The sequence below is a fragment of the Malus sylvestris genome, chromosome 1 (assembly GCF_916048215.2).
Source record: "Malus sylvestris chromosome 1, drMalSylv7.2, whole genome shotgun sequence".
In the NCBI taxonomy this organism is placed as follows: Eukaryota; Viridiplantae; Streptophyta; class Magnoliopsida; order Rosales; family Rosaceae; genus Malus; species Malus sylvestris.
This window is the reverse complement of record NC_062260.1, coordinates 12,333,119-12,405,207: the sequence shown is the minus strand read 5'-3', so window position 1 is coordinate 12,405,207 and position 72,089 is coordinate 12,333,119. Positions and strand designations below refer to the sequence as shown.

General features: G+C 36.8%; 3 protein-coding genes, 1 long non-coding RNA gene and 1 pseudogene across 5 annotated transcripts; 3 read left to right on the top strand and 2 right to left on the bottom strand.

Annotated features, from left to right (window-relative positions):
- Window positions 1-17,195: 17,195 nt before the first annotated feature.
- On the bottom strand, window positions 17,196-19,888 carry LOC126621704 (transcription factor bHLH18-like). Of its 2 annotated transcripts, none has more exons than XM_050290289.1 (5): window positions 19,784-19,888; window positions 19,202-19,298; window positions 18,419-19,027; window positions 17,763-18,134; window positions 17,196-17,673 (listed from the first exon to the last, which is right to left on the bottom strand). In XM_050290289.1, the coding sequence occupies exons 2-5, from the start codon at window positions 19,238-19,240 to the stop codon at window positions 17,599-17,601; spliced, it is 1,095 nt and encodes a 364-aa protein (XP_050146246.1). In that variant the 5' UTR covers window positions 19,241-19,298; window positions 19,784-19,888; the 3' UTR covers window positions 17,196-17,598. The 2 variants fall into 2 exon arrangements, with proteins under 2 accessions (XP_050146246.1, XP_050146306.1); XM_050290349.1 differs by having other exon boundaries at window positions 19,214-19,298.
- An 8,084-nt stretch (window positions 19,889-27,972) lies between these two features.
- On the top strand, window positions 27,973-28,323 carry LOC126611072 (uncharacterized). Its single transcript, XM_050279286.1, has one exon. It carries the CDS (start codon window positions 27,973-27,975, stop codon window positions 28,321-28,323), a length of 351 nt encoding a protein of 116 aa, XP_050135243.1.
- A 182-nt stretch (window positions 28,324-28,505) lies between these two features.
- LOC126610978 (CBL-interacting serine/threonine-protein kinase 10-like) lies at window positions 28,506-37,027 on the bottom strand. The gene is made up of 4 exons (XM_050279192.1): window positions 36,935-37,027; window positions 31,471-31,653; window positions 28,911-29,012; window positions 28,506-28,823 (listed from the first exon to the last, which is right to left on the bottom strand). The coding sequence occupies exons 1-4, from the start codon at window positions 37,025-37,027 to the stop codon at window positions 28,506-28,508; spliced, it is 696 nt and encodes a 231-aa protein (XP_050135149.1).
- An 11,999-nt stretch (window positions 37,028-49,026) lies between these two features.
- LOC126619260 (uncharacterized) lies at window positions 49,027-49,420 on the top strand (annotated as a pseudogene).
- Window positions 49,421-51,156: 1,736 nt separating this feature from the next.
- On the top strand, window positions 51,157-53,459 carry LOC126619074 (uncharacterized). The gene is made up of 5 exons (XR_007621944.1): window positions 51,157-51,709; window positions 51,809-51,899; window positions 52,143-52,209; window positions 53,020-53,086; window positions 53,380-53,459. It is a non-coding gene; the product is annotated as an uncharacterized LOC126619074 (long non-coding RNA).
- Window positions 53,460-72,089: the final 18,630 nt, after the last annotated feature.

Below are 72,089 nucleotides of genomic sequence, written 5' to 3'. Positions count from 1 at the left end.
ACAGATTACCAATCAATGGGAAGTTTTTAAAGAAATACTATCCGGTCACATGGGAAATGCGGGAATAGAAAACCAATTCATTAAGATTGATAAGCATGTACAAAATGAGTAAGTCGATCGGTTTACATTCAAGTACATTCAAGGTGAAGAGGGTAGAAGAGTGCCGAGTAGAGCCTTCAACTCCAACCACCGCACCTCGCCCATGATAACCTCGGTTTGCCGGTTTCTCTTATCCAACTTCAACCGCTCGACCCGTTTTGTGTTCACCGTATACTCAGTTAGGCAATCTTTTCCGCCCGATTCGAAGTCCTTAGCAAGCTCGGAGGTAATGGCCGACCTACGTTTCGCTAGTTCGGCCATTTGACGGTCGAGCTCGGCCAATGCTTCTCCTTCGAAGTCCTTAGCAAGCTCGGAGGCAATGGCCGACCTACGTTTCGCTAGTTCGGCCATTTAACGATCGAGCTCGGCCAATGCTTCTCCTTTTGCCTTTAAAGCGTTGATTTTCGGACGGAGAGTGTCTTGGACGGCCGTGGCAGCTTGTAGGTCTTGTTCGGCCTTTAGAGCGGTCTGGAAGATACTAAATGTCTCCCGAACCCGCTCCAAGGCAGACGATGCCCGAATGATAGCATCTCCACTCATACGACCGTCAGCTCCGAGGTCGTTCAGACATGCGCCAAGCAAGTCAAGACCGTTGCGCTCGATTACTTGCGACGTCGAAAGCGACAAGACTTCTCGCAACTGAGTTAGAGCAGTGGAATCGGCAGCTTCAGTCACGGCGGCCGAAGGACCAGACCCTGCCGTTGTGCTGGAGAGGAGGGCTTTGAATTCGACCTCCCACGAAGCCTGCACACACAAATCAAGTTAAGCTCAAAAGAAGTCATGAAAAGGATAGCAAGAAGGTTTCATTTTTTAACCTGCCGAGAGGAGACCTTGGCCATGTCTCTAGGGTCGTTGCTCGAACCTAAAGAACTCAATGGCCGAGCCCAGTGTCTTAAATTGCTTCTCAGTTCACGCGGCCGATAGAGGTTATCTACGTTTGATGGCCATTGAGGCGGCCAAGAAATATAGATAACACCCTTCGACGCGTAGAATTTTCGATGAAAATAGTGTATAGGCACCTGACATTTAGTATTTTCCTCGTTTAGAATTCTAAAGCAGAAAAGTTATCAAGGAAAAACGGTAGAAGGTACTTACGAAGGCCGAAGTGGCTTCTTGGGAAGGAATATTGAGGTCCTGGTCCTGAGGATGAACGGGCGTCTCCGCCGTCGCCTCTGGCTCTTCGGCAGGTCGCTTGCCACGGTCGGCCGTGGAAGGGCCGACCAAGACAGCCGCTTCGAGTGCGGGATTGAGGTCTTGGTCCTGCGGAGGAGCAGGCATTTCCGCCGCCGTTGTTGGCTCTCCGACCGGTCGTTTGCCACGATCGGCCGTGGAAGGACCGACTGGAACAGCCACCTTGGACACAGGTAGAGGTCGACGGTGGAGATGAGGGCCACTCGCCAATGGAATTTCATCGCTCCCCTCGCTCTCTTCTAGGACGAAAATCGAAGGTTTTGGATGTACGGGAGAAGTCCCCTCGGTCGCAGGGACTGCCTTTTCTAGGACAGGCGCAGTCTCGACCGAGGGAGCTACAACTGGTGCCTCGACCCCAGAAAAAAGGCCGGGCTCGAACTGTTTCTGCGGGCAGAGTTGGCTGTTTCTTGACCAAGGGTTGGCTGACGGCGGGAGAAGGGGAAACACTGGGAGTCGTCGCCCCCGTGGTTTGATTGGAGATGACGTGGATCTCCCGTGCTCCTTTCTTTACCAGTTTTTTGACCCGCTTGGTAGGCAGCGGAGGTTCGATAGCCGGCTCGGCCTTTTGGCGAGGCCGTTTGTTCAGTACGGCTCGACCAGCAGCCTTGGCCTTCTTAGCAATGACCGATTTTTTCTCGGCCGCAGCCGCAGCGACTACCTCCACCTTCCTCAACGGCCGACTACCTGAGAGAGTAAAAGCAAATTAGCAAGGCAAATCAATATGCGAAGTTGAAAGAAAATGGGAGAAATGAACAGTTACCTTGAGCTTGGGGGGCCGAGATTTTCTTAGGTCGATCACCGAAGCATTTGTTCAACACACCTTCGACCGGAGCACCAAAGAACTCATGGGTATACTCCTCCCACCAATCACCGAAGGTGTCAGTGCAAAGGGTTTCTGGGGTGGCCGGTCGAAGGCGAAAATTTTGGCATTACTCTTGGAACTCCCTCGTGGCGATATTGCATTCCTTCTCCGAGGAACCAGGTTCACGTCCATGGCTTATGACGGTTCGGGAGGAGAGAAGGCGGACCGGGCAGCCTTGGAGGTAGCCGAGTTGTCGAGCAAGGAAGTTAGGATGGTACACTTCCCAACCCGCTCGTTTCCCATCGCAGCCGAAAGGAAGGTCGCGAGTGAGCACGAACGACCCCCAGGACTGACGAAGGTCGGCATCTTCGTCTGCGCCCCACATGGATGTGGGTAGCCTGATGGAGGAAGGATAGTCTCGACGACGACATACCAGGAATTCGTCGATGGAAAGGTCATCAAGGGTGAAAAGGTACTTAAATACCTCTTCGGCTTGGTGAGGGGGTGTCAGTCGGGAGGCCAGCTGAGGTCCGAGCGTTTCCGTTGGCGAGAAATCGACGATGGCCGGCCGAAGGGAGGCGAAGTAAACTTGCAACCAGAGTTGGAAGACCTAGAGGGGACCATTCTGGTGTGGGTCGATCTTGTGAAGGGTCGTTTCGGCCAGGCAGCGGAGGAGATGGGCAAGAATGTTGGAGCTAAGTGACAGGACGTGACAACTAGCCAGAGCCTCAGCTACCGGCATGTTCTCGACCAAGCATTTGTTTGACTTGGTACAACAAATGTACTTGTTGTACCAATAGAAGAGGAAAGCTTCATGTTCCCCTTCTCGCAGGGCCTCTTCTCCTCGGCCGGCGAAATGGAGATAGAAGGTGTTGTAATTGAAGAAGTTCTTGTGGAGTTTCTGAACGTCTTCTTTCGACGGGATTTGACCCTCACGGCTCAACGTCTCAAAAGCCCGTCGATCAAAAAGCGTCTTCAAGTCAAGATTCGACGGGTACCCGGAGAGGGCCGCATCGATGGAGAGTCCAGTTACCGAGGTGCCCAAGATGGCGGTGACATCAAGAATGGTGGGGCCGATGGGACCAAGGGGGAGAACCATGGTGTTGGTGGCCGAACACCAGAAGCACAGGGCGGCTAGGAGAAGCTCCTTGTCGAGAACGACATCCATAGATGAGAGGAGGATGGAGTCGTAGATGCCGAGGGCCTTCCATTGCTCGCCGAAGAGCTTTTCCATTCGAACAACCCAAGCTGCCCAGGTTGTAGTAGTCGAAGGCCAGGAGCCTTGAGGTTTCGCCGCATCCCATCTCGACCATTCAAACCCTTGGAGCAAGGTTGATAGGCAGTGCTCCTGGAGAAGTCCAGTAATGGCTGACGGTACTGCCGCTTTAAAAAGAGGACCCAAGATTTGGTGAGAAGTGCTCATGTCACTTTCAAACCGTATGGTTTTGATGGAGCTTCGATCAAGAATCTTCTGACACTGATCACATTCCCTTGAAAGCTTAGAGATGAAGAAGGCCATTGTAGGAAGGTTAAAAAGTACGGTGGAAAGGTTTTTTTTTCCTCTGAGTTGGGGGATTTGGAGACGAAGACTTGGAAAAAGAACTGCGCTGGAGAACAATGGCAAGAAATTTCAGAGAGATTTTGAAAGCGTAAAGTATGAATGAGGGATTCTCAGTATTTATAGGATTTTGGAAGGAAGGGCAATCGTTCGAATTTCAAAACAAAGGGCAAAATCGACCGAAGGAATCGCTAATCATGATGAACATTTAGGAAATGCAGTTGAGAAGACCGAGGGTCTCAGGTTTTGGGGGCGCACGATTGCGTGTGATGGCGAGATTAATGGTGAAAGACGTTTCGACGTCTGCACGATGACAAGCGGCTCGCGGATTGAGGTAGAGTGGCTAGGTTCAGCCATAAGGTCATGATGGCACGACGGTTCAGGTAACCGCACGCCTTAGACGTCATTATTGGGGTTTGGTCGTGTTAGAAGACGCCACGTGGCGAGTTGGTTAGCAGGATCAAGATCGTGCAATCGTGCTCAATAAATGCACCTTGGAAATAGAACACTAGGGTTCTGAGGATTACATTCGCTTCTTCAAGGCCGAACCTCGACCAACGAATTCAGGCCGAGGACCTCAGAAGCGAGGGGGCAATGTTTGGGCCCAAAATAATAGTTTGGGCCGAGTATAGAATCATTCTCGGCCCGAAAGGCCTTGCGACAAGAATACCATAGATCGTTTAGTACGTGGGCCTCCAAACCTAGGTCGGCTAGGTCATAACGCAAGAAGTCGAGTCCTAATGCAATGAGGAGTCTCGGCAAGACCCGGAAGCGAATTCGGCTCGGTTAAGGACTAGGTTCACAATCCTAGTGAAAGTAGGACTGGTCGAGTTGGTGCTGATCAGGAGAAGAAGACCTAGTCCGAGTAGGTTTTTAACTCGACCTTGGAGGGAGCCGTTGCTATAAATAGAAGAGACTGCGCATCATTCAAGCCCCCTGCAAATCAATACAAAACTGCCCTGCGCAAACTCAACAACTTGAGATTTTTTTCTTTCTTTTTCGCTGACACATCTTCCGTTGGCATCAACAGCACTGTGAAAGCAACTGGTGATATCTTAAGTCGGCATAGATAGCTCTGTCACCATAGAATCAGCCGGTCTCGCAGCATCTTCCGTTGGCATCAACAACACTGCGGCGAGGACGGTTGATTACCTATCCAAGTCTCGGTCGAGAATGATTTCTGAATCCTTATTGGTCGAGGTCATCTCATCAGCCTTTTCGGCAAAGTGAGGTGTTACAGTTATTACATTCGGCACATTGAAAGCCGAATTTGATATTGAACTTCGTAAGAATAGTAACCTTGTCTTCAGGTTCGAGAGCGCAAGAGGCCGAGACGTGTTCCTTTCTCGGCCACAATCGCAAGACGCAGAAGTCAGCCGCGCACCCGACGCAGAAGTCAGCCGCGCACCCAACGCAACATCAACAAAATTTACTCCTCGGCCGAGCTCGGTCGACGAGTTGGCACGCCCCGCATTCACCGAAGGACGTAGTTAGCTTATAGATTACTCGGCCTGAGCGCCACGTAGGCTTGGTAGTTTCTAGGGTCAACAGATACGCATTCTACAAAACTTTTTTCAACGATCAAACCGTCAAACTTATTTGTAAACACTCCGAGATCACATACGTAAAAAATCACAAAAAACAAACATTAAGAGATTAGGTAACATAACAAAAGTTTTCGACGGTTATAAACCAAAAATCACAATTTAACGGTTACTTTAGCTCCGATTTTAATGATTTTTTACAGCTACACTCATTGACCCTATAAGAATGCAATGAATAACTTTGATCTTCAATTTAAAATTTAGACTAGTGGATACCACAAAATCTTATTTTATACTTAATGGAAGTATAACATTAAGTCTTAAGTGTTTATTTAATCTACCGTTTTGACGCGATATAAATTCTACGAAACTTTTTTCAATGATCTAACCGTCAAATTTGTTTGTACATACTCCAAGATCACATACGTAAAAAATCACAAAAAACAAACATTTAGAGATTAGGTAACAAAACAAAAGTTTTCGACGGTTATAAATGAAAAATAAAAATTTAACGGTTATTTTAGCTTCGATTTTGATGATTTTTTACAGCTACACTCCTTGACCCTATAAGAATGCATTGAATGAATTCGATCTTCAATTTAAAATATTTACACTAGTGGATACCACAAAATCTTATTTTATACTTGATGGGGAAGTATAACATTAACTCTAAGTGTTTGTTTAATCTACCATTTTGACTCGATATGCATTCTACGAAACGTTTTTCAACGATCCAACCGTCAAATTTATTTGTACACACTCTGAGATTGCATACGTAAAAAATCGTAAAAAAAAAACATTCAGAGATTGCGTAATGGAACAAAAGTTTTCAACAGTTATAAAAGAAAATTCACAATTTAACGGTTATTTTAGCTCCGATTTTAATGTTTTTTTACAGCTACACTCCTCGACCTTATAAGAATGTAATGAATAAATTTGATCTTCAATTTAAAATATTTACACTACTTAGTTTATACTTAATGGAAGTATAACATTAACTAGAGTGTTTGTCAAATCTACTATTTTAATGCGATATGCATTCTACGAAGCGTTTTTCAACGATCAAACTGTCAAACTTATTTGTACACACTCCAAGATCACATATGTGAAAAATCACAAAAAACAAACATTAAGAGATTAGGTAACATAACAAAAGGTTTCGACGGTTATAAACGAAAAATCACAATTTAACGGTTACTTTAGTTCCGATTTTAATTATTTTTTACAGCTACACTCCTCGACCCTATAAGAATGCAATGAATAAATTTGATCTTCAATTTAAAATTTACACTAGTGGATACCACAAAATCTTATTTTATACTTCATGGAAGTATAACATTAAATCTTAAGTGTTTATTTAATCTACCGTTTTGATGCGATACACATTCTACGAAATTTTTTTCAATGATCTAACCATCAAATTTGTTTGTACATACTCCAAGATCACATACGTAAAAAATCACAAAAAACAAACATTCAGAGATTAGGTAACAAAACAAAAGTTTTCGACGGTTATAAACGAAAAATCAAAATTTAACGATTATTTTAGCTCTGATTTTGATGATTTTTTTACAGCTACACTCCTTGACCCTATAAGAATGCATTGAATGAATTCGATCTTCAATTTAAAATACTTACACTAGTGGATATCACAAAATCTTATTTTATACTTGATGGGAAAGTATAACATTAACTCTAAATGTTTGTTTAATCTACAGTTTTGATGAATATGCATTCTATGAAACTTTTTTCAACGATCCAACCGTCAAACATATTTTTACATACTCCGAGATTGTATACGTAAAAAATTGTAAAAACAAACATGCAGAGATTAAGTAACGAAACAAAAAATTTCGATGGTTATAAACAAAAAATCACAATTTAACTGTTATTTTAGCTCCGATTTTGATGATTTTTTACAGCTACACTCCTCAACCCTATAAGAATGCATTGAACGAATTCGATCTTCAATTTAAAATATTTACACTAGTGGATAATTTTTTATACTTAATGGAAGTATAACATTAACTCTTAAGTATTTGTTAAATCTATCAATTTGATAGGATATGCATTCTAGGAAACTAGTTTCAACGATCCAACCGTCAAATATGTTTGTATATACTCTGAGATAGCATGTGTAAAAAATCGCAAAAAAAAAAAACATTCAGAGATTAGGTAACGGGACCGTGAGTGAAAAAAACAAAAAATTTAAACCTTTTGTTTATTTATTTATAATCAATGTAACATTTTAAAATAATAAAATAGTCAATTTCTGTCGGTTATTACCGCCACCATTAACTTAGAAACCGCAAGAATATGTTAAAAATATTAAAAAAAAAGAATTAAAAAAAACTGAGGGTTATAATAATTTTATGGCGGTTAAATCCGCCAGGAAAAATCCGCCAGTAATTTATGTCGGATATATCCGACAGAAAGTAACTTTAATCCGACAGTAAATAAATTATGTGTCGGATATCTTTTATCCGTCAGAATGACTTATTAACCGGCAGAATCGTCCGACACCTAAAGCTAATATTGTAGTAGTGTGGCACTCCTAACTTTCTATAATTAGAAAGAAAAATACACTTGTGAGAAGTGTAGAATGAATTTTTTGAAGTGCTAATAACAATTCCTTAATTAAATATGTAAGATTAAAATTGATCATACTTCAAATCATTTGGGTGTTTGCCACCTATCCGTGGTGGGTAGGGTGTACCCTGTTAGGGCTAGAGCTACACTCAACCTTTTCATACACTCACTCTATTGGCTTACTTAGTTACAAACCTATATTACTAGGCTCGGTGTTAGATTAAAATTGATTATTAAGGAGATATAAACCAAAAAGGACATTTTAGGAATCAAATAGCAAAGAAAAGGCAATAAATTACATAAAAGATTGATGCTTTGTTCATCAATCTGCTTTATTTATACGACAGTAGCTGTAGTTTTACACTTTATATCAACAGATTTAGGGTGTGATATTCACACACCTCATTTTACTTCTCACACACCCTTCTAATTTTCGACAGTCGGATCGTATGAATTGAAGAAGATCAACGGACATAAATTAACAAGGGTGTGTGAGAAGTAATTTGGGGTGTGTGGATAGCACATCCCTAGATTTAGTGTTAACCTTTCAAGTGTGAAGCCTAAGAAAAGTCGTCGATTCATTATAGACCCCTTTTTTGTATTCCCCTTTGTGTTGGAGGCTTTCAATAATTAGCTTTTTGCAATCTGTAACACACCACCGACTTATAATGTGATTATTTTGGTCAGAAACCCAACAAAGTCCAAAAAGCTTGGTATGAAAAGTTAATTCCAAAAAGCTTGGTATGAAAAGTTAATTACATGTTCGTAGCCTTTATCTAATGAACACGTATTGGCCTTGGCTTTGACCACATTTTACATAATTAACATGAATGCGTAGAAATATAGCAGCCTTGTTACAAGGAAAGGGACACCAGCACTGTTACATTCTTGGTCGGTTTCGGTTGGCTTTGCTTCATCTACCCCATTGAAGGACTCCGGAAGTTTCATTTTCTTGCTATATTTGCTGTTGCTTGTTTGATTAGTAATTAAGGCAATAATATATACTCGGCTTTTCATATCGCTAGTGAGCGAGACTTTAGAACTTTTACTACTTTTCTTCATCAGCTGGATGATGGTGCTGTGTGTGTGTGTGTATATATATGTCAACTAGCTTATCGTACGAAGAGTTTGCGGTAATTAGGGAGATTAGTGGACAGCAAACATGATTTAAATTTTACAAAATTGAGATTGTCGTTCATATAATAACTTTCTATGACATGATCAGTAAGAGTTTAGTAGCAATACTTACCATGAGCAAACGTTTGTAAATTCAGTACTGAATTCATTAAGTTCAACGTCACGAATGCACTTAAATCATAGTACCTATATGAATGCACCTAAATTATAGTATCTAGTCGAATGCGCCTAAATATTTGTACCTTAGGTTCCAAGGTAAAAAAATAGTGATGGCATTACAATATACTATATAAATAGCCCTCTTAATTTTAGAAAATTAACTACTACTTGTAGAATATGAACTAAAATCGAAATTTGAATGAGAATAAAAAAAATATAGAAAACTTCATTTTACTCCTTGGCAAAGATGACTTTATATTAAAATTATGAGTAAGATCAAAATCTAATTTTAGTCCCTTGATACATTAATAACCTCATTTATTAATTATATTTTTATTTTTTAATTATTTCTCTTTTTCTTCCTAATTTTTATGGAAAACTAATGAAAAGGATTTGAAATTTTTGAGTTTTAATGATAAGGACAAAATAAAGAGTAAATTGAATAGTACCATGATTGACTTTTTAGTGTAAAAATATGGTTTTTTGTTAAAGTGAACAGCCATGAGCTTTTCGTTAAAGTTCCCTAATTTTTAATGTATTAATTTTATTTCATTATAATTTTCATTTTCATTTCATTTATCGTAATATATTTTGTTGTAAACATTTAGATAAATTAATTTTTGTTATACAATATATTTCAATGTACTTTGTCTTCTTCATTTATGTATATTAAATTCATTATAATACATTTCGGTGCATACATTTAGGTATACACATTTCGGTACATACATTTCTATACAAACATTTATGTACATTAATTCAATATAATACATTTCGGTACTAACATTTTGGTGCATGCATTTTGGTACACACATTTAGGTATATTAATTTAATATAATACATTTCGATGCATATATTTTGGTACATACATTTTGGTACTAACATTTAAATACATTAGTTCAATATAATACATTTAGGTACATTAATTGAATCTTTCAAGTTTGAAGAATGTTAAATAAAATTAATAAATTAAAAAACTCTTTTTTGGTAAACAAATAAATTAAAATTTGTATATTAATAAATTTAAATATTTAATGGGAGACATTAAATAAAATGCACATTAATTATTTTGAATTAAGGACATATCAAGGGATTATAATCAATATGTAATCTAACATCAGGTTTATTTTAAATTTCAATCTTCTTGAAGGATTAAAGTTAAAAAATCCCATAAAAAAATTATGGCAAAGTATCATATACATTATACATCCTAAAAAATATATAAATAAATGACGTCCTGTGATTGTTAACAAACAAAAAAAGGTCTTCGTTACAAACATTCACAAAAGGGTATAATTGGAATAATAAAGCAGAAACCAACAAAGAAATAAATGACAACCTAATGTGGAATTATGTAGGCTGACGTGGCCCAGGAACTTAATTCAATTGTTAATCTTGCATACGGTATTATTCTAAATTAGATCTTTTTCAAGGATTAATAAATAGTTTTCTTAAAAAAAAAAAAATACCCACATGAAGTGTGGATCATATATGCTCATATATGGAATTTATTAGAACGAAAGCCTGTAACATTATGTTTGGATGAAGAAATCTAAGATTACCAAGGAATTTTAAAATGACCGAAATTGAAATGACAATATTTTATTTTCTAGAAATTGTAAATTTTCTTATTTGGTTAACCTAAAAGAATAATGGAATTGAATACACAATTTGTTATTTTTAAACTATCAATCATAGAAATTGGGAAATGACACCTATTTACATGGGATTTGAACTTGGGAATTTGAGGTCCCAAATTCCAAGTTTTTTTTCCACGTGAAAATTCTAAATTTTTATGTTTATGAATCCAAACAAGGGAATTGGTGCATGTCAATTTATAAATCCTGACTTTTACCAAAATTCCAAGTTTATTTCTCTTATCCAAACATAGTGTAAATTAATATACTAAGGTTCTCATTTTAGACATTAGTACAAGTTGGTGGACTATCAATTTGAATGATACCTTCTAAATATGAAATTTTCATCTGATTATATGACATTTTGGACCAGGTGATATAAGAAACCAGACGAGGAGAGCTTACTTTAATGATTCGATTTGGAACTTGGTCATCGTTACATCTCACAAACATGCATGATTGGTTGAGCAGAAAAATAGTAATTAAGCTATCCAAAAATAAGATAATAGTTTCCCATGTTGTAATCCGATCTCTAATTCATATCTGCGAAGCACTGCGTATCAGATAATTTAGATCAACAAGTCAACAGAAATTGGGTTGCTAATTAATTAGATTAGCATTAGGTGGCTCCCCGGCCCTGAGTGTTAATTATTTTGCTGAACGTTTGAAATAGTAGTATTCACATCTGATCCGTCCCACAAAAAAGTGTCTACCAAGTTAGAATACATGATATTCTAATTAATAAGACAGCGGCGTTATTAATTAATCTAAACAATCAAAATTTATAATATTCCTTTGCATTTTAATAAATCTAAGAGGTTTGAACCTAAAAACAGCAAGAATGTCTTCAGAAGCCTACAAACTGGGCAGATCACATAATCTCTGGTGGGACTAATGTTGTCCCCTACCTAAACAATAATTGATCATGAACCTGAATTTGCTGGTTTTCAAGTTGTCCATTCATCTGGCCACTGCATGTAGTTTTACTCATCACTATAATTAAATTTCTCGCATTCCATTCAACAGAAATACATATACGCCCACAGTTGAGAATTAATCCAGTGGAAGCATACTCATATAAAGCATGGCGAATCCAAGTTGATAGAATAGCTGGATTGCCTTGCCTGTATTTCCTCTTTTCTCTACGTTGTAGTGAAAAAATCGCAGATTTCGTTGAAAAAAATTGAATAGTTTGTTCAACTTCAAAAGCATAATTGTGCTAATTGAATTAAACGTAAAATGGACTACAATGAAATTCGAGCGAGTTCATATTTTGGTCACCACCCCATTTCGTTGACTGTGGTGTCCCACTATTAAATGAAGTTGTCCAAGATGAAAACTAAAAGTACAATCCAGTTTTTTTATTTATTTATTTATTTTTTTTTTTTTGTCTTTAATTTATAATTTTTGGATCTGAAATTCAACTTGTTCCAGTATTGCAATAATTTATTAAAAGTGAGAATGGATTATACATGAAGACATTTATAGTATTGTTAACAAGGCGTTCTTTGTCTACAAAAAACGCATTAAATCACAGTAATAACCCTTCACAAATAATTGAATTTAAAAAAAGAAGTTAACTAAGGATCTGTTTTTTAATAAAAAACTGCACCACTTTAAAGTCTAACAATAAAAAAGTTTTTATTACAAATAAAATATCATGCATATTTTAAAAGCAAGGGCCTCTTCAGACAACAATTTTTAAGAGCAACCAACATATTGCTTTTATAAAAAACGGAGTTGAGCCTTTAATAAATATTTTCAATTCTTGTAATACCATCATTACTTTTTTTTAAATGACATTATTGTTCATTTTACACATATTTTATCCCTTGAAAAACAAAATGTGCCCCACCATCTACCACTACAAACACTAACCTTACACCATCACCGACATTACCACCACTACCTCCACTAAAATCACAATCGTCACTACCACTACCACCATCGTTGTGGCCATTACCACCACCACCACCACCAGTGTAACCACAGCCGCCACCATTGCCACCACTGCCACCATAACCAGAACTACCACCTCCGCCTCTACCACTATTATTACATTTGGACCCCAAACACAACCCTCTACTATTGTCACCACCATCATACTTCCAACATTGTTGCTACTATCAACACCACCGCCCTGGCCATAGGTATTGTCTCCACCATTCCCACTACTATGTCTATTCTTATCATTATAAATAATTATATTATTAATAAAACACAGTTTGTAAACCAAAAACCTATTAAATAATAGTTATAACCCTTCACAAATAATTCAATTTTTTTAGTACATCGATATTTTACACTAAGGGGAGGGGGAGTTCGGCTAAACCCCACCATGAGCAGCCTAATTTGGTATCGAATTCAATTTTAGAAAATAAGCTAATTAAGGTCCCGCTTTTTTTTACAAAAAAAACTGCTTCACTTTAAAGTCAAACAATAAAAAAGTGTTTAGTAAAAATAAAATATCTTGCATATTATAAAAGCAGTAGCCTCCAGACATCAGCTTTTAAAAGCAACATATGGGTTGCTTTTAAAAACTGTTTTTATAAAAAACGGAGTTGAGCCTTTAATAAATATTTTCATTTCTTATAATATTAGTTTTTTTTTAAACGACATTATTTTTCATTTTACACACCCTTTGTCCCTTGAAAAACAAGGTGAGCCCCACCAACTACCACTACAAACACTAACCTTACACCACCACCTCATTACCAACACCATTGTTGCCACCACCACCACCACTATTATAACCACAACTGGCAGCACAACTAGAACTGCCACCACCTCCTCTACCATCACCCCTACCATGATTATTATGTTTGCACCCCAACCACCACACCCCACTATTGTCACCACCATCATACTTCCACCATTGTTGCTACCATCACTACCACTGCCCTTGCCATCGGTGTCGTCGCCACCACTCCCACTACCATGTCCATTCTTGTCATTATAAACAATCATATTATTTTTTATATTAAATTCACCAAATGCCTTTACATTGCTTTTCATATTCACAACGTTTTTAAAAATACATCACACACTCAAATGTTGTATTTTATAGTTGATTATTCTTAAATCATATCATAATCAGTCTTTAAAAAAATACAGCAATCTTAACTAGCCCTAATTGCATTCCCACCCACTTTGGTAGATTTAGATCTATTGGAGTAGACTTATGGCAGTTACTATTCATTCTCCACCTATTGTGAATAGTAACTGACATGACTATTACTATTCACAAAGATTTATTTATTTTTAATGTATAATTCAATTATTTAGTAATTATTTTTTTGAATGAGATTAATTTAGAATATGTGACTTTGATATGCCACATGTCCATTTGCCTAGCCGATGACATTTGCCTAACGTAAAACTCAAAACTTTCGTCTAAGCATCTCTCCATTTGCCTAACGAAAAACTCAAAACTTTCACCCTACCAGTAAATGCGCCTTCCCTACGACTAATGCCATACCAACCGACATAATCGTCATGAATTTGCTTCCACATATTTGCACACCTCTGCATGCTCATTGCCCGTAATTGGACAATGGGTAATGACTTTCCAACGCTCACACAAAAAAACATATTCGGCGGTCGACCATGCGGTTCCGGCTTCGGCTCCACCTTCGATGGAAGATGCCATTTTTGTAAGCACAAACAAAATAGGAATGTAGACAATGAAATAAGAATGTAGAAAATTTGTATAAAATTTGGTGTGGGAAGGGAGAAAAAGATTTAGTATTTATATAAAATCTACAAGTAACTTTTGGAATATTTTTTTAGGAGAAATTAGGTTCACATCCTTCTTTTTGATACTCCATTGATTAAAATCCTATTCATTTTCAATTTTTTATCAAGGTCCTTGGATATTAATAACATCATTAATTATTTGAATAATAAAATATTTTTATTTTTAAATATATTCCTTTAGTGTTAAAAATGTTACAATTAGTATATTTATATTTATGGCTAAATTTTTTTATCATATATTTTTATTTTTAGTTTGTACCTATTTTTAATTTGTACCAATTTTTTTTCATTTTTAATTTGTACCCATATATTAGTTTCTTTTTGTGCCCATATTTTTTAAAGTTTGATTTGTGTTTGTACCCATATGTATATCGTCACGTGACATTGTATATTTAATCAATGATAGAAAAATTACATATGGTATATTTATGTTTTATGCCTAAACTTTGTATCATATATTTATATTTTTAGTTTGTACCCACTTTTAATTTGCAACATTTTTTTTTTAAATATGTAGTATTTTCTTTTTAGTTTTATTTTGTACCCATGTATTAATTTCTTTTAGTGCCTATATTTTTTAAAAATTCATTTGTACTCATAATTTTTTAATCTTTTATCTGTATCCAAATTTATTTATAATGTACTCATTCTTCTTTATTAATGTACCACTTTGTTATATGTGAAATGTACCAATTTTTTTAACACTATGGATACATTCTTTTGCCATTTATTATTTCTCATTTTTACATAGTTTTTATCCATTTATTCAATCAAAATGTTTGAATTTTTTTTATTGTAACCGTTTCTAATAGTATTATAATGAGGGATTTTAAATTTATAGGATTATAAATCTCATAAAATATCAAACAATTAATTTCAAAACTATAAAAATATAAATATTAATTGTAATCTAATGAGGTGTACAAAGTCAAGGGACTTTGATCAAACTTTAAATATCATTAAGGTTTTAGTCAAATAATGTTAAGGATTAGGGACCGCATCCAAAATATCCCATTTTTTAATTTAGTTTTTTCTATTTTTTCTTATATTTTTTGGATTAATAAGTTATTATTACGGAGAGTAGTATAATAGTTAGATTAAATTGAAAATTGGAAATGGACGTCAAAGATTTGGCCACGTGGTTAGTGAGCGTTGAAGTAGTCGTTGGAAGCCCAGCCGACCGTTGTGGCTGGCCCAATCGTCAATTTCTGTAGCGCCACTCTTGTTGGTGGGCACATGTGATGCACGCACCTTGTGCAAAAAAAAAAAAAAAAAAGAAGTGGATACTCTGACGATAGGGTCATGGATTTGGGCTTGGACTCAAAATCGACATACGAAAAACCACATTTTTACACTAAAAAGTCAATCCTGGTATTATTCACTTTACTCTTTATTTTGTCCTTATCATTAAAACTCAAAATTTTCAAGCCATTTTCATTAATTTTCCTTTTAAAAAAAAACCCCATCTCCCACTTCAACCCCCCACTCCCACCTCTACTTTCACTCTCAATTTGGTTCCTAAAAAATGTAATATAAATATTTTATAACTAATAAAAGATTTGGCCGTCAAAGATTTGGCCACGTGTTTAGTGAGCGTTGAAGTAGTCGTTGGAAGCCCAGCCGACCGTTGTGGCTGGCCCAATCGTCAATTTCTGTAGCGCCACTCTCGTTGGTGGGCACATGTGATGCACGCACCTTGTGCAAAAAAAAAAAAAAAAAAAGAAGTGGATACTTTGACGATAGGGTCATGGATTTGGGCTTGGACTCAAAATCGACATACGAAAAACCATATTTTTACACTAAAAAGTCAATCCTGGTATTATTCACTTTACTCTTTATTTTGTCCTTATCATTAAAACTCAAAATTTTCAAGCCATTTTCATTAATTTTCCTTTTAAAAAAAAACCCCATCTCCCACTTCAACCCCCCACTCCCTCCTCTACTTTCACTCTCAATTTGGTTCCTAAAAAATGTAATATAAATATTTTATAACTAATAAAAGATTTGGCCGTCAAAGATTTGGCCACATGGTTAGTGAGCGTTGAAGTAGTCGTTGGAAGCCCAGCCGACCGTTGTGGCTGGCCCAATCGTCAATTTCTGTAGCGCCACTCTCGTTGGTGGGCACATGTGATGCACGCACCTTGTGCAAAAAAAAAAAAAAAAAAAAAAGAAGTGGATACTCTAACGATAGGGTCATGGATTTGGGCTTGGACTCAAAATTGACATGGCGCCAACCATGATTGGTGAGCCTTGGCGACCCAAAAATTGGTGGTGTGTTTTAGGTTGGATTTGAGATCTAGCCATGTCAATTTAATGTGGGTGAAAATGCTCTGAGTATGAATAAATATATCAAACAACTAATAAAAACACTAAAAAATAAAAGAAAAAATGATTTTAAAAAAGGGAACTTTAACGAAAAGTATCCGGTACTGTTCACTTTAACGAAAAACCACATTTTTACACTAAAAAGTCAATCCTGGTATTATTCACTTTACTCTTTATTTTGTCCTTATCATTAAAACTCAAAATTTTCAAGCTATTTTCATTAGTTTTCCTTTAAAAAAAAAACCCCATCTCCCACTTCAACCCCCCACTCCCTCCTCTACTTTCACTCTCAATTTGGTTCCTAAAAAATGTAATATAAATATTTTATAACTAATAATAGACAAATTTAATTACATATGTGGGCATGTAACTAGTAATATATGATCAAAGAAAAAAAATTTAAAATAAAAAAGAATCAATTGCCAAGAGGATGGTATACAACAAATAAAATAACTCTAAAAAAAAAAAAAACAACAACAATTAATCAATCATTAGGTAGGAAAGAGATTGCTAAGAAAGTTCACACAAAAGCGCTTCACAACAACAAAAAACTGCAGCTAGGTTTTCATATATAGCACGAGGGTAATCGAACGTGGTTAACGGGTCAACCACGCAAAAATCACAAAGGAAAAACCCTCCTGCAAAATAAAGCCTCGCTCGCACCATGAGTACAATGGCTGGTGTTTCCTCCAAAGGTCTTGAACGCCAGGAAAAAAAAAATGCCTAAGAAACTGTCAGATTTATTCCTATTTATCTCCAACTCTAGGGCACCGAGCGAACGTCAAAACTTCAAATTTCTGGTCACACCAACTTGAGCAAAGCATGTCTTAGGTTTTTTACCAGATCTTTCACTGTCATGCTGAATTGAACATCCATCTGTAATTAAGAAATAGAGAGTCTTATTAGTTAAGGATAAAAAAAATGTCAGGTTTAAGTACTAAATTAACCTAACCAAGTATCGATACCTGAGCAACTACAGTGATATCAAGAGTTGAATTGCCAAAGGGCAAGGCACAGCTGTGAACTATGGTGAGACCAAGCTTTTCTATTTCACTTAGTATGCTTGTCAAACATCCTTTGGTTTTCTCGCAGTGGATTCGTATGAGAACCTCCTTGTCCGAAACTCTTGCTTCAATTTCTGGCAGTGGCTGGTCAGAGCAGCTCTCGGAGTTCTCGTCAGATGAAGATATATCATCATCCGCTGAGTACTGCATCCTCTTCACAAAAACCACTGCTTCCCCAGTTTTCTTGGCTGCTTGTTCCTCCAGCACCTTCGTACGTTCTTGAAGATGTTTCACGTACTTGATTGCATCTCCGAGGACCGAAGCCTTGTCCATCTGTAATTTTGTGAAAAAGGGTAAATTTGAATCTTTAATGGCATTATAACCAAATTAAACTACGGAAGTGTTCTCTTAGCAGACAACACGACTGCCAGATTATCAATCTGGATCATTGATTAGACAAACTCTTCCATAAAATCTAGATCATTAACAGTTTAAAACATGATAGTGAGAAAAAGGCTACATTAGATCATAACTTTACAAACATAACATACTGTCTAACAGTCTAACAGTGAACACATTAGAAGTACCAACAAAAAAGTTAACTGATTAGCTAGTACCTTCTTTAGGCCTGGAAGTAAGGCAGATAGAGCAATGAACCGCTGGCTGAGCTTTTCTCGGCGCTTTCTCTCAGCAAGAACATGATCTTGAGCATGTAAAGGACTTCTAGTCACCGTAGCTGCCCTCTTGATCCCTTGTCCATGTTTGGGTGAACAAGTTTGGGTGTCATAGGAACCTTGGGAAATCAAAGCTGGAAGGTTCAATTTTCCATTGGAATATTCCACCTCATTCTTTGGCTTGATAACTTTGCAATCTAGACCATTGTACTGCTGAGAAGTGGTCGGAGGTGATGAGTCGGAGTTCTCAAACGAAATTAGGTGTGACGAGGAAGAAGAAGAAGCTTTGGCAGCAATTATGTGGTCAGTGGAGCAAGATTTCCAACTAGTGGTGTTCTTAGGCTGTTTTGCTGGCCTTTCCTGACTGCCGGTCTGATGGGGATTTTCAATGAATGCTTTGCTGAAGTTGTGTGTAACAGCTGCGGTTTTCGAGGTGAAATTTGGGTAGGATGAGTAACTCTCAGATGAGAAAGGCGAGAAAATGAGCTCATCAAGTGAGTAGTCCAGAGAGCTCATTGCGTATTGATTGATAAAAGTGGGATCTTCCATTTCCTATAATATAAATCAAAACATTACTAGAGAACCAATAATTTGAACTTGTCAAGATTAATGTTTTACTCTTTTGCATCCATTTTTTTAGAATTCCCATTTTTTTTCTTGAATTCTCTTCATGTTAAGATATAGGAAAGGAGTATATAATAAATTGTAATTAGAAATGAGAATTACAAAATCAGATACCCATTCTGCTGATGAGATCATGTCCATTATGCACCTGGTTTCTTTCCTTGGAGTGGATAGTAATTAGCAGCAGCGTTGGATTCAACTGAACAAATTAGTAAAATCTTAGTTATGTACGAAGGCATGAATAAAACCTGAACAAAGAACAAAGATTTCATGGAAGGCTGATATGTAGACTATAATATGATCATAAATATTATCTTTTCTAGAAACTTGAGAACAAAAACAAGATTGCAGAGAGGTGAAGACCAAGAAGTGGAAAGTGTGGATCAGATTTGTATGTATATGTATTAAATGTCAAAGACTCAAAAGTACTAAACAAAATTTACAGAGGTAACAATACTGACTAAACATTCACATCTCCCAGAGATTAATTGATTGATTAAATTTAAAAGAAACGCAAATCTCAAAAAACCAGCTTGATGGATAGTAATGAACCCTCAAAAACAAGTTCAGAGAACTTAATTAAGAAATCAAAGAAGCCGAGAGGTCGCGTAGCAAACCCCAAGAAAACTCCTTGAAACTTGGAAAAATGGAAATAGGAGCACTGAGAGTCGAAAAACACCTCACCTTACGACCAGTGAAGACTATCCAAGTTCTTGTTTTTCCAGTTCTCCAGGAAGGAAGAGTCTTGCAATTGTAATCTTTTATAGGTATACGAACGCGCTCCACATCGAGACGATGACTAAAAAGCAAGAAAATTAAGAAAATAGAATGTACCGGTCCAATAATATACTGTAATTAAAGTGGCACGTGTGAAAATGTTTCACGCATTCTGATGAGTGAACGCTATTCATTAGGAGGCTTTTTCCTCTTGGGTCAATTTATGACTCTTTTCTTGTTTTGACCTATAAATCCAATTGATTGGGTGACCTGATTTTCGTTGGATCGGACCACAACTACATGTTTTCAATTTCAATTTAAGAAATTTTAAGAGATGAATGTCAATCCAATTTCGAAATTTTTATAACTCACCTTGAATTCAGAATATTCGGAATTAGAGGAATTTCAAAATTATGGGATTGTGATTTTTCTACCCTTCTTGCCATCGAACCTAATTTATCCTCAGATCAGTTGTTCAATCTATGTTTTCTTCTGTTTCCTCCTTCCTGACTTTTATTCACATCCCTCATTCATCATCAATCTATGTTTTCTTCTGTTTCCTCCTTCCTGACTTTACTCCATCCTTCATCAATTTCTCCCATTTTCCGGTTTGCAATCACTATTGACCACATCCTGTTGTGGTTCATCGGGAAGGTGTGTTGTGTTTCGGTGCCCTCACCGGCTCGGGTGTTCGCACCACCTCCTTCCCTCGGTTTGCCATTCGTGGCGGTGTTGCTTGTGGGAATCCCACTGACTTCTTAGTTTTCTTCTTCTTAGTGGCTGCAATTGGAGGGGGACTGGTTGTTGGAAGATGGAGTCTTCTTTCCTATTTTATTTGAGGAGGTGTTAGGTTTGAATCCTGGCGTTCGTCAGGGTAGATGGGTCAAGCTGTTCAAGAGGAGCTGTAGTGGCATTTGTGGTAGAGGGAAGAAGGTTTCTTTTGGTTTGTGTGTGTCCTTGGGCCTAATCACTTGGTTGGAAGGTCCTTTTTGCTTTGTGTACATGTTTTGGGCCTTTGTTGTAATTTGTTTTGTTTTTAATAAAAGTTCTCACCATGTTCTGCCATTGTGTTTTGCCAAAAAACAAAAAAAAAAAAAAAAAAATTATGGGATTGTATGGCTTCATTTGTACCAAGATCAAAAGTATTTCCTGTCCACTTCTACGTAATTGTTGCAATCATATTTAGAATAGGAATGTGATTGTGTAATCATATTTAGAATAGGAATGTGATTGTGTAAATCCTAGTAGATATATGAATATATTTTATATTCCTATTAGGAGTTGATTACCTATTAAGAGCTGTAATCTTAAAGGGTAAGGTTTTTGCCTATCATTCTACTATAAATAAAGGCACAATGGGGTGATAGAAACATACCTAACAATTAAATCACTCTTTCTTCTCCCTCAATACTATCGGCTCCCTCTCTCTCTAATCCCTTAGATTAGTTCAATCAAATAGGCCTACAACACGTTATCAGCACGCTCTTGCCAGAAGCTGAGGAATTGACGGATCGTATAAGAAGGCTATCTTCCACAAAATTCAAAGGCTTTTCTTTGTTTTCTGCCAATCATGTATGCTTAAAAGGAAGATATTTGAAACGTCCACAAAGCATGAAAACATTTCCCATGATGCATGAACCCCTCTATGTTTATATTTTCCTTACAATATATATATATATATATATTGTATATGTTCATATATTTGTCAATATATATATATATATATATATATATATATATATATATATATTTGTTTCATGCATTACGCAATTAAATTGCTATGTGGAATTTGTGAGTCAAAACATATAAATAAATGAGAAGCAATTTAGGGTTTTCAAACCTTAGGGATTTCGAAAAAAAAGGGAAAGAAAATTAGGCATGGTACGGCACCACCGTCTGCAACACCATGCACTATTACTAGCATGAAGCCTAGCTGCATGGACCACCACAGTAGCCTTTGGGCTTACTGCTACTGCACTCGACAACCAGGTTTCGACCTAGGGTCAATTTCGACGAGCATGAAGCCCCGAGCCCACCTGCAGCTTGGCCCAACTTGCCAGCAAGCCTTTGCGCTTCTTGGGCTTTGATCTTACCCTGACCTGCAACTAAACAACCAGCCCAATAGGTTGGGTTTCTTCCCCCGGCCTAAAGACTAGGCTCCAGCTTCGGTTGGGCCTTTCGTGTGCTAACCCACAAGCCAGCTTCAGCTGGGCTTGTCCCTATACACCTCTTTGGCCTAATACCAGCAACCTTGGCTACTGGGCTTACCCAGTTCCCTTGGCTCGTGGCCTACAGCCACCCGTGGGCTGTATTTTGCAGCTACCCCGAGCCCAAATCTTTTGGGGCTATTTTTTTTTACCCAATGCTATTATTTTGGCATTATTTTACTTCCACGATCAAACATGTTTGGTCCTAATTTATTGAATTAATTAAAAGTGACATGCAATCCATTAATCTGGTAATGAATCCAAAATTATTGACCTGAATATCACTTTTGGACATTAACGATTCAATAATTTATTTGTATACTTTGAATCGTTGACATACTTTCGTAGTAACGAAGATCTCACACTTGAGTTCTCGAAGAAACTCAAATCCACTACACTTAAATCAGTATATTGCATTATGTGTTTCTTGCTGGAACATCTCCTTTATGAACTAATTGTTCATAAAACTAAATTGAACCTGTAGTTTCATATTTAGTGCCTTTGAAACCTGAAGTTTCATTCAAAACTTACCACATGAAACCTGTAGTTTTCATGCATAAATTAAACCAATAGATGTCTATAGAACCTGAATGTTCTACGATATATGTCTATGGATCACCATATGCCATATGACTAATCACGTTTTTCCCTCTATTTTAGGGACATGTCGAAATCAAACAAGCTCGATTTCACCGCTCTGTAAGTATATGGAAGAAACTACCTAAAATAGGTTCAAGACGTGAAGCTCTATCTTACTGCAAAGGGTATTAGAGCCATCATCGAGGCACCTACCGATGATAAACCTGTCGAGGAAGCTCAAAAAGCTACTGCAATGATCTTCATTCGAATACACATCCATGATGCTATGCGGACTGAGTACCTCGCTGAAGAGGACCCACGCACCCTCTGGCTTGCTCTGGTCGACCGTTTCGATCACCAGAAAGACATATACTTGCCTCAAGTAAGACACGACTGGCAGTATCTTCACTTCCAAGACTTTTGAGTCCGTGAATGAATACAACTCTGAAGTTTGTAGAATCCGATCACTGCTGAAGTTCTATAAAATGGAACTAACCGAATCAGATCTTCTGGATAAGACCTATTCAACCTTTCATGCCACCAATATTGTCATGTAGCAACAATATAGGGCACAAAAGTTCACCAAATTTTTGGATTTGATCTCTGTTTTACTTATCGCTGAAAAGCAAAACCAACTTTTGATGAAGAATCATCAAGTTAGACCAACAGTCTCGAACGCAGCGCCTGAAGCGCATGTGACCAATTCTAGCAGCCATAAACGACGAAAGAATCATTGTGGTTGTGGAAATGGGCGGCAAGCCCAGCCACGGGCCCAAGGTCAATAGAGTGCCGGCCCTAAGGGTCCAGTAACATCCACTCCTAGCCTCTAAGGCTCCTAACTTCAGGAACAAGGGCAAAGCTCCCGTTCAATTAGCTTCTACTGAAATGGACATGTGTTACCGTTGTGGATCAAAAGATCATTGATCACGCGTATGCCGAGCTAACCGTGAGTGTAAGATCCCACATCGACCAACAGAGAGAGGGTGATGTGCCTTATATGTACATTCTCCCCTCCCTATAGCACGGGGCCTTTTGGGAACTCACTGGCTTCGGATTCCATCGGAACTCCGAAGTTAAGCAAGTTCGGATGAGAGCATTCCTAGGATGGGTAACCCACTGGGAAGTTCTCGTCTGCGTTCCCAAAAACAAAACCATGAGGGCTAGGCCGGGGCCCAAAGCGGACAATATTGTGCTACAGCGGAGTCGAGACTAGAATGTGACACCGAGGCTATTACAAAGTATCATTCCCGTTATGAGTCTAACTTTGCACATATGGAACATCCGGAAAATGCTACTACATCAATAGAGATATCAGATTTTCAGGAGGCGTCAGCTCCTATGGATGAATAAATTAGACATGTTTCTAGGGTGTTTGCCCCTAGTGGCCGAACCCACTAGGAATGGCCGGCCCCTCTCCCCTATTTTTCTAGGTTTATGGTTTAATTTTGAACAAATTTTCTAAGTATTTCGAATAATTTGTTTGATTTTGATTTGTTTTGAATTATGGATTGTTATTTGATGGATATTATTACTCGAATTGCTTAATTGAATGAATGGGCTTATATTTATGCATGTGACCAATTCAATCAATTTATTTCTAGGTATGTCTAGTGGGAAAGTTAGTTGTCTGTCTAATAATGCTACCATGCACACCATATTGAGTGAGAGACACTATTTTACGAACTTAATACCCAAGAAAGCACATCTGACAACTCTTTCAAGCCCATCCAACCTGATTGAAGGATATGGAAAGGCACGTATCATGTTGTCAAATGGTACAATCTTAACCATTAAAGAGGCACTCTATTCTCCACGTTCCAGAAAAACGTTGCTGAGTTTTAGAGATATTCGACATAATCAATATCATATTGAAGCCACTAAAGATAATGGTTCTGAATTTCTTTGTATCACTTCTTACGAATATGACCATAAGCGTATTCACAAGAAGTTGGAACGTCTCCTGAGTAGGTTGTACCTTACAACCATTCGCGGCATAGAAGCCCATCATGTGGCCAGCCCTCTGCCTGAGTTCCAGAACACTTTGCTGCTTTGGCATGACCACTTGGGACATCCTGGACGTGACATGATGCGACGTATCCTCAAATCATCTCGTGGGCATCGGTTACCTCCCTATGTTGGATTCCTGCCATGCAAAGCTTGTTCTTTAGGGAAGTTGAATACTTAACCCTCAATTACAAAGATCATTCATGTCCCTCCCCCCCTCCAAGTTTCTTCAGAGGATTCAAGGGGATATTTGTAGACCTATCCAACCAACCTGCGAACCATTTAAATATTTTATGGTGTTGGTTGATGCATCGACACGGTGGTCACATGTTTTCCTTTTGTCCACACGTAGCGCTGCGTTTCCTAAACTCCTGGCTCAAATTATTAAGCTAAGGGCTCACCACTTTGATTTTTCGATTAAGTCGATTCAACTGGATAACGTTGGAGAGTTTATGTCACAGACTTTTGACGATTATTGCATGTCAATAGGAATTGAAGTGGAACATCCTGTACCCCATGTTCACACCCAAAATTGCTTAGCAGAAGCTTTCATAAAGCTATCTGATCCAGATATGGGTACAATCAGATTCTATAAGTCTCGGAGTTCCTACAATCTAGGAATCGACGTGCGTCGCAAGTAATCAAAACTCCTAAGATAGTGTAATATCTACTTTTAGATATCCTTTAGGATTCTACCAGCTTAAAAAGAGGATTCTTTCCCAAAAATCTATCTCCCAAATGAAATAAATACATGTATCTAGGGTTCATCTCTGGTAACCCAATCTAAACACTTGAATTCTTTTACATACCCCTTGAGTCTAAATCATTCACTAACTTGCCCAGTAGAGAACCTTTGGCTGACACACCCCTTTCCCCCTCCTTCGGTCTTATGCTTGCTCATGTTGTTTACTGTTTTGCATGTTGCTTGAGTTTGTGCACAACCACCTCTCATGGCAATGTGTGAATTTGGTTTCAACAAGCAAGTCGCGTTCGGGACCTCAAGGAGTCTTCTTCTTCAGCGAGCTTTAATCTTTTGACAAAGATTGATTTCAGACTTCAGTAGGTGAAGATGGAACTATAGCTCCAAAATGAAGAAGGTGAGCGCCTACATGAAGAAGTTGCACGTTTGACACAAGCTGCTGCTCACGACCAAGAATTAATACACTTGTACTTTGCTACTGTAACCTAGTCTTTGTCAGCTTCTGACATCAAGATTTCGAGCCCTCGAGTGAACTTCAGAAGCCATTCCTCCAGGCAACCCAACACCCACCCGAACAGTTTACATTTATTTTGTTTAGTATTTTTAAGTTAGAATGAAATAAATAGTTTATTATAAATATTGTTTTTTAAATTAAAAATGTTAGCCCGAAGGAAGGTTTCGTCAGGTCAAGTTCATTACATAAATAGTTTATTTATTGGTGGACAAGATATCTTTGTCAGGCAAGAGGATTTGTCAGGTCAATTTGGTGAACGCATGTTCATTCGACTAATATATTCGTCGGGGTGTTACTCGACGAAATTGTGTTTTCGTCATTTAAGGTTTCATGCCATGAGTTTTTCCTAACTAATCTTTCCTGTCAAACCTTCATCAACTAAAAGCTGCAGCTACAAAACCAACTTTAAGGCAACGCAACTTTTCTGTCTGTCAAGGGTTTCTGTTGCTATTGTTGTATTGACATGTCCAACCCACAAAAATAAATAAATAAATAAAATACAAATCTTCTACCTCACCCCTCTTATTTTCCATATTCATCAAGAGTAATGTTACAGAGGCTAAATTTGTAGACTATAGGGGTGTATCCAATTAAGATTATGATGAATTTTGAAAGAATTCAGAAATCTAGGTGTTTTCAATTAAGATTGTAAGTAAATTTGTCAAACTCTAATAGTATTCAATCTTGATTTTTTTTTTAAATCTGTCAAAATCTACTGGTATTTAATCTCAAGTTTTTTAAAATATTTCAAAATCTGGTTGTATTCAAAATTCAATGAATCTGTAGGAATTTAGGAGTTGAAGGATTTTGGTGGATTCAAGAGTGGAAAATATAAATACCAAAAGCTCTTACAAATCTTGGCTCAACCCCTAAGATTTCATCATGATTCCTCCCTCTACAAAATATGAGCAGACCTGGATATGAACGAACTCTTCTTTTAAGCAGACATGTAAAGGTAACACGCCAAGAAATCTACAAACTTCTTTTTCGATTTTTTTGTCTTCTCTGTATGACCAAATCATTATCTCGTTTCTCTTTAAGGAAGACAACTTGTCATCCAAAATGTTTTTGTCTTCTCCTCATGGCCAATTTTGTTTATTATTTGTTTTAGAGAACCTTAAAATCTCAATTGAACTCAATCGAATTCTAAGCATCAATTTCCTTGCTTGATCCTTTTTTTGTTCAACTTCCTTGCCTGATCTTGGTATCTCATAATCACCCAATATATGTTGTACTTGCCAACACCACTCCCCTTCATCACCATAGAAATCTTCCTTTCTTTTCTACTTTTCTTTTGGCATCCTTGTTGTGACTTTTGGCATCTTCTATAAATGCTATAAAACCCCCATTAATATCCATTAAACTCCATAACAAAATTCATATGAAATTCCTTTTAAATCCACGTGAAGTCTATGTGAAAATTCATGTGGAGTCTATATGAACCTATTATTAAATTCATAGACTACATGGAAGTCTATTATTCCACTAGAATTCATCAAATTCTCACACTACTACAAAAGGGGACATCACTGGCGCTTTAAAACCGACAAGAAACACTAGTTAATCTCGGATATTTGGCAAAAATCCGACATTAAATCGTGCAATGTTGGATATAGTAACCGACACCAATACTACTGTCACAAAAGGTTAATGACGTCGCTTAGACCCCCTTAATCCGCCACCAAGAAGACAGGTAATATAAAATAAAATAAACATCAACGTCGCTTAAAAGTGACATAGAGTCTTACGTCGCTTTTAAGCAACATTAAAATAGGACATCATGTTGGTTAAAACCGACATTACCTAATAAATAAATAATTAAAAATGACACTTACTATCGGTCCATACCGACATCATGTAAGATAAATAAATAAAATACTCTAGGTACTGTCGTCCATAAAGCGACACCACATATATTAAAAATAATTAAAATTGACGTTCTCCCTCAATTTTCAGTTAATAACAAATACACCAAATTATAGGAAAATAATTTCAACTATATTTCATTTATAAACCAAGGCTACCATTAACAAAAACTCATAACAAATATTTTATATTGCACATAACGTACAAAAACTTATCCGTCATAACAAACATTAAATCCGACATTACAAATTCAACATACAAAAAATAAAAAAGAAATAGACTATAAATGCTAGCACAAGTGTCATACATATCCGACAAGAAAGCGAATCACATAAACTACTCAGCAGAAGCGGAGCCCAGATGTGAGCCAGTTCCTTGCCTGGATCCTTCTTCAGATCCTCCTTGTGATCCAAAAACCCTCCCCATGCCAACATCTAAAGGAGCACCAGCGAGCATTCCAGAAAACCCTCAAATTGGAACATCATCAGAAGAAGGCATCTCAGGTCGATATGCATGCATTTCATATGGCGACTGCTGCATGTATGGCATGGGTGGCTGCTGCATGTATGGCATGGGTGGTTGCTACATGTATGGCATGGGTTGTGTCGGATACATCGGATGTGAAGGGGGTTGCTGATAATACCCTGTATACAGATATACAGGTGCGGTAGGAGGCTGACTTTGGGCTGACTGTTGGGTTCCTTGTGGGCATGGATTTGGAGGAGGCTGACATTGGCGTGACTGCTGGGTTCCCGGGCTATAGGGTGGTGGCGGCTAAATTTTTTGCAAAAACACCGCAAATAACTAATCGTTTACTTGTTATTGGTTGCGTGTTTCTTCAAGCTTAACCTCTAGTTCTACCACCCGTTTAGCATTAACTTCTTCCTTCCTTCTCAATTCATTATTCTCAGTCAACAAAACTGCCACTGAACTCCTGGATGATCTTCTGGAAGAATTAGAACTAGAAGCTGAATAATATGCACACGACACCATATCCGGAGTCACACCATGTCCATACCCTCGTACTCTATTATGACGCTCAGGACCCATAGTCTTTACATAAACCCGGGTCCTAAGGTCATCACTATTCTCTTGCCCAGACTCAATCATAGTTTGAATATACCCCTCCATAGTTGCCTAGCAATAAAAATTTTAAAAATAAAAATTCAACTGCAAATAATAACAATAATATACTACCACAAAAAAAAAAAAAAAAACAATTACCCCAGTAAGCTCAGATGTTTCATCAATCCAAGAGTTATCCTTCCGAGTATGACAGTAATGAAAAAACGAAACAGGATCTGCCTCCTTCCCATGCTTTTTCCTCTATAATTATAAGTCAATAAAAAAAAAACCAATTTTCAGCAACCATCAAACTAAAAATAAATTTCTATCAATTACATACTAAATTTAACATTATCTACAATTCTTCAAAATGTACAACCCTTACAAGTTCTGCATGTATTCTTGCATAAGATTTTGCACCCGTTGTGTGATTCATTGTTTTTAATCGTCGATTATGCTTATTTTTTGAGGCAATCTCTTGAAAAAAAAAAAAAAATTTGTTGATGTACAAAACAGGAGGGGTCTTGGAACAACGTAAATTCGACTGTGAATCTGCAAGAAAGTAAATAACACAAGATGTATCGTGGTTCACCCCAATGTTTGGGCTACGTCCACACTGATATTGTATTTCTCTGTTAGTGAGAGGATTGTGAGGGAGGGAGAGCTTGAGAGCTTTGCCCTGAATATGAGAGGCTTGAGGCCTTGGGGATCTCAGGCCTAAGAATTGGCCTCTCCTCAATGAGGAGAGTAAGGAGTCCCTTTTATAGAATAAGGGCTTCTCACTTATTACATATTTGCCCCTTCCTTTATAACATAATTACATTTGAGTCCCCCGAGTATTTATACGAGGTCTAAATACGGAGGCCCTAAGTATGGTACAAACAGTAGTCCCCCAAGTCCTCAGTCAAGAGAGTCTTTTGGCTGGAGACTTGAAATTCAGTCCATGTGTAAGCCGAAGTAACTAGATGTCGTCTAGAACTGATACTCGATATGAGGCGGTGCCCAATCCGACATGATGCTTAACTAGAAGTAGCACATGTTGCGAGGCTGCTCTGCTTATGGCTTATGTTGCCTTGGTTGGCTCGGCTTGTGGTGTTGAAGGTGAGGGAGTCCTTTTTATAGAAAGGGCTCGCTCCTCAATACATGAATGATGGGCTAAGAGTGATGCTCACGGTGAGGCGGTTGCTCAGCATACGGCGATGCTCTTTAATGATGGTGAAAGAGTCATTTTTATAGAATAAGGGTTCGCTCCTCAATACATAAGTGATGGGCTAAGAGTGATGCTCGTGGCAAGGCGGTTGCCCAGCAGGCGGTGATGCTCTCTAATGATGGTGAGAGGTCCTTTTATAGAATAAGGGCTCGCTTCTCAATACATAAGTGATGGGTGCTCTCTAATGAAAGTGAGGGAGTCCTTTTTATAGAATAAGGGCTCGCTCCTAAATACATAAATAATAGGCTAAGTCCCCCAAGTATTTTTCATGAGGCCCAGTTGAGGCCCAATATATGGTACATAATGTAGTCCCCCAAGTCTTCAGTTAATAGGGTCTGTTGGCTGGAGACTTCAAATTGAATCCATGTATGGGCCGAAGTGGCGGTTGTTCAAAGGTGGTATTTGTATTACCTTCACCGAAGCTTTGTAGGTGAAGCTTTGCAGGTGAAGCTTTGAAGCTAGAGCTCTATAAATGAAGCTTTTGAAGCTAGAGCTCTGTAAATGAAGCTTTTGAAGCGAGATTGACATTAGTGATGCTCATGAATGTTTATGTTGATTGACATGAGTGATGCTCATGGATGTTGACATGAGTAATGCTCATGAATGTTGACATGAGTGATGCTCATGAATGTTGACATGAATGATGGTCATGAATGTTTATGTATGATTGTCATGAGTGATGCTCATGAATGTTTATGTATGAATGACATGAGTGATGCTCATGTATAATTTTGGAGTACTGGACGTATTTTTGATCACCTAGTGGATGATAATAGCGGCAGGCTACCGAATAATTTTGAAGTACTCGGCGTACTTTTGATCACCTGGTTGGTAATAATAGCGGCAGGTTGCCGAATAATTTTGGAGTATTAGGCGTACTTTTGATCACCTGGTTGGTGATAATAGCGGCAGGTTGCTGAATAATTTTGGAGTACTGGGCGTACTTTTAATCACCTGGTTGGTGATAAGAGCGGCAGGCTGCCGAATAATTTTTTGTAGTAATGGACGTAGCCCTCCACATAACATTCCAGCCCATTATTTTGGGCTTGCCCTTTTTTTATTTTTTTATTTTTTTATTACCCTTTGATGGGGTTTATACAGATGTCTGTGAAAGATAAGAAAAATAAATCACATCATTCAAAACTAAATCCGACCCTCTGCTCAATGGGTCACGCCCATAATTCCCTTTTCTGCATGCTATCACCACCGCAATTATGTCTGCTTTTGCTTTCTGCTTTTCTTTTTGCTTTTCTTTCTTGGAGGACCGCTCTTTTTAGGAATAATGATGCTCGGCGTCTTGTCAATCCAACGTCCCAAGGCATTGCTTATAGTGGGATGGCAAACAGCTTGGCATCATTAAATGTCTAAATTCTTTTATCATCGTGGTCGCCGGACCACTTTCCAGTTGTGTGTTTAAAGGAACCTGCTTTACCTTCACTGCTTTTTCTGTCAGATGTCACCAAACCGCTTCGAAATCCAACCCGGAATTTCGTACTCCCGCCTCTAAACCTTCTTATACATGGCGATCAAATTGCTGCCGTCGAACAGTAGGCGCCCGGTGAGTAGGACGAAAAGGATGACGCCGCATGACCATGCATCGGCTTTTGAACCGTCGTAGCCGTGCCAGTAAACCACCTCAGGTATTGTGTACGAGAGGGTCTCATAAGCGGTGTGGAGCAGCCCATTTTTAAGCTGATCGGGTAAGGCGGAGAGTCCGAAATCAGACACTTTCAAGTTGCCGTTCTTGTCGAGCAAAAGGTTCTAGGGCTTCATATCGCGGTGAGCGACGCCATTTTGGTGGCAGGAGTGCAACGCCGAAACGAGCTGCTAGAAGTAGCGGCGAGCAAGGGATCCGGCGATTTACCGTGGCGCAACAGCAACCCAGAAACTGTGAAAAACAATCCAGAAACCTAGAAACTGTGAAGACCAATCCAGAAACTGTGAAAAACAATCCACATAAGTTGGATCCTTAGGAACGCGAACGACGTGAGCGAAGACAAAATTGGCGTGGGCGGAAGCTGGCGAGGCAGAGATGAAGTTGTTGTGAGAGATTTCTGCCACTCTATTTCTGATTCTGAAAGAGTGGAGCTTTAAGACTTAATTGAAGAGTTTGTAGTCTCTGTAAAAAGAGAGAGGTTTCTGATGGTGTCTAGATTTCTGGGAAAACTCTGGGTTGTTAGGTTTTTTTCCAGATTTTGCAGATTCAAGGTGGAGTGTAGTGAGGTCTCACGGTGGTGAGATGAAAAAATGAAAAAGAACCGACATAGCTTTTCGTGTCGATTCTCATAGACGGCGCCAAATGTTGATGCACAAAACCGGAGGGGTCTTGGAACAACGTAAATCCGACCGTGAATCTGCAAGAAAGTAAATAACACAAGATGTATCGTGGTTCACCCCAATGTTTGGGCTACGTCCACATTGATATTGTATTTCTCTGTTTGTGAGAAGATTGTGAGGGAGAGAAAGCTTGAGAGCTTTGCTTGAGAGCTTTGCCCTGAATATGAGAGGCTTGAAGCCTTAGGGATCTCAGGCCTAAGAATTGGCCTCTCCCCCATGAGGAGAGTGAGGAGTCCCTTTTCTAGAATAAGGGCTCCTCATCTATTACATATTTGCCTCTTCATTTATTACATAATTACATTTGAGTCCCCCGAGTATTTATACGAGGTCTAAATACGGAGGCCCTAAGTATGATACAAACAAGCGCAAAATATTACGTGAACACTAAGATGCCTACAATCTTTCAATCCCTATCATGTAGGCATAACTATTAGAATTTTCAATTTCTATCTTTCAACCCTCGAACTCTATCACGATTGCCATCTTTTAATTTTCAACACCTATTATAGCAAAAACAAGTTAAAAGAACAACAAAAAGTTATCAAAATTTTGCTCATCTAATCCATTCTAATAAATAACAACCAAAAGTTATCAAAATGATAACGAAAACAAATTAAAATAACAACAAATTAAAATAACAATTAAAGTGCAAAACAAATTAATTTAACATAATATACTCTTATGTTAGTTTAACATAAATGCTTATAAATATTATTCATTTCCATTTTCTCATAACAATTCAAGTGACAAAATTAATTAATTCGACAAAATATTTATTAATTTAACAAAAATAGTAGAAAATTATCTAAGTACTTAAATTAGAATTTTTAAATAAATAAACTTGTGTATTATACAATTTAAAATTTAAAGAATTTAGTGGTAGAAACCTGAATTATGGAAGAATTCCAACGTCGATCAACTCTTTATGTACTCAACCAGCTCAAATAAATTCCCTACAAAAATAAATTGTAAATAAAAATTAAACATAAAAGGAGAAAATAAAAATATTAGAAGCAAGAAAAACTTACTATTGTGAAGAAGGAACAAATGAAGTTGGAAGAACAAATAAGAAAGGCGCAAGAGAGAGAACACGGGAGGGTTTGTAAATTGGAAAAACGACTAAGTAAAATGCAAGAGAGGAAGAAGAAAACACGGCATGGAGGGGGGGGTTTATAAATACCATCAAGCTGTCGCTTACAATAGACACCAGGTTTCCAAATATTTAAAAAACTAAAATCTATGTCGCTCATAACCGACGCAGACTTTAAAAAATTTAAAAAAATAAGGAAAAGTTTGTGTGGTGTCGAAATAAGGACAATTTTGCGTCGGTTAAAACCGACGTGTCCCTGACAGCCTCCACAGTCGTATCAGCGGCCTCGAAATAAGACAAGTTTGCGTCTGTTCAAACAGACGTTATGCCCTACATTGATACTTTATGTCGCTTAAAAGCGACACCAGTGTTTAAAAATATTAAAATGTATGTTTACGTCGATTTAGAAGCGACACCAGTATTTAAAAAATATTAAAATGTATGTTTACGTCGGTTTTAAAGCGACACCAGTACTTTATGACGCTTATAAGCGACATTAAATCCGACGTCATGTTCAGTTAGTGTCGCAATTGTCTTGTCCGCCACTATATTAGATTAAACCGACACCACCCATTGACACTATAAGATCATTTTGTAGTAGTGTCAATTGAATACATTCCCCTAAATTTACAAACTAAATGATGTGTCACAAATAGGAAATAAGCACGTTTATCAACGTTTAAATAATAATTCACTCATAAACTTCCATGTCATTTAGTTTACAAAATTTAATTTACAAATTTAGTCTCCTTAACATTACTAAAAAATCAAATGCTCATGCTCATGCTCATGCATGCATGTATATGAGCAAAAATGAATTCATGCGATGAGGTAAATTTGGGCCAACTAAGTCGGATATGTGTATAGAAAACGTGGGATCCAAACTAGCTAGATGGCAAAATTATGATCCCACGTTGTAACATGTATCTTAATTAGCGACGTATTATTATATGATTTTTGATAATTAGGCACATGAGAGAATTGGGATATTGCGAAGCCAATAGAGGAATACAAGGTAGGGAGCTTTGAAACAAAATAAATAAATAAATAAATAAATATATATATATATATACACACACACACACAGAGAGCTTAAGGGGAGGGATCCCCATTTTTTGAAAAAAATGGGGATTAGGTGTGGGGCCCACTTCACATCTAATTTCAACGATCCGAACCGTCTATTTTGTTAGTCTCGATTCATAAATCATCCTTGTAAAAATTCAATTTAATCCGAAATCATTTGCCTATTTAATTATCAATATCAAATTTTATATTTTCTTATATAACAAAGTATTCGTTCATTTCCTTGAATCCAATTAGATGTCTTAAACATTTCCAATTTAGCTAATATTTTGCAAGGATGATCTATGAATCGAGACGAGACTAACAAAATAGACGGTTCTGATCGTTGAAATTAGATGTGAAGTGGGCCCCACACCTAATCCCCATTTTTTTCAAAAAATGGGGATCCCTCCCCTTAAGCTCTCTGTATATATATATATATATATATATATATATATATATATATATATAAAGATTTAGGTAATTTTTGTAAGCATTTTGCAGCTTTTTGGCGGCGACAAGGATGGTTCTAGTTCCGCACGAACAGTCATTGTAACTTCCAATTTCTCATAATTATGAGAATTTTGTTTTGGATAATATTATTCATACACTTATTTTTGTCTCTTACATTTTTATTGATTTTTATTAATTTATTGATTTTTTTTTCAATTCATTCGATCTTACAGACGAAAATCAAAGTAAAAATGGGCATTGGGATAACATTGCCCATCTTTATGAGACTGCAACACTCTCTTTTAAATTGAATAATCTACTTATATCTACTGATATTCTTATTCACTTGTAAGATAACGAGTACGATACCAATTGTTGTTTTGCATCTCTTGATATAAATATAGTTTAAGTTAGAAAAAAAATCTGTTCATATTATACCATATGCTTATTTGTTAATTATACTATATTTTAAATATAAACTCGGATCACACTAGAGGAGTGACGGTGTAATCACACCATGCTCATGTAAATTAAGTGACCATTGGACGCATAGCCTAGGAAAAGAAAAGCGTGAGTATAGATATATAAAATGCATGGAACGGTTAGGACTGTGTATAACAAAGACAATATACGAGGATAGTGGGGAAGAAAAACACAATTAGATATAAGAGGATTTAAGATCTATATGAAAGATATTGAATATTCATTATTTCATACTAACCACCAATATTATGTCATTTGAATCTGGCAGTTGTTTGAAGCAACGACTTGTGTACTATTCGTTAATTCATTTCTTAGTACTGGTGGATATGGGCTGTTGGCTGTATTAGCCAGCAACTCAGCCAATGACGACTTGAAGCAAATTATGCATGGACGCACGCTTAAGCCTTAAGCATCATTCAATTGTAAACCCAAGTCATAAACTGCTAAATATTGCATGTAGGCGTGCAAGATTAACCACTTGCATCGTTAAAATAAGAGATTCCAATATTTTCCAATAAGTTGGTGCTCAATCATTTTGCAGTAATTATATCATCCACTTGTAACTTTCCATCTGCGGTGATTTACGGCTCAAAATTAAGTTGATACAAAAATTCGGTTTGAGATTGACTTTTTAGTTGGATTCCTTGTTTAGGGGAGAGACGTTGTTAATTACCTATTTGATTAATTAGGAATTGAATTTACTTCCAATTAAGATTGGAATTCTCATTGTGACCTAAGTTCTATGCACTATAAATAGGACCTTAAGGTTGGTTTATTTTGCGTGGCTTATTTGAGTGCCAAATTTGTGTGAGCCAAGTTGTATGTGACTTAAACAGCAATTTGGGAGAATCTCTTCCGCTTGTTTTGGGTTCTCTTTTTATGGGACCATGAATTTTTAGGGCCGGACTAACCCAAATATAGTTACCTCAGAAGTCCATTCATGAACTCACAAGCTCCTGGCGGAGCTGTATCAGATGGAGTAGCGGTGCCACCATCACTCTACTCCGAGACACTAGGCGGATTCCTAGCGACTCAACTGGATGACCATGCTTGTTCTACAAGACACGCGATCTGATCTGAATATGGATTACACATATTAAAATTTGAAATGACCAAAATATCCCTAACTTCACTTTTTTCAAAACCAGAGAATTTAACGAAATAACTTCAATTAAATCTCCAAAATATTTCAATAATGAAATAAATCATTAAGTTTGGGATAGGATATCACAAATAATCTAAGCGCATCTTCTTCGAGCTAAAAATAATTGAAAACACTAGCTTTCTGAAGAATAATACCCTTCTCAATTCCCATAATCGGATAATACTCCACCATAACCAACATCAAAACGTCATCATATAAGAAACCCTAGAGCTTTTTTTTTTTTTTTTTGATAAGAAGAAACCCTTGAGTTAGCACAAACAAAGATTCCTATTTTGGACACTGAGGATGTAAAATGTAAAACAACATTTTAAATGTGCTTACCAAAATGATTTTGTAACACACGAATTGCATCTTTTTCTCCACCTTTGAAGGGTCAATCAAACCATGCTGCGCAAAGGGGAAAATGATGAAAGGATGCCGTCATGGTGAGCAAAGACATCTGCTTTACCATCCTCTGACTTAACATACATCCACATCTACTCGTACATAATTAACCTATGCTCAGCGACAAATTGACAAAGAAAAATGAAACAAATTCGATGATGTGAGCGTTGGTTAATAAACAAACAAAACCACGATGCTTCTGTAACCTTCACCATCAATTTTTACCAGGATTCATAATAAATAGATCCAGTTGAAAATTTGAATTTCAAAACCACGATGGCAAAAGAAAACAAGAAGCCAAAGTCATCAAACTAGATGTCAAAGTCAGCAACTCAGGCCTTTATCTCCATCCAACAGAAAATTTTCCGGTGATTATTACTCTCTCTGTCCATCTAAAGAAAAACAGGACGAGTTCCTTTTGATTAAGAGAAAGTGATTATTTTGATTCAGAATTAGTTTGGATAGGCCATTTTCATTAGTTTACTAAAAAAATATATGATAATATTTTTTGAAGTGCAAATAGTAGTATGTAAAAGGGGTGTGCTATCCACACACCACACTTTACTTCTCACACACGCCTTAATAATTTATGTCCGTTTATCTTCTTCAATTCATCCGATCCGACGGTTGAAAATTAAAAAGGTGTGTGATAAGTAAAATGGGGTGTGAGCATATCACACCCCTATCTAAAAATGGACCTGGATCCCTTCTGGACCCAAAAAATTTGAGTTTAAGGATCAAATAATCTGGACCGTTGAAATTTGATCAAACGGCTACAAATAGGAGGCCCCTTGAAAGTTATAACAATTGTAATCATTAAATCAAATTTAAACTGCCCGGATTATTTGATCCTTAAGCTTAGATTTTTTTGGTTCGGAGGGGATCCGGTTCCCCTAAAATAATGCCAATAATATGTTTATACTCGTTAATAAGCCCTAGGGTGGATTTGGGTTTTTTGGTTGAAGGTTCCGTTTGAAAAGCCCAAATTGAAAGCGTATGTTTTTTTTTTTTTGAAGTGTAATTGAAAGCGTATGTAGTTACCATTTTGTAATCGTTGATTTATAAATGAGGACTGATGACCACTCGAGTAGTCGTTGCCCAAAAGTGTTATATTTGAATGAATGAGGAAATAGGATCCCATCCGGATCCTATTTGTAGAAATTCAAATAATCAATCAATCGTGTCCGTTCATAGTATATCGTGCGGTTAAAATTTTTTAAAATTTTTTTATTTAAAATTAAATATAAATAGTACCTAACGAAAATTGACTGCACGATGTACGATGAATGTGTGCGATTGATTGATCCTCCAGATCCTAAAATTATGTATGTTCATTGTACATCGTATGATCAGAAATTATTTGAAATACTTTTATTTAAAATTAAATATGAACAATACCTGACGAAAACTGATTGCACGATATATGATGAACGGACGCGATTTGAGAATTCTCGAGATCCGCATTCTATTTGAATGAATTTTCTTTGAATAAAGTTGATGCCAACATTGTGTCAACAAAGGTGACTCCAACGTTGTGTACATATTGCAAATGAGCTTTGATTTTCTTCTCGAAAAACTCATGATGGAGCGTGTTAGAGAATAAGAAAGTAGAAAGTATTAGGAGGGATTAAGATTTCTGCCCTTGTGTATTTATTTTTAATAAAAACAATATACACACTAAGAGGGGCAGGATTAAACTGCTATAGAATTTAACATTCACGAGATTCGAACCTATCATCTGTATTTACAAATTAAGAAGAATACCACTAGACCATAGTACTAAGTAACCTCTTGTATCTTGTTTTTTTATAAATACCAACCTTGCCCCAGTGCGAGCAGAGAAACAGTTCGAAGCTTAAAAAAATTGAGAGCACAAAAAATATTAGGGTACATTATATGTTATTTTCGTATAAATATGGACAATTTAATCCATCATCAAAGTGTTTCTTTACCAGCGGTGGTACTTGTTGCATTTAGTATGTATGAGTTGGCGTGCTGAATCCCTCGTAAATTTCTCCCTTCTTTATGTTTAAATATTTAGCAGGCACATCAACATTTTTCTTTTTATACGGGCACCAAATTATTTATAGGGATATTAAAAACGAAAAAACTACCAATTGAACAGTGTTCTCCTTCAAGAAAATTAGTAAATGAACAATGTCTCATTTCTTTAAACTTTTTTTTTTATCTCATTAATGATTCAACGCCAAAAAAATTTCATGAATCATCAAATTATCATCCAAACTCAAAACCTTGTCATCTTGATTTTCCAAACCTATGCCTCCAAAATGTGTTAGTGTTTCATATTCGAATTAGGGTTTGATTTTATAAATTGTAAATCAATGAGAAATTGACTTAACTAATCAACGAAGAGAGAAGATGGAGTATGTTGCTCCTCTTGAATTTGATTTCTCAGTAAATAGGAATGAGCAAGATGACCATTGCAAACATTGTCCTGCTACGCATGACTCAACTCACTTGCACAACACGTATTCAACTTAAGATACACAACTGGTATATATAACATCTGCCATGCACTAGTTCTAATCTTGGCCATTCATTACAAACAATAACATAAGAACAAATAAAACCATAAATTCAACATTTAAACAAAGTGTAATTTGCACAATGCGTATATCTTTTGTACAATTCTAAGGTTTGAGTGCTAGAAGGTATTCATCTCCCATCTATAGCTCTCAAAATTAATTTATTTTTACTTTTAATCTTGGCATCGTTTACGCATTCAGTTGTACTCTCTATATTGCATAAGTTTCCTCCCCATTGGTTGTAATCATTTTTTAGTCCATATATATTAGTTTCTAATTCTGATATTTTATCACTATTAATAAAATTAATTAGTTTATAAAAGAATGTCTATTAATCAATTTACAAACGGCACCATTTGAAATTTTGCTCCAAGCATTTGAAAATTCAGAACCGGCCCTGCCTTCTTAGTGTGTGAGATTTTGAGAAAATTCTCAAATACTCCGTTTAAAATTGATTTTGCCTATTTAACTCTTCATAATAGTCCTATAGAGATGCATATTGTTCTTGGATGCTCCCTTGTGAAGAGGTGGGAAAATGGATTTTTAATCAGTCACATATATATATATATCCATGTTTGACATAATATTTAACACGAGTTTTGAACCAATAGAGTAGTCCATTTTTAATGGTTGTAATGTAGTCTATAATTTATTTGGCATAATTTTTCAGAAAAATAAAACATTTGAATTAAAAATCCGAAAGCTTTCTATTTATAACATCTTTTCCAAAAACAATCCACTTACTTTCCGATCTTTTCATCTTCATCCTCTCCTACGAACGTTTCTTTTCGTGTTCATCCACTCTTATTTGATTGAAAAGAAATAAGAGAATGAAATATTCTGAAACTTTTGGTCTTCATCCGCTTTTATTTTTATTTTCCCACCTTTTTTCTTTTCATTCTCTTATTGCTTCCTCTTTTTTCCGCACAAAGCTTCGTACCCCCACGGAACTCACCAACATTGCTATGGGGATCATGGTCCTCTCCTGAGCAAAGGGTGAGGATCCTCTTGACCAAGCCTATTGGACCGTTGAAATTTTATCCAACGGCTACAAACAGATGATCTCTCTAAAAGTTATAATAATTGTAACCGTTGGATAAAATTTCAACGGCCCCGATGGGTTTGGTCAGGATGATCCTCACCCTTTGCTCAGGAGAGGATCCTGATTCCTGCTATGGTGCTTTGATTATTCCTTCAATTTTCACACCTGTGTATATTATTTTGTAGCCATGAAAATTATGTAGGATTCTTCTTATACTGTTAATAAAACACCAAACCAGTTTAGACTATAGCTCTTAACTACCAAATTCGGTGAAAGTATAAACCAGAGCAGATCATAGTGCCACGGATCCGCCCCCATATATGTATATGTATATGTATATGTGTGTGTGTGTGTGTGTGTGTGTGTACACACGTTGCATATCGGCAACTGACTTAACCTTGGATTGAATGGGTTCAAAACTAGCGTTAGTGAGGTAGATTAGCTAATTCATGCTAGTAGTACATTGACTACAAGAAATAGTTTAGAGAGTACATTCATTTTGGTATGACATACCTGAAAATTAAGGTATGAGATTACTAATGAGAGTTGTTTATTTCATAATCATTATTTCTTACTTCATTTGTTCTCATACTTTGTTAGTTTGATGACTCAACCACTGTTCTAAAAATCTCCGCCTAGACGCTAGGTGGCTGGTCACCGTCCTGATTAATGCCTAGGTGTTTGAAAATTGAGAAATGGTGCCTAGACTGCCTAGGCACCCCCCTAGGTTGCAACTCACTTAGACAGAAAATAGATAACTTTCATTTTGAATATTTTTTTCAATAAATTGTAAGAGACTTGTTGAATACTTAAATGAACACACATTATAGGCTTGTTCCCCATGTTTTTATTATATTCCAATACTTCATAATATATATGTCATTCTATTTTGTAGTTTATGATGAAATTATATATATTTTAAATATAAATAGACACTTATTTATATGAAATATAATAGATTTACTTAAATTCGCCTAGTCCGCCTAGGACCCCCCTAGCCGCCTAGGCCCCACCTAGCCGTCTAGGCGCTAGGCCCCAACCGGCCGCCTGACTAGCACCTAATGTCTTTTAGAACCTTGGACTCAACAAATCACCACCTTAATTTTTTTTATAAAAGTAATATTATTAATAACTACATTTCGTGTGAGTTACCCTTTACTCTAAAACTCAAACAGAGTAATGTGGCAATGGAGTACTCTTTTACATATTTGAATTTCGACCTTAAATTCAATTTTGTGGTCTTCCTTTGTGAGCTGTAGCTTTTAGTAACAAGCAATTGACTTTATTGGAAGATCATGAAGATCTAGTTTTATTAATTCTAAATGGCTCAATGATTTTGCTTAATTTTCAATCAACATTGTCCATGTAAATGGGGAAAGAAAACGGCAAGATACTCGTATCTGATATGAAATGGCACTAGGTAAAAAAAATAAAAAATCGTGATTCAGTAATCTAAGTACAAAAAAAAAGTTTATTAAGAATTAAAATGAGGCATCGTTCCAGGAAGAAAGGAAATTGGATTTATCCAAAATTGGAAATAACTATATAGTTTATACATTCAAGCGGCCCCATTTGTGCTTTGTATATTTAGAACAACGCTTTTAAAAGTTCAAAACCTGAAAGGCTTCCAGATGCATATTTATTTTATTTATCATTTGACCAATAGGAATCCATGATTGATTAAAAAAGGCGGCAGTAATCACATGGAAAACGTGAATGAGATTAATTAATCATTGTTTAGGTCATTGATTTATATTTAGCAGCTAATAAACTGCAGTTATGTATATTTGTGATGACTCCAAACATTACAATATATTTATTTTAATTATATTTCTTCTTCTTCATTTTTGTTTTACTCGTTTTGTCGTATAGTCAAAGTTGAGCATTTGATGAATCAGTTTGCTTTCATAAGTAACATGTTTCAAAAAATATGCTCTTGTTGGTTGAAATACATAGTTGGATGACAGAATATAAAATTGGGATGCTGTCGAGTGCTTTTGACATTTAAGCAGATTAGCAAATCATGAATCGAGAAAATGGAGAGGGAAAATTATATACAACCTTACATGTCTTTGGCGTCGGATGGAAAACGAATGAAAAAACTAAAGAGGAAACATGTTATTTTCACAACTAATTATTAATATATATTTGTCAAGTTCCTCTCACTAGTAGAAAAAATAGCTTGCGTGAGGAAGAATATTTCGTCGCACAAAATGTACTTGCGCAACAGACAAAATGTTTCGTCGTGCAAAATAGACAAGATAGGAAAAAAAAAATTTGTGCGACGAAAACGTTTATCGCGCAAGAATACTTCGTGCGACGAATATTTGATGTCACCGCGTAAAGTCAACAAGAAAACGCGGGGTAATTTTTTTGGCACGAAAAACTTGCGCCACAATGACACACCCCGACCTAAATCAAGGCGTGCTGGCCATCACGTGATGATGACGTAGCCATGTGCATAGTGCGAAAGTAACTGATATGAAAATGTGGGTAAATAAAAAAAAACCAAACTAACTTACACTAAACTAGTATATAAGTACGAGCGGAAATGTTAGAGTGTAAATACACATAATTAGAGCATAGGTACCAAGGTGCAGTCCAACAGGCTAAATACTAATTATACATGATATAAAAGAAAACCCTACATTGATGGATGTCACAAACTTCTATCTAGAATCTGGAGGGGCGCAAAACAGAAAACATGAGTGTGCAAAAATAAAGCTTTTCAAAACCATTTCTCTTTTCAAAAGTAATAACCTCTCATCGTAAAACCCGTATAGTTTTCCAGAAAATAATAATACATACGTATATAGAAATCACGCTCGAGAGCAATGAAAACCAAAGTGAGTGCCATGTCAAGTATCTCAGTAATAAATATGTAAGTCAGGTGAAATAAAACAATATAAATGATATGTCAGCCGGAGTCACCTAACGTGACATGTACAGCTGAACCTATAGCTTATCAGGTATGCCTGCACACTAGTCGGAACCACTTATTGTGGTCTGTACAACAGGGCTAGGTGCAAATAAGTACGCTCAAGTACTACGATCACGTGAAGGCTGTGCGAATAATCGCGGGTCACCTACTAGTCAGAACCACCTAATGTGGTATGTACAATAGGGCTGTTCACCAAACTTGGATCCAAGGTGAGCGTGTGGTGCGGGAGGTGAACATCACGTGAATGACTGTGCCCTGGCCACGGGCGGGAGCACTAGCACCGGGGTAGATAATGAGCTTTAAGTGCATCTACGTATAACAAAAAACAACGCATCCTGACACACGCCGACCCAGAATGTCCACTAGGACTCTGAATCAAGCTGTGTTGGCTAACACCTGGAAGGTGGCGAAGCCATAAAGTGTGATGATGTGAATAAATATGAATAAATTTAAACCTAAGAGTGCCTAAATACCAGAGTGTGCGGTGAGCGGATCTGGACCCATTTCACACGTGATATAGAGCATAGGTATAGTGCAGTAAAGTGAGACAATGATCATTCCATCAAAAGAAAACATCTGTATCGAAAAGTATCACGAATCCTCATCAATACGGAATTCTGCTGCTAGAACCTGAAGGGGTACAAAAATAGAAAATGTGAGTGAGTGAAACAAAACTTTTCAAACCAATCCAACTACCAAATGCAGTAACCACTCACCGTAATACCTGTATAATTTCCCCGGAAAATAACAAGCGTGACTATAAATCAATACCATAACCAAAATAATAGTCTCACAGTTATACCGTGCCAAACATCTCAATAAGAATAAGTACTCAGGTGAAATAAATCAATATGAAATGGCATATTAGCTGGATCCACCTATAGTGGCCTGTACGGCTGAATTAATAGCTCATCAATATGTTAGCCGGAGTCACCTCATGTGACCTATATGATTTATCTATATCTCATCAATCAAGGCTAGCTCATCACATATCTCGCATATATGCTAGCTTATCACATATCTCGTCATATATGCTAGCTCATCACATATCTCGTCATATATGCTAGCTCATCACATATCTCGTCATATATGCTAGCTCATCACATATCTCGTCATATATGCTAGCTCATCACATATCTTATCATATATGTTAGCTCATCACATATTTCATCATATGTGCTAACTCATAAGTCGGAGTCACCTCTAGTGACATGTATGACTTATCCATAGCTCAATAAGTATACCTGCACATGAGTCGGAACCACCTAAGTGGTCTGTACGACAGGACTGGGTATAAATAAATACGCTCAAGTGCTACGATCACGTGAAGGTTGTGCGAATAATTACGGGTCACCTACAAGTCGGAACCACCTAATATGGTCTGTACAACAGAACTGTGCACCTACCTTGGATCCAAGGTGAGCGTAAGGTGCGGGAGGTGAACATCACGTGAAAGACTGTGCCCTGGCCACGGGCGGGAGCACTAACATCGGGGTACAGGTTTATGAGCTCTCAATATATCTCAACATAACATGTACGATTCATAGGCAACTCGTACAACAGTGTCGGAGTTGCTTAAAACATGCATGTAGTCATGCCATAACTCAATCATTTCAACTAATACCATAAACTCACCTGAACTTACCTGGGTGTCCTACGTTCGCCTTTGCACTTCAAAGCATTTACAATAATTATGTGCAGGTAATATACATATAGATAAACCATGATGCAATCTAATACTCAACCATGTTATAGCATTTTTCCAATATATACATACATATATATATATATATATATATATATATATACATATATATGTATGTTTGTATATATATATGTAAATATACATATATATATATACATACATACATATATATATATACATACATACATACATATATATATATATACATATATATGTTTGTATATATATATGTAAATATACATATATATATATATATATATATAATGTGGTGTAAAATGCACCATTTATAACGCCCTATTACCGAGTTATTTTCTGAAATAATTATCGGGGATAAGTCCAACTAAACACTAGTTTAATTAATTATCATTACTTACGTTTCCTTATTTCAATTTCTTGATTCCTTCCACATTGATTTATGACCAACATCAAATCACTAAAAACATAAGGTTAAATCTCATATTTTCACCAATTTCCTTCACTTTACTCAATTCCCAAACAAGGTCTTTGTTTCAATTATTCTATGGCTGCATCTAACGTCTCGTTAGATTGCCTATGTATCCTAAACAGGGATCAAGCCATTCATAGTTCCCAATATTATTTCAAGGCATTCACAGTAATCATAAGCAATAATCAATTTATAAACATTTAAGGAATTGTCAATCATATATATACATATATATAACACACGATAGAATGGAAAAAACCCACTCACCTAAGATTCGTGCCACGACTCCCTAGCACGCATATTGAGACATTGCGAACCATCATCGCCTATGACCAATTATCAAATCACATCTCAGAGTTCTGACCGATAAATTACATAATTTATATAAAACGCATCCCTACGTAATTTAATTCAGAAGATCTACATCACGGATTTCCAATCCGTTGCTTCCAAAGATTCACATTATACTTCTAGAACAACATCCTAAGGTTTCATTATGATCCAACGGTTGGATCTTCGCCAATTGCCAAAATCAAGTGGCGGTCAACATTTTATTTTATGAACTTACAAATCTAATTTGGGAAGGTCCATACATCGGATTCCTGATCCGTAAGTTTCTATGGTTCTCAAATATTACTTACTATAACGTATTAAAGTTTGGTGACGATTCAACGGTTGGATCGTCGATTCATATAATGACCTATTAACGTAACGTAGAGAATTTAGATTCTAACAAGCAACCTACGTCATACAATTACTAAAACTGAACTCAAACCATCTAATTAGCCTAAGAATAATATCGACGGCCCCCTAGCCACTCACCGCCACACGCGTCGCCTCGGGTGGTGGTCGGCTGCCCCGACTCGCAGGAAAATCCAACTATTTCCAAAAATTACCAAAATTTATAGGAATGAAGATCTCAATGAGTAAAGTAAACTTTATACCTGGAGCCAAATCTAGTATGGCCGGGAAAAGCTCCGATTTTGCTCTAACCTGCCGAAACCCTAGAAAATGGTGTGCTTCAATTCGACCTCCATACTCACTCCAACACCTCGACCATTGCCTGGGCTTTGTTCCTGGGTTCTAGAGGAGTGTTCTAATGGTGGTAATTGAAGGAGATGGTTTCACAATTGATGGATTTTGGGTAAGGTCTCCCATGGCACCCATCACTATTTTTGTACCAAAATACTATCCATTTCTCTCTAATTTTTGGTGCAACAAGAAGAGAAAGGGCCAAGGTGATGATTGGAAGTAGTTTATAGGTCCAATTGGTCGAAAAATTGGATGAGAAACGGCAAAAAGCCGCTGGTTTGAGGATATGGGTTGCATGGGTCAAAGAAGACCCGTTTGGGCTCCCTCATTTTCTTTTTCTCTCATTTCCTCCTGCTCTCCTTCCTATTGGTCAGTCTTCTCCCTTCCTCTCCACTGATTGGGCAGTAGCCCTTCTCCTTCCTCTCCATCTCTTTTGCTGCCATCAGGCAGCCATTCCCCCTTCATCTTCTTTTTTCTATTTTCTTCCACCACCTTTTACATAAATAAAATATAATAATAAGAAATGAATAAGATAATAAATAAAAATCCTTACCAACGTACTCTTGGAATACGGTAAGGTAATAGTTCATACGCGTCATGAACTAACAATCAACGAAAATCAATACCCTCGCCTTTAGGGTATTCTCGTAAATTTCACATTTTAAGATTTATAAAATAATAAAATTTGGGACGGTTTGTCACGCATCCACTATCATCGATATATACTCACCTGAAGCTTACCTGGGTGTCCACATCATCAAGCAACAATATGGCACTTAAAAATGTAAATCCATTTAAAACAAACTTCTGGGAAAACGCAACGCATATATATATATATATATATGTATATATAGAAAACCAAAAGCCCACTCACTGGTATATAGCTGGATCGTAACCCCCGAGTCTCGCCTGGTTGCGCTCGTCTTTCGGAAATGTCTCACCTATATATGAAACCATTATTTTAACGTTAATTTTAAGTACATAACCAAAACCGTATAATAACTTCTCATACGTTGCTCAATTGGGGTGTTTGAATATACGCCTACTCAACACCACGAGCATCCCTATATTTTTAGAATAATATTCCAACGTCCCACGCGCCCTCATGCGCCAGCCAAGGCACGACCATGCGCATGCACATGCCTAGCACACTGACGGAATCTTTAACGCCATTAAGGAATATTTCGTTAAACAGTAGCATATACCATTAACTTTACCTGACGCCGTTAGTATATTTCGTCAAAGTTGACGAAATATTCCCTTTCCTTCTCTGGTGGTTCTCCGGATTCCGGCGCCGATTGTCGTTGCGTCGTTGGAAAGTGGAAAATTTTCAAACTTAAATATCTCACTCAAATCTCAACCAAATTTCACAAACTTTACATGGATTTGAAGCCCTGAACGAGTAGAACATGTTCTTACCACTTTGAATTCTTAAAATCAACGGAAAATAGTCAGACAATCCTTCGATATTCCGGCTAAACCTGTAAACCCACAATCAAACTTATTTTGACGTCCAAACTTAACCAAAATTAGTCTAAAACACTAAAGGAGTTGTATTAATACCTTTCTAAGTCTTAAAAACAAGTAAAACCTCGACGATCACGTTGGGGAAACAGGGTACTCCGCCGGAGCTTCTAAGTTCTCGGGTTCCCATGAACTGCTCTTCGTCCCAAAAGTGTCACTAAACTCGTGGAGTCACAAGGAAGCTGATGGTGACCTCCAATCACTCGATCCGTGGGTGATTGATGATGCTTAAAGGCTAGAGGAATCAGATCGTACGGACGGAAGGAATTTTCGAGAGAGAGAGATAGAACAAGGTTGCACATGTGTTTGTGTGTGTGTGTGGTTTACGGGGTTGGCCACTTAAAACAACCTCAAGCCTTGATTGGGATACCAACCCAAGATCCATGCAATTGGGTCCAATCAAAATAAACCAACCCAATTTCACCTATTCATTCGTAACATTTTCGTTATGAACCCGATTCGGCCCTAAATCACGTCGACACTCTCGTGACATCAAGTATAATTTAATTACGTCAACGGGAAAAATAATTTAAAACCATATATGTACATCCACGTCACCACGACTCGAGGGTATAATCGTCATTTTCACATATTCGAGGATAAAAATATATATATTAATTCGAGACGGGTCGTCACAGACGAAAATGGGACATTTGCGAGACCAAGGGTTCATCGCACAAGTTCCTGTCAGTTTTCAATCAAACCATTCACTACAGGTGAATCAGAAGAATCAATACTGCATTTAATACAGATGTTTGCGCGACAAAGCCTTCGTTGCGCAAAAGCCCTAACCTTCTTATAAATATCCACTATCCTTATTCCTCACAATTCTTTTCTCCTTATTCTTCAAGAACAGATGGAGGATAAAAATAAGGATCAGAGCGTGCCCACCGCCAAGCTGAATGATTTGAGGCAACATTTTGAGTTCGCGCATGCAATTGCTATAGCCATGAGGAATAATTGTCCCACTACTGAGTGGCGTTCTTGGAAAGATGCGCACAAGAATGTGAGGAAGGCTATAATGGATGAACTATTAGTAAGTATATTGTTGATGGATCAATAATTAAGTTTGTGAAATTTTTAGTTATATGTTGGAATTAATTATTTGCATATATGTGTAACAGTGTAAGTATACTCTTGATGATGATACGAACGAATAGTTGATGAAGTTGATGGAGGATGCGTTGGAGGGAGGTTACAATCGATGGTGTTATGAAGTCTTGCGGAATGGACCAGGACCATTGAAATAGTAGTTTTAAATTTTTGTTTTGTATTACAATATTTAAATTTAAGGTATTTTTTATAAGTTATGTATTTGGACTTAATTAGGTTTTAATTCCTGTTTGGTTTTTTTATTGAGGCCTAATGTAAGCACCCTATCCTCGGTTTGTATGTGTTTTCAATCTTCAATGAATATCGTACTTATGCTCAAAATAATTGTATGGATTAGGGCATTAATTATTTATAAATAAATATTTAAGGTATTAATTATTTATAGAATAAATATTTAAAGTATTAAATATTTTTAGAATAAATATTTTTAGAAAAAAATATTTAACTGAATATTTGTTTATAATTAGGGTTATTATACAAAATAGTCCCTGAGATTTGCATGATCAATATAAATGCTCCCTGAGATTGAAAATCAATAGAAATAGTCGATGACATTGTCCACCATCCATGATTTTGGTCATTTCGTTAATAAATCTTTGGCCAATTTTCAAAGCTTTGTAACTCCATCGTTTCTTAACCAAATTCGACCCATAATATATCAAAATGAAGATAGGAAAGTGTAGAATAAGATTATACCTATTTGGAAGCCTAATGGTTTCCAGAGATGGCTGGGAAATAGCTTGAAAGGTGACTGGTCTGTGGGAAAACTGGAAAACTCCCCGGAAACTGGGTAAACTTTAAACGTTCATAACTTCTTCAATACTCAACAAAATCGAGTGATTCAAAAACAAAAATCATACTTCTTGACGAGACGAAGAGAATGATACCTTTTTCAAAGGCTAATTCGCCTTGGTTTAGTCAGACAACAGCTCGAAAGTGGCCAACCATTTTCGAGTTAGCCACTTTCGAGAAGTTTTTCGGCCAAACCATGGCGAGTTAGCAGTCAAGAAAGATACCATTATCTTTATCTTGAGAAGTATGATTTTTGTTTTTAAATCACTCAATTTCGTTGAGTATTGAAGAAGTTATGAACATTTAAAGTTTACCCAGTTTTCGACTAGTTTTCCAGTTTTCCCGCAAACCAGTCACCTTTCAGGCTATTTTCTGGCCATCTCTAGCAATCATTGGGCTTCCATATAGGTATAATGTTGTTCTACACTTTCTTATCTTCATTTGGATACATTATGGGTCGAATTTGGTTAAAAATCGATTGAGTTAAGAAGCTTTGAAAATTGCCCAAAGAGTTTTTAACGGAAGGACCAAAATCATGGATGGTGGACAATCTCAGGGACCATTTCTATTGATCATGCAAATCTCAAGGACTATTTTGTATAATAAGCCTTGTAATTATAAAGTTTATGTAAGCAAAGATATATATGTTTATGTAAACTTTATAATTACAATCATTCAATTCGTCGCAAAATATATTGTGCGATGCTATGTTCGTCTTGTAAGACTACTTTGCGCGACGAATAGAAGATGTTTGTCACGCAAAGCACAGTCAGATTGCGTTCAAACCTTCATATTTTATTGCGCTATTATGAAGCGTTTTCTGCGACAAACGTGGAGATTTGTACGACGAATGGGTTCGTTGCGCAAACGTATCCTAGTGCTATATAAACATAGTTTCAGAACCCTAGTTTTCAAAAAAAAAAATTTATTTAAAAAAGAATGGCCTATTATGGAGAAGGTTTTGGCAAAAAGAAACTTGTAGTGCGATCAAAGAGGTATCGACAGAAGCAAGTGTCGTACTTTGAAGGCAAAAATATGGCTGAAACTGTGACAGCCAGTCCTGAAATATAATTTTCGATGGTGTGAATTGCCTAAAATACCCTTAGACGTTTGTGGTGTTGTTTGGTTTAAGTTGTGTTGCGGACCAATTATTTTCTTCCTAACTCTTTGGACCCAATTAGAACTAAAGGTTTTAATTGCTTTGGTTGGTTGTAAGAGAATCAGAACCACACAAACACACTTTCTTTCTCTCTCTATCTTTCTCTCTCTCCCGTTGACCCTCTCTCTCTCCTTCCTCTCTCAGTTTTCTTCCATTTCCGTACATACGTACGGACAAACCTCAAACCAGATCTTTTCGTTGCAGATCGAGGTTGTGATTGATGTTTTTGAACTCCTTGCAAGCTTAGGAGTCGAATGGTGGTGATGGTTGGATGTGAAAACCTTGAAAAACCCGTGAATATGAGGTTTTTAGGAGATTTTAAGTTACTAGTGAGCTTTAGGACATCTTCACGAAGCTTGGAGAAGAAAAACGAAGTGAATTGGACGTCGGGAAGTCAAGTTTGGCGAGTTTCAGGTTTGGCCGGATTATCGAGGTTCCTCCGACGAAATCCAGTGGATTTCAAGGCTTGAAAGTGGTAAGGTTTTTTTCCTCTCGTCCTAAGGTTCATTTTAGTACAAATTTCATGAAATTTGGTTGAGAAATGAACGAGAAATGACGATTTGAAGTTTTCCAGTTTTCCAGGGACGGCGTCAGTTACCAGAGTTCGGAGGTTGAAGACGACGGAATATTTCATCAAGTTTAACGGAATATTCTAACGGCGTCAGGTTAGTTTTAACGGAATATTCTCTAACGCCGTTAAAGATTCTGCTAGGCGTGCTAGGCATGTGGCCGTGCCCTTGCCGGCGCATGGGGCATCAGAAAATTTTTCTAAAAATATAGGGGTGTTCCTGAGGTTGAGTAGATCATAGTGGTATATTCAAATGCCCCATTTGAGCATTGTATGAGAAGTTATTTCCTAGTTTGTGTATGTGCTTTAAATAACGTTTATTTAGTTATTTCGCATATAGGTGAGACCTATCCTGAGGATGAGCGCCATCAATCAAGGCTCGAGGGCTACGACCCTTCGACATATCAGTGAGTGGACTTTTGGTTTTCCGTATATACCTATATACTTGAAATTTTCCCAGAAAATGAGTTTGAATGATTATATGTTTTGAAATACCATGCAAAGTATCTATCTATTTTAGTATGCATTAATAGTTGCATATATTTATGATTTGTGCTGCAGACGCACAGGTAAGTGCCAGGTAAGTTCATAAATAAAAGGTATGAGGTTATTTCAGTGATATAACATATTGAGAGCTCATAAACCTGCACCCTGGTATTAGTGCTCCCGCCCAGAGTAGGGCACAGTCCTTCACGTGATGTTCACCTCCCGCACCATATGCTCGCCTTGGATCCAAGTTAGGTGCACATGCTTGTCGTACAGACCACTTTAGGTGGTTCCGACTCGTAGGTGACCCGCAATTATTCGCTCAGCCTTCACGTGATCGTAGCACTAGAGCATATTTATATTACACCTAGTCTTGTCGTACAGACCATTTTAGGTGGTTCTGACTCGTGTGCAGGATTTGATTTGATTTGATATGATTGAGATTGGTTATGAGCTATATACTCAGCAGTGCAGATTGAGTTAGAGGGATTTGGCTGATGCTATATTTGACATTGATATATTTTACCTGGATTACTTATGGCATTATATTGAGATACTTTGGCATGGTATACTTCTATAGATTTTCATCTTGAGTATGATTTCCGATATAGCTTATTATTATTCTAGGAAATTATATAGGTTTTACGGCGAGGGGTTAGAACTTTTGAGAAATGAAATGATTTTGAAAAGCTTTGTTGCCCACTCAAACTTTCTGTTTTGCGCCCCTCCAGGTTTTAAGTAGAAGTGCTTTGGTGGATCACGAGGATTCTAACGGGAGTTCTGACAGAACATCACCATGTAAGATCACCCTTGAGTGTTGTATTATTAGCACTTGTCCTGCTTGAATGCAGTTAGACTATTTATGGTCTGGTTATGTATTTCATGTTTAATCTCGCACTAGCAACTTATCTTAGCTAGTAATGCTAGTAGTTTGGTTTTTATTCCTTCGTATTTCCCTTATATCCTTATTACTTCCGCACTGTGCACATGGTTACGTCACTCCCACGTGACGGCCAGCATGCCTCGATCTAGGTCGGGGTGTGTCAAAGACATATGCCAAATTTAAGTATGACATTGGGAATTTGGTGCAGAGGGATAGTTCTGCCGAGTTTGAGTCTTGGAAAAAGGATCCTGAGGAGTTGAAGAAGTTCATGCTGAGGAAGTTATCGGTAAGTTTGTAGTAAATAATGAACAATTATTTTTGTTAAAACATAATATTTTTTAAATTACTAATTTATTGTTATTGACATTAATATAGGTTCATTGGGATGTTGATGAAACCGATGAGAAGCAACGGATTTATGTGGATGAGCTTTTCAAGTAGAGTTTCCAGAAATGGAAGTTTGATGTGTTGCGAGCGAGGGAGAATTGAAGTTGAGGAGGGTTGCTTTTTTATTTTCTTAAATAAGATTTTGTGGACTTCATATTTAATTTAATTAATAAATGGGCAAAAGACTGTTTACTACCCTCAAGTTTCATGGTTTTCAACATTTAGTACATCAATTTTTTTTCATCCCAGAGTCATACCTAAAGTGTTAATTTTGGGACAGTCTCATACATCCGTTAGTCAAACTGTTAACTTTGCTGTTAAATGATGACGTGGCGCCCACGTGGACAATGACTAGGCGCCACATGTCATTAAAAAAATTTAAAAATAATTAATAAAATGAAAGTTAAAAAAAAAAAATCCCCAGATCCCCATTGTCTTCCCCACCCCGACCCTCCATCCCTTCTCCCTCTACACATCCATCCTTCCCCTCCCCCTTCTCCCCAGATTCCCTTTCGTTTTTTCTCCCGTTCCCTCTGCATAGGCCTAGTCCTTCGTCAACTCTGAGAACTCAATGTCGTCCACTCCCTTTGCACATCCAAGAACTCAGCCGTCCACTCCGTTGAGGTCCAGGAACCCAACAAGTCCTTTGTCCTCGGATGGAAGCACGGCGACCCTCTCTTCCACAGAAATCTCGCCTAGCTGCAGAGATTCAAGAACAACAACCAACCAACCAAATCTCAATCAAACAACCAATCCGTCAATCAATCAATCCAAATCCAAAAATTCAAATTGTAGAGAGAGAGAAAAAGAGAGGGGGCGTACAGAGATGACTCTGGGCGTGGCGTAGGGAAGGCGGAGCTCTGGTGAGGAAATCAGAGAGAGAGGACGGGACGAAGGGAGGCTGGTTGGTGCGGGTTGTAGATGAGAGAAGAGAGGGAGGGAGAGTGGGTGATTGCAGAGGAGATAAGAGATGGTGGGGGTTGCAGCAAATGCCAGAGGGAGGAGTGGATGGAGAAATGGTGGCTCGGGTAGGCAAGGGGTGGGTGATGAGGGTGCTCGGATGGAGAAGATGAAAGGGGTGGATGGGATGAAGGGGGCGGATGGGATGGGGGAAGGATGGATGTGCAGAGGGAGAAGGGAGGGGGGTCGGGGTGGGGAAGACAATAGGGGTCTGCGGATATTATTTTTTTATTTTTTTAACTTTCATTTTACTAATTATTTTTAAATTTTTTAATGACATGTGGCGCCCAGTCATTGTCCACGTGGGCGCCACGTCATCATTTAACAACAAAGTTAACAGTTTGACTAACGGATGTATGAGACTGTCCCCAAATTAACACTTTAGGTATGACTCTGGGATGAAAAAAAATTGATGTACTAAATGTTGAAAACCATGAAACTTGAGGGTAGTGAACAGTCTTTTGCCCTTAATAAATTTATGTTATGTGGATGAGTATTAATATTCTCATTAATTATAATTTCTATTTGGGATAGTAAATTAATTTAATGTTTAATTAGGTTTGAGTTTTTTGATTTATAATAAAATAAACATTTACAATACATACAAATAAAATAAAAAAGCATAAAAAATTAAAAAATATGCATTGGGCGACGGTACATGTTTTCGTCACGCAATTTGTTGAAAAGAATAAATTATAAAGTAAAGGAAATAAAATAAAGGGTGATTTTAGATGCAGTCCCTATTTATCAACGTTCTTTTATTGAAACCTTATTGGTTGTCGGGTTTTTATTGAAGTCCCTGAAATTAATGCAATATTGCATTTCTATGTAGGTTATTATAATTTTTAAATTAGAATTTGATATTTGTGGTTATTTATATTAATGAGATTTTAAATAAAATCCATAATTTGTTGAACATATTAAAAAAAATTATACTTAAATAAAACCCATGATTTGTAATTACTTATATTAATGACATTTTACATACAAAAAATTGGTAATTTTTATACGACACATTTTACATACAAAACGTTGGTACATTTTATACAAAAAAAAGTGATACGTTTTATATAATGGGTACATTTCATAAAAAAAAAAAATAATAATGGTACATTTTACACAAAAGAGATGGTACATAAAAAAAAAAGGTACATTTTACATATAACAAAGTAGTACATTTTTAAGGACAAATGGATACATTATTAATAAATTATGGGTACAAATAAAAGGTCAAAAAAATATGAGTAAAAATAAAAGTTTGAAAAATATGGACACAAAAAGAAATTAATATACGTGTACAAACTAAAATTGAATAGAAAATTTGCACAATTTAAAAAAAGGGTTGCAAATTAAAATGGGTACAAACTAAAAATAAAAATATATGATACTAGCCATAAATATTAATATATCAAATGTAACGTTTCTAACACTAAATGAATAATTTAGAAATAAAATAAAATTTAATTATCTTTATATGAAAAATATTTTATTACTAAAATAATTAATGATGTTTATTAAAACCAAGGGACCTTGTTTAAAAATTGAAAATGAATAAGGTTTTAATGAATGGAGTTGAAAAAAGACAGATGAAAACCTAATTTCTCCTAAAATAAAGAAAATGGTAAACTTTTGCGCGACGAAGACTATTTTAGTCACGCAAAGGACATTTGCGCGATGAATACCTTGTTCGTCGCACAAAATCATTCGTCCAAAAGTGAACTTTATAATCTGGATTCAGGTTGTGCAGAGGCAAACTGCAAAAAAATTATAGATTTAGCCTCTGCACTCATCCCTTTCAGTTTTGCTCAATCTGGCATCTATCATTTCATTTTCTCTCAATTTTATCATCGAATACTCCCTCCATCTTCTTCTCTAGGTTGGTCGAGCTATCTCGGTGTCTGGTAAGAATTTTTTATTTTTTATTTTTTTTTGTTAGGGTAAAAGATTTAATGTAAATTCATACTAATGCCATTAATTTCGTTGTCTATAGCGATATTGTGTGTGATTAGCGATTGGTGGAGAAGGATTGAGAATGTATTTTCATCGTTTTATTTTTTTTAAATATCAAATTAATTAAATTATGTTGAACTTAGTTTGTTATGTTTATATTGTGTTGTGAAATTATATTTATATTATGTTGTTAAATTTGTACGTGACGTAAAAATATGTGTTGTGATGTATGAAGTTAATTGAAATTAACTTCATAATTGTTTTTTATTTTTAGTAAAACTTAGTTTCCAATTTGAGGATTAGTTGGATTTCTCGCATGGATGCAAAAGCATGACTGCAGTCTAATTAATTCTTGAATTGTCTCATTATTTGGACAGTTTGGGAATGCACAGTTATGGCACATAGTTTATGGTTGAAGGATTAGGTTTCAGTTATGCAAATTTCGGTGTCATCTCTGTATGTTCTTCGGATGGCACTTAGGTATTTTATATCTATGTCATACACCTGAAGAACTGTACCGAGATGTTACCGAAATTCATTCACGTTGAAATTTAATATGATATAGCCATAAATTGCGTGACATGACTATGCATTCCTGAATGGGATAAGGCCCTTACCGGAGGCATAATGTGACACTATCATTTGTATGAAGTTGTAGTGATTGTTGTATTTTTATTGTGGTTCCAGGAATTATGGACAGGATGTGGATACAGAACCCGAATAGATGCGCGAACGAATACTTGGATGGAATCGAGGATTTTATTGACTTTGCACGTACACACAACCTGGGTGCAACTAGAATCCGATGTCTTTGTAGGAGGTGTAACAACAAGTTAAGGGAGACAATTGAAAATGTTCGATTTCATTTAGTAAGGAATGGAATGATTGAGACATATAATACTTGGAACCATCATGGGGAACAATTAGACAATGCTTCGTCTTCAAACGCCATAAGAGTGGACAATGTTGAACCTATTGTGGATCCTAATGAACAAGTCATGGATATTATAAATGATATTTTTCCTTTTGCATTGACAAACACCAATCAGGAAGGGGAACATGACGTGCCTACACCAATGGACAGTGCAGAGTTCAAACAATATGAAAAACTATTAAAAAATGCCAACCAAGAATTATACTCGAGGTGTAAGAACTTTTTTGTTCTCAAGACCATTGTGGAACTAATGCATAGAAAAAATAAAGTATTGTATGTCGAACTAGTGTTTTGATTACTTTTTGGGGGTTTTCAAGAGAATGCTTTCAAAGGACAATTGTTTGCCGAAAAAACCATAGACATGCACAAAAGGTGTTGAATGGTCTTGGATTGGGTTATGAAAAAATTCACTCTTGCAAAACCAATTGTATTTTATTCTACAAAGAGAATAAAGCATTAGATAAATGCTCTGTATGCACTGAGTCGAGATTCAAAATGACATCTCAAAATAGAACGACTAAGATCCCACAAAAAGTCATGCGTTATCTACCACTGAAACCTAGGTTATAGTGATTGTATATGTCAACGCATACTGCCACAAACATGAAATGGCATAAAGAAAAACGGGTAGACGACGAGGTGATGAGGCATCCTACTGATGGGGAGGCATGGAAAGAGTTCAATCGAACATTCCCCAAGTTTGCTGCTGATCCTCGGAATGTTAGATTAAGACTTGCCACTGACGGATTCAATTTGTTTGGGGTTCTAAACCAACAACACAACACTTGGTCGATTTTCGTTTTCCCATATAATTTGCAGCCTTGGAAATGCATGAAAAAATAATACATGATGATGACTTTTTTGATAACTGAGGATTCTGGCAGGTCAATTGATATTTACTAAAGGTTGTTGGTTGATGAGCTAAAAGATTTATGATCACGTATGATAAGTCCACTGGGAAGATGTCCACTTTGCGGGCAATAGTTATGTGCACTGTGAACGATTTTCCCACATATGCAATGGTTTCTGGGTGGAGCACTAAGGGTTATATGGCATGCCTTGTATGCAAGGATGATGTAACATCTGGTTGGTATGCTGAAAAAGATTGTTACCTTGGTCATCGGAGATGGTTTCCATGGGACCACAAGTGGCGGGAAAAGGATAAAAAGTTCGATAGGAACACAGAGCATCGCCTTAAACCTAAAGAATGGTTCGATGATCATATTTTGGAACAGCTTAACCGTTTGGAGTTTGCTCTATTCGGGAAAACAGTGAGTAGGACCAGACTTTCTACACATATGAACTGGACGCACAAGCCTATGTTTTTTGAGCTCCCGTATTGGTCGAAACTAAAATTGAGACACAACCTCGAAATTATGCATGTTGAGAAAAATTTCTTTGACACATTGGTGGGCACCATTCTAGATATCGAGGGCAAGACAAAGAACACGATCAAAGCTTGTCTTGATTTGAAAAGAATGGGCATACAGAGGGGTTTATGGATGAACAAGGATAGTGATAAAGCCATAATGGATCTTACGTTTTTTTCTATGAAACTAAATGACAAAAAAGAGTTTGTGAAGTTTGTATCGTCTGTAAAGTTTCCTAATAGGTATGCTTCTAATATCGCGCGTTGCGTGAATGTTGACAAGGGTAACTTTGCTGGACTAAAGAGCCATGACTTCCATGTGTTTATGCAACACCTACTTCCTATGGGTATTTGAAACCTATTGCCAAAAGATGTAGTGAAGCCAATCTTGTCGTTGTTTAGATTTTTTTTTCCCAACTGACGGCAAGAATGTTGCGAAAGACAGACATTAATCAATTGCGGCATGACATGGTACAAGTCCTATGCAAGTTTGAGATGATATTCCCTTCAGCTTTCTTCACAAGTATGATCCACATGATGGTTCACTTGCCCGAATAGGCATTGCTTGCTGGTCCTGTCAATTATCGATGGATGTATCCAATAGAAAGGTATATAATCCCGATCATTTGTTTATGCATCATTATCCCATACTTACTAATTTGTATCGTATCGTTTTATTTTGGCAGGTTTCTCGATGAGCTGAAAAAAAAAATGTACACAACAAGGCGAAGCCTGAAGGATCAATTATAGAGGCTTAGGTTCAATATGAGTCACTTACTTTCTATGGAATGTATTTGAAAGATATGCAGATGACTTTCAATCATCCCCAGTGCAATAATGTCGAGGGTGTGAGAAAGGAGAAACATTCTATTTTTGCCCAAAGCGCACGACCCTTTGGAGATCATGTATGAGCGAGTCGTTTTCCAAAAATGACATGGAGGTAGCGCATTGGTTTGTACTGAACAATTGTGATGAGATAATGGCATACTTAGATAAGCATGAAGAGATGATGAAGCGAGAACATCCATCACATTTGTATGCCAAGAAACACCGAGAATTGTTTCCATAGTTGTTTCTCGAATATGTAAGTTATAAGTGTTTTGTATTTGTGATATATACTACAGTATTTAATTTTCTCAAACTAACATGTGTATGTTTCTATATAATATTAAGTGAATAAATTAAAAGCATCAAATTCTCCCACTTACAGTGAAGAGTTATATCACTTGTCGTTCGGCCCAATTCGCGCTGAATTGTTCTCGGGTTGCCATGTTAACGACGTCAAGTTTTTGGGGATTGCACGAAATAACAAGTTGTGTACGCAAAACAGAGATGTCCATGTCTCTCTCACACTTTCTCTTCCTCCTCCGGCAGCCTTCTCTCTTCCTCCTCCGGCAGCCTTCTCTCTTCCTCCTCCATCACCCCCTATCTCTTCCTCCTCCGACAACGCTCTCCCTCTAAGGTAAATTTTAATTTACTAAACTCTAGTCAAATTAGGAATTAGGGTTCTACAATTAGGGTTCTAATGTTTTGAATAATTGCTTTGATTTGATAATTGCTTTGATTAGGGTTCTAGAACTAGGGTTCTAATCTGCTTTAGGGTTCTACAATTAGGGTTCTAATGTTTAGAAAGATACACAAAATAATTGTATATGATTCAACCTCTGTGTATAATTGAATGTACGTATGACATGGCAGTTTTTTGGTGCGTGTTCTTAGTTACAAACATATTCGTATACATGTAATCATTTGGGTGTTTACAATTTCGGGTCTTTTGATGAATTATTTTGTGATAGTGCATACTATTTCGAGTAATTTAGGGCGTGCTTAATGACCTCATACTATTTCAAGTATTACTAGCATCATAGGCCTGATTTTTGTGATGAGATTTTGTTACGAAATCTTTCTAAACTAAATTGTCTTAACAAGCTTTAACATATGTTTGAACATATAACGGTGGTCCTGCTTTCTGTGTCAAATCTTTGTTTTCCTTCTTCCTTGACAGCATATTATTGTTTTTGAGTAACAAATTTGGTTCTTAAAAGTTGCCATGTTTTGTTGCATTGATTTTTTTTTCTTTCTAATTGTTAAGACTTCTATAGTTTTTAGATTCAAATTGGGATTGGAATTGGGACTTAATTATGAATAAATCAGATTGGGTTAATATCTATTAGTTGCATTTTTCATGACTTAATCAAATTAGGGTAAGATTATGCTGAGACTTTAGTAGTTTTTAGATTCAAATTAGGATTGGAATAGGGACATAATTATGTATAAATCAGAATGGGTAAATCTCTATTAGTTGCATTTGACTACACTTTTCACATATTCACTTGGTGAACTGTGTTGGTTGGAATTGGTGAACTGTGTAGTACACTTGTATTTTTCTTGGTTGGTTCTTTTTTCTAAGGAACTCTCTCTCTCACTGCTTTTTGCAGCTTCTTTATCAGAAAGTGCTTTTTCAATTGTGTTCTTACTTCTTAATTTCATGTTCTATGTGTTCCTAAAGATCATTATTGATCTGTCATTATAGGGTAGGTCTTAAATATTCTCTAGTCATACTTGATAATTTTTCAACCCAGCTTACATGTTCCAGGAACATCTGCGTGAAAGATTTATCCTTGTATGTACATTAGTCCCAATTTGTAAGAATTAAGGTTAAAAGTTTGTATTTTGACTATTTTCTTAACCCTTTTTATGCAAAAAAATTATGGCTTGAAGTATAAGCTTGACTTTCAAAGCATTTTGAAAAATTAATTTAGCATTAGACTTAAGCTTATATTTTTGGTACTAGACTTTATGGAATTTATTTTGTTTTCAAGATGGAGATGATCCATGCTCATAAGAACTAGTTTTAGATTCTTCCATTAACAGATAGTCTCATGTCATGTTGTGTTCTTCCTTCTCCATATTATTGTATTGCACAAGATATGCAAGCTTTAAGAAAGCTTATGAAATGTTTATGGCAAAGTCCTCATTTTGGTTTAATCAACAATCGAAGAAATAAATGCCATCTTGTGTTTGACGGGCTGGTGTACGACCCACTCTCTGAAAGTTCCCATTTAGTTGGACTATATGCTTTTCTTCTTTCTATTGGCGTATCAATTCTTGTGTTTCAGTTCCAGAAATCTAATTGTTATTCTCTTCCTTCATATTTTGTTAATTTGTCGTTTCTCTTCAGACAATAATGTGAAATCAATGGCAATGCTTTTTATTTTCAGTTGGAAGTAGTCTGCCTAATCTACACAATGTTTTAATTTGGTTGTTTGAATGTTGTAATCGTAATTTGGTTGTTTAACCATATATATGCATTGAATTTTGTTTTTTTTTTCTAATTGTGCAGATTTCACAGCTTATTAGAAGTCGTAAGGCGATGACGACTACAACCCATTCGTTTCCCCTGCCTCCCACTGTAGCTACCACTGCTCCAGCAGAAATGGACCCCAGGCCAGCTAATTCATTGGATCTGGTTGATCCGGTTGGTCCCCGGGTCTTTCAGGTGCCAGTGTCATCAGCCTCTTCAGTTGCGCTACTTGCTAGCGCCAGGCGTGGTCATCAGCCTCTTCAGTTCCACTACTGATGCCTCGGGGTAACAACCAGGTAAAATTAAATAACTCCCTTTATTTCCTTGTGAATTTAGTCCAAATAGGGGTGACCCGCTATTAGAATCAATGCCTTAGAAGATATATGATGCGTAACTCACCTTGGTCAAGTTTTAAGAAACACATTCAGTTCATTATGTTCTTAATCAGTTTGGAATGGTTATTTCATCAAGTTTTTCTCTCCATGTCATGAGTTGTCAATTTAATAGTAAATTTAAAAGGGCTACACTTAGTTTTGTTCTTATTATTCATCAATCTGCCATAAAATAGTTAATAGACATTTATAAGTCAAGTGTAAGTTTTCTGCCGACTTAGAAAAGGGACTAGCCAAACATGACCACGCCATAGGAAGGTGCTGCTTTTAAATTATATCACATATCTGACATTACCTTTGTGCTTCATGGATTATCCCTTTTCCTTTATTTTACTGAAGTTGTTTTGAATTTTCCATAATAATTCCTTGTCATTTTTGTATTCTTGTTTCTACAATTTTGTTGAGCTATTATGATCTGCACAAAAATTTAGCTTAGTGGTTTCCATGACTTGATCTTGCATATGAATTTAAATTTTGTTAGTTTCTCAAGCTGATTGGAAATTACTATTACTAGTGTGCTAGTATAAAGGTTAAGTGATAGGCTTTCTTTCAATCAAAATCGTTACATAATGCAATTGTGCGTTTGGTCCAAACTTGGCTTATTCAACTGTTGTGATTGTTGTTGGATATCATATTTTATTCATTACAATGTCCAAGATTTGGGAATTGTTATAATTTTAGGGGAGGTTCTGCCGAAATTTTGGTATTATTTGTTTTGTTTGTTTGAATGTTTTTTATTTTTTTGCAACAAAGAAAAATACTCGAAGATCTTGTCGCCAGTTGAAGACGGCGAAGGTCACCCGGGTGACCAACGGACGTATCACGATTGGATACGACGATTGGCATCGGGCTGCACCAACGGCAGAGCAGCATAGCGCATTGGCTCACGACATTGGTCACATTGTTCAGACCTATTGCCCTATGCAATGGAAGTCTTGGAAGGTGATGCCGGACGAGGTAAGGACGAAGGTGTGCGCACAGTTGTCGGTAAGTATCCTACCTTTTAATTGTTTTTCCTTCAAATTTTATATATTTATATTACTTAATGTATGTAATAAATTTGTTACATTGCAGACGAACTACAATTTCGACGACATCAACGACGATATGTTGGCGTACGTCAACATGCTCTTCTCTAAATGGTACAAGCAGTGGAAGAGCGACCTGCACCAATATTTTGAGACATTTAATGATCCGCAAGTCGCTCTTGAGGAGGGTTGCCCGAAGGAGTTTGATGACCGGGAAGATAATTGGGTGTGGCTCTGCAGTCATTTTCAGGAGCCCAACTATGTGGTACATTTTTTATATTAAGTTTAAAAGTATTATACGTTTCTTACTAATGTTTATTGATTTTTTTATACTTCATTTAAATTAGAACTAATACGTTTTTTTTTTTGTATAATAAAAGAAGGCGAAAGCCAACAAGAGCAATCGGGAGAACAATACTCTTCTCCACCATTTCGGTTTGAGGCCCTTCTCATATAGGATGGAGGCGTGGCGGCAGGTAATAATAAAGTTTTTCATATTCAATTTTTAATATGTCAATAATATTATTATTTTTTTCGTACTAACAATTTTCGTATCATGTTCTATTCATGGGGGTTCAAAATTCCCAAAGATTGATGTCTTCAACAACGTTTATGTTCAACCTGGGGATGAGTAGGCCGAGTCACTTCATGTAAGTATTCTTCAATTGTAATTACCATCTTACGCATTCAAGTATCATGGTTATTATTTGAATGTTATTATTAATATTTTCATGTTATATTACACAGGCCACGATGATGGAGAAGAAGCAGTTGGTTCTTCAGAAGTCCGCCTCCCAGCTTCCTTCCGAGACTCCGCTCGAATATGTGGATCCCCTAGAGGATGCGAGGTTTCGGATCCTTACAGAGACCTTGGATCAGACTCTCGGGCGGAGGCCGGGGATGTATTGTAGGGGGATAGGGAATACCCGACAGCAGGAACCTAGAGCCTCTTCATCATCGCAATCAAAGAGTCAGGTGACAACTTTGATGGCAGAGGTGGCCGACCTTAGGACTGAGCTCACCTCATATAAGAGCCAGATATCACAGATTGTACAGGCCCTCAGTCAGTCCAGCATTCATCTCCCGGATCTTTGTCAGCCGTCGACATCCAAGCCCTTCCAACCCAAGCATGCCCACAACTCTAGCCCTTTGACCTCTAAGCCCGTCCTTAACCTTGAGACCTTTCAGCCACCTTCGAATGACGACCTCGTAGATTACGCTGCATTATTTTCTTAGTTTTGTACTCCCTTACCTTTTAAACATTTTCCTTGTACATACATTTATATTTATTTAAATATATTACTTTTCTCTTCATTACATTTTTTAATTGCGATTTAATTTTATTACAATATTAAAAAAAATAGAACAAAAGGTTAAATTTAAAAAAATATATATATTTTTATTTTTGCACGACGAATACCTTTGTCTCGCAATATTAGAGCAACTAACAAGATTTCGTCGCGCAACTGTAAACTATTGTCGCATAACATCTCGAGAGATGAATACTAGTCGTCCCACGTTTGTATCCTAGTATTTTGTGCGACGAACACATTCGTTCCTATAAATTTTGTGTGACAAAGGCTAAACCGTCGCGCTGCGTTTTTGCGACCAATGCTATTGTTCGTCGCGCAAAGTCTCCCTTCACGATCTTTGTGCGATAGATTCTGCGTGACGAAGTTTCCATTGCGCATACATTTGTGCGACGAAATGACACTTTACGTGACCAACTTTTGTTCGTCGCGTAAATAGTTAAACATAGTAGTGTCTCCAGATCGGCACATTCTAGACAAAAAAGTTTTGACAACGAAACATAGAGACGTTTTTCCATTGAGCAAATATTCGTGCTTTTGAATATCCTCGAGCTCCAGCCTCTCTAGTGTGAAGCCAATGCATGACTCATCATGGTGAGTACTGATAGCTATTAATACATGTAAATTATTGTTCATTTTATATTCAACAATAAAAGAATGAGTTTAAGCCAATCAACTTAAAGTAGCTGGTTCCCTTTTGCAGCTATCATATATAGCTAGGGTTTTGCCCACTTAGCTTAGGCATGTTTAATTCGGCTGCTAATAAGCCACTAGTCTGGGATAAGGTGTTTGGGTCATACATAAAAATAAGGCATGTTATGGGGCTTATCTTTTTTTATTTACACAAAAGTCGCATGATTCTAGCCCACCAATTTAGGAGCCCAAACCAGGATTTAGATGACAATCTCATTTCTCTCTAACTTGTCCAACAACTCGGACACAGTTCTCATTGAGGCGCTTTTCCACTCAATATGTCAAAGCTTGGGAATATCTCACCCCATTAAATGCTTATACACGCGTCTTTTTTTATACACCGAGGTTTTTACCGCAATCGTGCTAACCGCCTCAAGACAGTTGAAGACCACTTACCAAAAATATCGTCATTTTCAGCGTCAAATGATCGATCTAACCATGCTCCAGCTCAGCGATATGTTCAAGGTTACTCCTTTTCCCCTGCCTATAAATAGAACCAGAAGCCTCCATGTTGGAGTAAAATCCGATTCTCACAAGATTTTGTGGTCTCACAATCATTGTACATTACTTGAGGATCAAGTTAGGATTAGGGAATTAACTTGGACTTTGCCTGTTGCAAAAGGAATGTAATATTAAGTTGTTATTCTTGCTAAAAAGGGTTCCTAATCCTGATTGGTTAAGGAGATATAGACATATTTAGTTACCTATTAGGTCTCAATGATGGGCTAAGCCTATTAGGTTAACATGTCTATATAAGTGAAGGTCCCTCCGTTTTCTAAGACATGCAATATTCACAAACTCCCTATACAGTTTGATTGCCAAGGATCAGTACAACGTAGAAGACTCTTTACGCACCAAGCTTTTATCCATGGCGTCTTCAGGTTAGTTACATACTTGTGTTTTAATCTATATAGGCTAATAAAGTTTCATATGTGGTATCAAAGCCTAGCTTGTATGATTAAGACCTTAAAAGAAAATTAAATTAGAAAACTCGGTAAAGTTCTTTTCTCTGTCGATCATCATGTTATAGTTTATAGTTTTCGGGTTTAGTTTTTGCCTTCAAATAATTACGCATGATGGCTGCTATGTTTTCAATTGTTTGGCATGCAAATTGGATGAGGGGTTTACATTATTATATTGCTATGCACGGATGCCGTCTTAATTAATTAACATATTGCCAATTTAAGACTAATTGAAAGACATTGAAACTGGATATATATTTGCACGATGGATTGTTTGCAGGTTCTAGTAAGACATGTCTAATATAAAGATTAATAATTTGACATGCATAAAGTAATATCTGATCAAGTTTTTAGGCATCGCTTGTTTGATATCAATTAAGCAAGCCTTAGCGGCTTAATTGATTTGAGTGGTCTCTAAATCCAAAGTCCTATTGATTAAATTGTGTTGTTTTAATTATAATCTTCTTGCTCGTAAGTGTGGATTATTTTAATTGGTTCAATTAGACAATAGCATGGTATGAAATATATACTGTAAGAATTTGTGGAAGGTTTTCTTCTTGCTCGTAAGTGTGGAAAATAGGATGGCAATTCTCATTATGAAAAGGGCAATGTCTGACACTATGAGAGATAGTATTGCTGATACGGATAGTGCTAAGGAATATTTAGAAATCAATTGAAGCTAAGTTCAAGGAATCCGACAAAACTGAAATCGGAAACCTTATGAACTCATTGATGACAACCAAGTTTGTCAATGGAGTGTGAGGGAGTTGAATTCTATAACCGAAAACCAATCAATATCCTACACCAATGAGAAGGAATTTGGTTTCCGTTGGCAAACTCGTCAAGAATAAATTTTTTCCGAATTTTAATGAAGATGGCTTCGATATTAATCATAAGTTGAATTCTGTTGGAAGTGATTTGTTTGTTGATGGTTTATTTAAGCTAAATTGCAAGGTTCCATTTGTCTCCATGAACACGGTAGGAATTAAGAGAAAGATTTCAACAAATGAAACTTCATCCAAGTTATGGCACAAACGGTTAGGACATATGTCAAAGGAACGAATGCAAACTTTAACAAAAACTGAAATTTTGCCACCACTTAATTATCAAGACATGGATGTTTGTGTTGAATGTATAAAAGGAAAAATGGTTAACACCAAAAAGAAGGGTGCAATTAGAAGCCAAAATCTGCTGGATCTTATTCACACTGACATTTACGATTTGTTTCCTACACCAACACATGATGGTTTTAAATATTTCATCACCTTCATTGATGACTATTCAAGGTATGGCTACATATATCTTTTGGCTGATAAATCTGCTGCGTTTGAAGCTTTTAAAATATATAAAGCTGAAGTGAAAAACAAATTTGACTTAAAGATCAAAGTTGTTAGATCCGATAGAGGCGGAGAATACAATGGCAAGTATGATGAAGTTGGTCGTCGTCCTGAACCTTCTGCACAATTTTTGAAAAAAAATGGCATTGTATCATTGTACATTAATCTTGGAACACCTGAACAAAATGGAGTTTCAGAAAGACGAAATAGAACTCTTAAAGATATGGTGAGGAGTATGATGTGCTGCACAAAGTTGCAATGTTTTTGTGGGGTGAGGTTATAAAGACAGCGAACTACATCTTAAATAGAGCTCCTAGCAAATATGTTCCAAGCACTCCATATGAATTATGGTACATGAAGAAACCGAGTGTATTTCATCTAAAAGTTTGGGGTTGCAAGGCAGAAGTAAGAGCTTATAATCCATTGGAGAAAAAGTTAGACCCAAGAACCATTAGTTGTTTCTTCATTGGATATCCTGAAAGAAGCAAAGGTTATCGATTTTATTGTCCAAATCACACCACAAGAATTATTGAAATTGGGAAAGGTAAGTTTATAGAAGAGTATGTTGGTGATTTAGAGTTGAAAGCTTCATCTTTGAAGAGGAAAAAGGAAGTAAATAATGAATAAGGACTTGTTGAACAAGAAGATATTGTGGTTGACCCAACATGGCAACAAGTGAAGAAAGTCCACTTCCTAATGCTCATGTGGAAAGTGAGCAGCGAGAAATTGCTCATGATGACCATGATGTGACAATCTAAGTGAATGAGCATGTAGTCCCTGCTAATAATGTCGATGACCAAAACCAAGTCCTTTTAAGAAAATCCCAAAGAATTAGAAGGCATGCAATATCGGATGATTTTATTTGTTATCTTCAAGAATCTGAATTTAATCTGGGCGAGTTTGATGATCCAATTACATTCAAGGAAGCCAGGACTAGTTCTCAAAATGAAGAGTGGTTGAAAGTCATGAAGTCTGAGCTTGAATCAATGAGTAAGAATGGAGTTTGGGAGTTAGTACAATTACCAAAGGGGTGAAAGGCTATAGGATGTAAGTGGGTATTCAAAATCAAAAGAGATTCTAGGAGACATAGAGCGATATAAGGCTAGATTAGTAGTCAAGAGGTTCACTCAAAAGGAAGGAATTGACTACAATGAGACATTTTCTCTGGTTTCTACCAAAAATTCATTTAGGGTCATAATGGCACTTGTAGCTCACTTCGACTTGTTTCTACACCAAATGGATGTAAAAACTAGATTCTTGAATGGTGATTTGGATGAAGAAATTTTCATGAAGCAATCAGAATGGTTCATTCAAGAAGGGAGAGAAAATTTGGTGTGTAAGCTCAAGAAATCCATTTATGGTTTGAAACAAGCCTCAAGACAATGGTACTTGAAATTTGATCAAGTTATACAAGATTGTGGTTTCATTGAGAATCCGTCTGATGAGTGCATATATCTGAAATTTGGTGGGAGGAATTTTGTAATCTTGGTCCTTTTTGTAGATGGCATCTTGCTAGCTAGCACAAATCTTACCCTACTCCATAAGACAAAGCTTTTCTTGTCTAATAGATTTGAGAAAGATATGGGAGATGCATCTTACGTCTTGGGGATAGAAATTACCAGAGATAGGAAGAATAAAATACTTGGCTTATCTCAAAAGGCTTATGTTGAACGAATTTTGAAAATGTTTGAGATGCGGGACTGCAATGGTTGTGACATTCCCATGGCAAAGGTAGATAAGCTAAGTAAATCCCGATACCCTCAAACTGAAATTGAAAGGGCAGAGATAGCTGGAAGACCTTATGCTTCTTTTATTAGCAGCCTCATGTACGCACAAGTGTGCACTAAACTCGACATCATTCAAGCAATTGGTGTTTTGTCTAGATATCAATCTAATCCAGGTTCTCCTCATTGGATGGCTGCAAAGAGAGCTATGAGGTATTTGAAACTCTATTATAGAAGGACCAATAACCTTGAGTTGATTGGCTACTCGGATTTGGTTTTTGCGAGGTGTGCAGATTCTCTCAAGTCTACTTCTAGCTACATTTTCATGCTCGCTGGAGGAGTAATGTTTTGGAAAAGTGGAAAACAAGGGGAAGTTGCAACGTCTACTATGCAGGCTGAATATGTAGCCTGCTATGAAGCCACTTCACAAGTTGTGTGGTTAAAAAACTTCATATCTAGCATGAATGTTGTTGAATCAATTGCTAGGCCCATTCAGTTATGGTGCGATAACAAAGTTATAAGATGATTCGCAAGGAAGTCAAGAAGTAGCAAGTCAAAATGGATTACATTGATACTAAGTCAATGTTGGTGGATCCACATAATAAAGCTCTTCCTAATGCAGCGTTCCATGTGCATATGAAGAACATGGGCTTAGTTTTCGATTTTGATGCATTGAATTAGTGGGAGATTCATGTTTTATAATTTAGTTAGTTCCCTTTGCATTCATTCTTAAGTTAAGTCACTAAGACTATTAGTTTTTGGCTGGTCCGTGAGTTTTAGATTATAAAGTTTGAAGCATTTTTCAGTTAATTTTATTATGGTCTTATTGATTGTTTTATATATATGTGTGGCTGTTTGAATGCAGTTATCAAGTAAAAAGTAAAGTAAATGCTTTAAAGTCACAAGCATTTACAAGATGATATGAAGAATGTTTTCAAATACTGTTTTCATTAAGGCTAGAAAACTAAGGTATTCTGATACAGTTACACTAGTTATCCTGCTAGCATTGATTGGGTTTTGGACATAAGGTTTCAATCATTATTCTTCATTCTTTTAATAGTTTTTGGAGGGCTTCCTTTGAAGCATCAAGCAGACTTACATGGTTTGATCAAGGAGGACCTTAGAAATTAAATATCAATATATTACATCAAGTCTGATATTTATATTTCGATTTTCTCACTTATTGTTGTTTCATGTGATTAATGCTCACATATGTGATTATGAAGACTATGGATGTTACCCTTGTCCAATAGACTTGTTAGTTCTGTGTGATTGTGCTAATTGACAGAAGCTATAAGGAACTTTTGAGTTTAAGTGATTTCCATGGCCACTAAAGTAATCCTAATTTGGTTTCTCTTAAGTTAAGTTTCATACAATGCTTGTTTCGACCAAGTGGGAGAATGTTGGAGTAAAATCCGGTTCTTACAAGATTTTGTGGTCTCACAATCATTGTACATTACTTGAGGATCAAGTTAGGATTAGGGAATTGACTTAGACTTTACCTGTTGCAAAAGGAATGTAATATTAAGTTGTTATTCTTGCTAAAAGGGGTTCCTGATCTTGATTAGTTAAGGAGATATAGACATATTAAGTTACTTATTAGGTCTCAATGATGGGCTAAGCCTATTAGGTTAACATGCTTATATGAGTGAAGGTCCTTGTGTTTGTTGAGACACACAATATTCACAAATTTCCTATACAGTTTGATTGCTAAAGTTCAGTACAACGCAGAAGACTCTTTGCGCACCAATCTTTCGTCCATGGCGTCTTCATGTTAGTTACATACTTGTGTTTTAATCTATATAGGCTAATAAATTTTCACACTCCAAGCTCGGGGTCTTGGTCAAATTTCACCTCTACGATTAAACAAACACCTTGAATGATTCTTTAATCAACCCAATTGTTTTTTGGCACAAACCCAATTGTACTTCAACAAAAACTCTCTTAGCTTACAATCTCAAAGTCTTCCTTCAAAGAAAACATTACCTATGATCCTTTAGATCTAAAAATTTTACAACTATACCACCTCGCGGTATGATTCGGTTGACGTGCAATCCCAACCAGTCAACCACCTTGATTTCCTCTTTCATGCTCATGTTTTGTACTAAGTCCAGTTTAACACCAATGATCTCGGTGGACTCTCATTATCTTGCCTATGATGGCTTCGATCTTGCTAGAGTTTTACTCCTTTAGTCACATTTCAAGTCATGTAGCTAGGTCCATCGACCTAGATTTAAATTTAGAAAACGTTTGTTATCTTGACTCCATCCAATATTGTTATGTGTCTTATTAAGTTACACATTGTGAGATTGCGAGAACAAAGTTCCACAATCGATAAGGGACCAAACCATGCAAGGTCTTATAAGAGGTTAGACTACTACCCATATTACCAATTGGTTTTATGGTGGAACCTCCACTTTCTTCATGGTATCAGAGCAGATTAGCCCATGTGTGAAAGCTCAATGGCCACATGTGCTCCAAGAGCTTATAAGGGCTTATAAGATATTGAGTTATTCTTCATAGTGCTAATTAATTTTATGATGTAACCTCCATTTTATCCATATATTT

Coding starts and splice junctions, on each gene's coding strand:
- LOC126621704 (XM_050290289.1), bottom strand. CDS start 19,240: ATGGACATGATCTCATCAGCAGAATGGGTATCTGATTTT. Junction 19,028..19,201: donor CAGAATGGGTATCTGATTTT/GTAATTCTCATT, acceptor TTTATATTATAG/GAAATGGAAGATCCCACTTT. Junction 17,674..17,762: donor ATATCACTGTAGTTGCTCAG/GTATCGATACTT, acceptor TCTTAATTACAG/ATGGATGTTCAATTCAGCAT.
- LOC126610978 (XM_050279192.1), bottom strand. CDS start 37,027: ATGTGGATGTATGTTAAGTCAGAGGATGGTAAAGCAGATGTCTTTGCT. Junction 31,654..36,934: donor TTTCCCCTTTGCGCAGCATG/GTTTGATTGACC, acceptor TTACCCGATCAG/CTTAAAAATGGGCTGCTCCA. Junction 28,824..28,910: donor AAACATCTGAGCTTACTGGG/GTAATTGTTTTT, acceptor TTTTATTGCTAG/GCAACTATGGAGGGGTATAT.
- LOC126611072 (XM_050279286.1), top strand. CDS start 27,973: ATGCTAGCACAAGTGTCATACATATCCGACAAGAAAGCGAATCACATA.